Raw genomic sequence first — 72,089 nt, 5'->3', positions numbered from 1 at the left:
TAAGTTATTATTTTTATCTTACAAAAGCCTCCTTAGAACAAAAACCTAAAATAGCTATCAATTAAACAGACACTACCCTCCTCTAAACTCCCCCAGCTACAAACCCGCTGTAAAAAAAAGGCCTGCGTGGTGGGTCGTTTCAAAGATGAGATTCTGGCAGGGCCTTAGTGAGTTAGATCATCACTGTTAAAAAACAAAAGGAAAGAAAGGGAGATTTGGTTATTGGTCACAAGTCAGTTAGGTGGGGGTTGTCGACTGGTTCTCGGAATACCTGTTTATTCCCTTAAAGCTTATCAGAAAATTGCTTACACATTCTACCAGAGAATGTATTCATTTCTCCCCAGAACAAGGTTGTAAATTAAATCAGACCCAGAAGAGGTTTGGGACCATTATCCTTTCACATCTTCCATCCTGTTCTGACAATTCTCTCTCCCAGGATGGGCTCCCTCTTCACTTGACCCAGAAACCTGGACGTTAATCTCTCCTTTGCACTTTCTGGTTGAATCACCGAGTCCTGGGTCCCAGTTCTTGAATAAATCTCTCAACACAGTGCCCTCTTTTCCAGTGTGGTGCCCCCCACCTCAGTGGAGGACCTGACTGGTTATTGCACCCATAGAGTTTTGGGATAACTCTGCTTAAATTGGTCTCTAAGTATCTGAGTCCAAAGAGCCTGGTCCCAGCTCATAGTTTCTGTATTACCAAAAGGTAAGCTGATGCTGTGTCCTCATTCCAATCACAGAGACTTTCACTTTATTCTTCAGTCACATCTGCATTATTTAACATTATTTTTTCATGAGCTCTTTTAAAGGATGACTTATAATCAGGGGGAAAAGATTTTAAATTCTGAGAAATGAAGGTTAAAAAAGTATCAAAGCCATCAAACCAAGATGAGCCTGATGTTATTAAATCAGTGTGTATAAGTTATAAGAGTACTTATAAATACACAGCCTGTATATATTATAAGAGTACTGAGAGAACTGTTAGAGACTTAATTGAGGATTTTCTATGCAGTTTGGGGTAAAAAAAAAAATAAAGGACCATGGTGTGTCCATGTAGCTCTCCCCCATACGTAGGTTGGCCATGTTTCCCTGGTGGCCCAGGACAATTCCAGGTCACGCCTGTTGTCCTAGAACAATTATTATTTATCCAGTTTGGTCAATAAATCATATGGAAACTACACCTAGAGTGGACAGTTCATATAATTTCCTCCCTTTTTCTGGTTTAAAAAAAAAACAAACCCTGAAAACAAAAACCAAACCTTTGATTGGGAAGTATTCATCTACAGGATCAAGCAGGGCTAAACCCCAACACTGCTACTCCCGCAATGCCCACCCCCCAAGATGGACACATGCCTCCAGCCTGGCCACGTAGAACACTGCATATCTTGGACCCCAATTTAGAGATAAATGTATGACCCAAATTGCCAATTACAGTCCCTCCTAGAACCATTTTACAGAAGCTATCTTAAAAAATTCTCTTCTATTTGGGTTTGCTCAGGTGGTCAGATGATGAGTGTTGGAGTGACCGCTTAGCCCACCATGAGGGGAAAGCCTGTTTCAAAGCAGGGGAGCACAATGGTATCACTGAGCTCCTAGGTCCAGCTACACCCCGAGTCAGCTTCATTCCAGACTCCTCAGCTCAACGAACCAATCACCTTTTTAAAGTATGCTTACAATTAAAATAGTCCTGATTAATGTGCTCTCTCTCCAGCTTCCCTTCCAGTGCATATCATGAATCTCTAAAAGAAACTAAATATTACATGAAATCCCACAAAAGCAGAGGTTTCCATTCTTGAGATTTCTCTAGTGGAAAATACAGCGCAGATAACACATGTAATAATATTTATTAACTACAAGTAAATCATTGTTGCAATTGTAACCGCAAGGGAGTGACCAAAGAATCTGAGGAGCAGCTCTTGCAAAATACAAGGGAACTCTCACAAAAGAAGTAGTTAGTATGCTTAGGGCATTTTCAAGCTCCTTCTGAGATAGCAACCTGCACTGGGCCCTTGATTCCCGGTCACATGTGGCTTATCTGCCAGATATCTACTTCTCACCCTCTTTCAGACCTCATCTCTAACCTCCACAGATTCAGGAGTTGGCCTGGGGTAAGGTTCTGCAATGAGATGAAATGGCTGTTTTGCACATCACCTAGTAATTTTTGAGCTGAAAATGTAAATACTTTTAGGCCACCCAAAAATATCCCTGAGTCAAAACACCAGCTTCAAAGAGTCAGATATTTGCTGCCTCTTCCCATCCTGACTTGCTTCCTTAATTCAGTCTCCATCCAGACCCCTGAGAGATTTTTATAAGATGAAAATCTGATCCAATCATACCATATTTAAAGTCCCTTGGATCCCTGCTTTCCTTTCTCCCACCCCTTCCCCAGTTACACGGAGCTATTTGGTTCACTGAACCACGTGAGTCCCGCCTCTGTGCCTCACAAATAGCTTCCTCTGCGTTCTTCCTTCTCCCCCCCTCCTGCCTGACAAACTCCTTATTTTGGCTCATTTCCGCAAGAGGTCCTTCTGTGTCTCCCCAACAGGGCTAGTCAGGCCCTTCTTGCTCCGGCCTCCAACAGCATTCTGCGCCCGTCCTCTGAAGTCACACTCGCTCCTTCAGTGCAACTGCTTGCTTTTGTGTTCTCTCTCTTGCTAGGCTATTGTGTCCCTCAAGGGCAGAGGATGCAGCTTCTTAATTTTTGTAGCTTTTGAACTTGGCATAGTACATTGCATGGCGATCATTCAATAAATGTTTGTTGAATGTGTGAATAAATACATGAATGTGTGAGTGAATAAATGAATAATAAATTGAGCAAAAGAAGCCAACCATAAAAGGATGATGACATTGGGTCCCTCTTATAGCCACTCATTTTCAATTTCTTCACATAAAATCTTAAATTACTGATTTTCTGCCTTTCCCACGAGAAGGGAAGTTTATGCAGCTTGTTAAGGTTTGGGAATAAAATTCTGTTCATCTTTCGTTGTACTTGAATTTGTCACGATAGCTGATTTGCCAGAACTATAGGGACTCCAAACTGATTTAGATGAGATACTTCCTAGACATCGAATGAGGCAAGACATGAGATGACATATGTGAAGCACAGTGCATGGCACAAGTAAGCACTAAGAATGCTAGCTATTGCTATCACCATCATCATCATTAAACATCATTAATATCATCATTAAAAAATCACCCTGTTGCATATGCAGCAGTAGAACACAGAGGTTCGAGAACACAGGGTTTGGAGTTTAACTGCCTGGATTTAGAGCTCGCTTCTACCACTTACTTACCAGCTGTTGGTCTTTAAAAAGTGCCATAATGATTTCTGAGTCCTAGTTTCCTAATCTGTATTTCCTAATATTCATTTCACAAATATGTATTGCTTGCTTTCTCGGTGCCTGGAGTTGTTCTGAGTGCCTGGGCTCCACACTGAATAAATTAAAGATCTCTGCCTTCAAGGGATTTACACTCACCAAAATAAAAGGTAGCAAAATGAATAAAATGTATCAAAAATTTTGGTGGTGGTAAGTGCTATTACTGAGAGTGAAGCTAGGATGAGATGAGGGAGTGGGGCAGGACTGCAATTTTATTTAGACAGGATGGCCAGGACAGGCTGGATTGAAAAAGGGACTTGTGGGTGAAGACCTGAAAGTGGAAGGGAGTGAGCAGAGAACAAGTGAGAGTAAGGAGCCGAGGTGGGGGTGTTGACGCAGTAAGCAGACCAGTGCAGCAGAGGGAGAGAGCAGAGGGGACGACAAAGTCAGAGCAATGTCAGGGACAGGTCTCAGGAAAGCCCATTGGAGGGTTTGAGCAGAGGCCTACCTTGACCAGAAGCACAGGGTCGCGCAAACTGGGAATGGCTGACTGAGGGCAAGGTGGAAGCAGGAGGCCATGGTGGTGATTCAGCTCAAGTGGTGGAAAGGACCCTGTAATTGTCACGTTGTTCCCCCATCACTCAGAAAATTATTACAGTGTCTTATTTTATTAGAATTGACAGCATCTGGAATATTACTATATTTAGTACACAAGTCTATGGTGCCTCCAATGTAAATGGCAACTCCTTGCTTTGTGCAGCGCACAGCCTTGGAGAGCAGGCGGGAGAATTAAGGATCACTTTTTGGTATGAGAAACAGGAAGGATGAAATTCCTATGAACTGAAAAGATTAAGACCACTATGAGGAAGTTCTGTGGTAGGGGCAAGCAAGAGATCAGTTTTAAATATGTTAAAGTATAGATGTGTGATGTTAAAGACAGTACTAGAACCTGTCTCAAGATTACTCAAGACAGAAAACTATACTTGAAAAATAATTAAATAAATTTTGAAAAAGATTACTCAAGATTATTGAAGATTGAATGAGTTAGTATACATAAGCATTAGACATAATGCATAGTACACATAGTATATGTGAGCATTAGTAGTTGCTCAATAAATGCTACACTTTAACCCAGACCAATCTTCTATCGTGAAATTGTCAACGAGGAAGTTATTTTACACACACACGTACATATATTATACGTGTTTAAATAAAGCCATGTGAATGTGAGTGTTCTTTGTTCTTTTTCCCTGGTGCACTTATGGGCACTTTATCCTGACAGGGCAATAACGTATAAACAAGCAAGAAGCCACTTAGGAAAAGAATAGATTATTTTTCAAAATGTTATCGTGTCCAATCAGACCTGACAAACGAGAAATACTCAGATCTAGGCTGCAAGAATGAAATTATATTTTTGTGTTTGTTACCTGTACTACCACTGAAGCAGAATATTTTGATGTGATTGCTTAAAAATTCCCTGTCAGTATGTAACAACATGCTCGTTACAGTCCAGTGTGGCAGGTGTCTCTCCACTGACCCCCGTTCTCTGGACCACACCAAGCTAGGCTAATAAGAGAGAGTTCAGTTTTGGGTAAGGTTAAATGTAAGAAACTATCTTAAAACAAAACCCAAACGAAATCGCAGAGTTAAGCCAAGTGGTAGCAATTTTAGAAGTCTTTGAGAAGGGACAGAAAAAAAGACAGAGATGCTAAATGGTTTAGTATCAAGATGTTTTAGTGCCCGACTCTACAGGACACTGCCCAGGGGCTGCACAGGTCCTGTGCCCCACAGGAACTGTGACCCTTCTCTAAGGCTTTATGGCATTGCCTGTTTGGTACATTAATAACTTTTAAAGCTACTGAATTTTTAAAGCTGCTGAATTTAAAGCTAATAATTTTAAGGCTACTAAATTAACTGAAAAGTTAATATTTTTAAAGTACATTTAAATATGCATGTAGAAATACATAGTTTGGGGAGATATATAGTCTGTTTTACATAGACATTCATATATTTCCAGCAACTTACTTAAAAATGTTATAATGAGAATATATGTGTGATACAAAAAGTAAAATAATGAAGAAATGAATACCTGTGATACCCAACTTAAGAAATAAAAACAAAACAAAATAAAACAAAACAAACAAAACAATGTCTTTGGTACTCCCAGCATGCCCCTTCACGATCACGCTGTCTTCTTCCTCCAAAACGTAGCCATTCTCCTGCTCCTGCCCTTGGCTTTCTATGTCCCCTTGCTTATCTTTCATTGTATCATGTGCATCTATAAATAAGAATTTAAATTTGCAAGCTTTGTGCCTTCACATACAGGTAATTGTGTTATTGTTATTTTTCTGCACAGGCTTTTTTCATCAACATATTTGTAAAATAAATAAATCCACATTGAAATGTGTAGCTCTCTTTCGATTGTCTCCATTATGTGAATAGATGAAAATGTCTATTTCGTCTGACATTGTGTGTCGGATGAAAATGTACTTTTCTTTTCCTCATTCATGGGACATTTGGGAGATTTGCAGTTTTTTTACTTTTAGCAACAATGTTGTTATGCATATTCTTGTCTCCCGGTACACCTGTCCAAAAGTTTCTTGGACGTATACCAAAGGTACACATACATCAAAGACATACTTACACCAAAGGAGGGATCAGCATGTTTTTTGTTTGCCAGGCACTCTCATGGACCGGCAACAATGTCAAGTTCTGACAACGCCAAGTCTTGGCAAGGATATGAATCAACCAAACACGGTTACAGTGCTGCTGGTTGCGTAAGAAGGTGTAACTGTCCCAGATGGCAGAGGCTTGGTGAAAATGATCACTCTAATACAAAAGCCTTATGCAAACAACATTTTTTGTTGCCACAAGCCGAAAGGATACATTATCAATAAGAAATCCTAAAGCATACTAAGCTGGGGCTATTCAGTGAGAATTCTGTTAGAGCCTTCCTTTTTCCTCACGAGAGGCACACCTGGGCTGGGGCAAGGGGTTTGTCGTGTCCATGCGAGGCCTCTGAGGCACTGACACACTCGTGATAGAGAAACACTCCCTGTAGCAATCCAAGCCACCTAGATCCAACACCTGGGTTCTAGGTACTATTTCTAACCAAAGCACTAGAACGTTCTCGCCACACACCTGCATAGTTGCAGTGCCACTCGGTGGCAGTGACCAGACTAGACAAGCAAGTCAGTTCCAGGCCTAGAAAGGATAGTGTGAAATGCTCCAATTTACTATAAATGACAAATTCCTTTCGAAAGTGGCTACATGTTTTAATTCTGCCACAGACTTAGTATGGTGCAAATATCTCCCCCAAGATTGTGACTCATCTCTTTACTTACTTTATGGGATCTTTCAATAAACAGAAGTTCTCAAGTTAAGGCAGTTAGATTTATCAATGTCGTTCATTTTATTAAGCATTTTCTTTACAGTTTGTACTATTGGGATCATATGTAAGATATCCTTTCTTACCTCAAAGCAAAAAAATCTTTCCTACATTTCCTCTAATGATATTAGAGGTTCTGATACTCAGAACCCAGTACAAAAACTTAATTGATGGGGTAAATAGGGTGGGATGGGGGAGGTAAAGCAGAGATTGTAGTAATTTTGAATAGAGAGAAATGGTCATTCAATAGTGTACATGGAATCATCAACACATGAATGTATGGGAATCGACTAACTTAATAAGGCTGTTTTTCATGTACAGCTTTGCAAAACCACTGTCACTAGTTTGCAGTCAAACCTCACAGAGTTCTGCACTTCATGCGTTCCTGGGCTGCTATGGCGACCAGTATCACTGCCTGTTGGGCAGAGTGTTCTCTGTCCTGGCAACGTACAGAGAGCTTCCAGGCCGCAAGCTTGTGAAGCACTGTTGTACCCAGGGGAACTTGGACAACCTACTTTACTGATTTCTCAAGTCTCCAGACATGAGAACATGACTTTCTCTGTGCTAAAGTGGTATTTCAGCATGACCCTGAGGAGAATAACTTTCAGTCCTTTAGTTTTTATGCCTTTCTGGCCAGCAGAGGTCAATATACAGAAATTAGTAAACCGGTATTGGAGACACCATATAATGTGTCTAATAATGTGCTCTCAGAACACTGCTAAACCCCTAGCAGAGTCACAAGGAAAAAGCAAAGAAACTTTGTTTCAATGTACATTCCACAAATTTGAAATAAAACATTAATTGTGACTTTCACAGAAATGCTATTATAGTCTTAATAACCATTTTATTCTTCTAGCTTGTAGTATACTTTATCAGAGGAGTGAGCTCATATTTAATATTATTATTTGTTTTATTATTTCTCTAATTTTTAAACATGGGCCAGAAGCTCAAAACTGACTTCTGAAATAAATAATTTAAATGTATCATAAATATAAGCACTCACAAAATGCTGCAAATGTAAATGGTAATCTAAAACTCAGTGCAATTATATAATGTGCATTGTATGTACATTCACAGCATTGAATGCCTATGAATAACTGTAGCAGTGTGAGGCAGGTATTGAGGGGCAAATTCTTTAACTGTCATAAAAATTCCCTTCCCAGATGTCCCCATCTGTAAACACAGACCCAAATGCACTTTTTATGGTGATCTGGTTTAAGGTGATCTGCAAATGAGATAATTTCCTATATACAGCCTAAACATTTTTTTAAAAGTATACCATGATGAAATTACTAAACTGAATTTTATTAGACTGATAATGTGTTTACCCTATTTCTTAATAAAATGTTTTGAAATTTTGTCACCCAGTGGTATGAAGCTAGAACTTTCCCATTATTTCCAAATAAAGAAGAGTAAGCCCTATACTAAACTGATGAAGATTTTGCAACATAAGCCTGGTATAATGCATCTCAGGAGGAAACTAATGTGTATATCATCACTAAAAGCAGAATTCAATATTACTAAGACATCATTAATAATTTTTTCATCACAAAATTAGACATAGTTCATACTGTTGCTCAGAAGTTTATAAAACCTTTTTAGATTCAAAGACACAGTGCTTGAGAGAAAACAGAATGTGCCATTAGACATAACTCTTTCACCAAGCGGAACCATTGGATGTCACATAATGACAATGACATATGATGTGGAAGGACTGTCACATATTCATGGTGTGTGTGCATTTTTTTACTTGGGTGGAACTGCCGATATGCTCAGTACGGATCCACATTTGGCGTATGTGGGATCCATCCATGAGAACTGCTTGATGGCATTTGTTTCATTGATTACTGAAAGCCCATGCTAATATAAAAAAGAGATTCTTCATTAACTGAAAATTCCTTTGTGAGAGAGAAGTGACATGGACTGGGAAAAGTGCATTTGGGTCTGTGTTTACAGATGGGGACATCTGGGAAGGGAATTTTTATGACAGTTAAAGAATTTGCCCCTCAATACCTGCCTGACACTACTACAGTTATTCATAGGCATTCAATGGTGTGACCTTTTGCTATAGATTTGGGGCTGAATAATGGCAACCAGAAACACGATCAAATTGTGTCTGCTAACTATAGAACTGTTTAGCATTCTGTGTGGGGAAAAATATTGGCAGCAACTAAATGTTCCATTTTCCACACTGTCATAAAAATACTCACATGAGACCACATATAGAAACTGAATTTTATTCAAAAGTACTCACATGAGACCATAGATAGAAACACTTCTATATTACATAATGCTGTTAATGCCAGGATGGACTAGGGAGACAATCTAATTTATTGTCTGGTTAAGGACATTTTGAGAGTGAAAATAGGCATTTTTAATAATTTCATTGGAACAATAGACATAAATTGGAACTGTCCTAAGGATGTAGGTTTACCCTAGTGAAGACTAATTCTATGATTTCAAGTGATTTATTCAAATATTATATGTATGACATTATCAACATGTAAATAGCAGCATAAAACTATCACTTCAGGGCTGAAATGTAATTTTTAGTGTTGGGGATAAGCAGTGATGATTTCTTTAAAAGACTGAATTGTGGAATAAATGGCTGATTGCTAAACATTTCAATTTTTCTAATTCTAGATGATTTTCTTCACTTACTACAAAATAAACTGATTGTACATAATGAACATATTTTTAAAATTTAAGAGCATTCTAAAAAACACATGAAGAAATACTTTCTAATGCTGAACTTGCCCAGATTGAGTTTAATATTCCATCCATCACTGAAACCTTCAACCTTGAGGTTCCAGTTTATTGCTCATGGAGAAAGCACTCTCAGTGAGAAGTCCTGCCATAATTTCCGCATGCACATTTAAAAGACCCACCAAACACTTATCTCTCCTAAGTCCTTCTTGTGAATGTTTCCATATAATAGAACAAAAGAAATATAAACTGGATGTGAAACCTGGCCAATGGCTCAAAGCCTCTGTAGATCCCATAGTGAAAGATAGTTAGCAAGTATCATCCTTCTTAGTGATAACATACGAAGCTCTAGTTTCCTTTTTTTAATTTTGATAACCATTTCAAAATGTTTACATTTCTGAGTGATTTGTGTGATTCATACACAAAGTAAATGGTCCACGGGTCCTGAAAATTTTAGAAACCTTTTAAGATGATGGTTTCGTGCCAATGTTAAGACTTGCAGCTATAACCCCTGTGCCTTAACCAAGATTGCCAAGGGTTGAGAAATGGGTACCTTTAAGGCCTCCATTGCTCCAATTTATTCTGCAAGAATCAACTCAGGATTCTTTTACAAACATTTGAATCCTTTCTGTGTGCCAGAGTTACAACTATGTACCAAAAGCAGCTTTTGTCTTCAAGGAATTTCAGAGAACCTAGGAAAGCTCAGGGGTGGAAGCACTCTTAGAAGAAACTCAAGAAGCTCTAAAAATGTATAAAACACCCACCAAGACTTGAAGGAGTCAAATCAGGTCATTGAGACCTGACAGCTGACGGGGTGGTAAGAGGGAGAGCATTCCCAGCAAAGGAAGCATGATGTGCACAAATCTGGGAGGTGAGGAAGAGCAAGCCATGTTCACCCGCTGCAGGTGGTCCGACATGGCAGAGCACCCCACGTGAGGGGCGGAGACTGCCTGATCACCGCGGTTTTTCTGAGCTGTGTCACAGAGCTTCCTCCACATTATGGGATGAAGGATGTTAGCAAGAGAGTGGTTGATTAGATTAGTGCTTTAGAAATACGTTGTAATGTGGAAAACAAGTCAGAAGGAGGCAAGAAGAGAAAGAGAGACTTGTCAGGAGGCTGTAATAGCAATAATAGCAGTAATTACAGAAATGCAAATGAAGGAGAAATTAGAGAATGGAGGTGAGTTTTAACATTTGATTTGAGTCTTGAAGGATGAGTAGGAGTTTACCAGGCACGCAAACAGGCATTCAGAACATAGGAAAGACAAAGACAACTGAAATGTAGAAGATATATTCCTGAGTTTTCATAAATAAAAGAAATGAAATATGAAGAGAAAGATGGCTTAAAAACGGTTTAGAATGCCATTTGATTTTTTTTTTCAGCTGGGGAGTAATATGCTCAGGTCTGTATCTTGGAACAATAAAAACAGGGTGATGGGTACATTTGAAGTGCAGAGAGATGCCACGCTGCCAACCCCCTGCAGAATAAATAACACATCTTGTCATCCCAAAGCACTCTGAACCTCCTTAGGAATTTCTTCAAACTCAGGAGATTTGACAAGAACAAAGGTAGGCTACAGTATCCATAACAAAATACTTTCAAACGGACCCTTTCAGAAACCAGACCAGTTTCCAAAGTTTCAGAGGATCACAATGACTCTAACTCTTTAGAACAGACACTGCAGGGTGGTAACCAACAGTCCTTCTCATGACTCTGTTTTGTTCAGGTATCTGCCCTTTTTCTAGGTGATGGAATAAACTCCTGGACAAACACACATACACACACACAGAGATCTAAATTAATCACAGGAGTATTATTTCCCACTAAAGTCTCTTGTTTTCCTGGTAACACATGTGACACAATTCTGGCAAATGAGATGAGGATTTTCTGGAAGGGTGAGATTCTCAGGAAGTTTTCTTAGCTCTTTGAAAGAGACTCAGAGAAAGATAGTCCCCTTTTCTTTTATCAAGATGTGATGCCTGCTGATCCTGCAGCCTTCCTGGGAGTAAGAAGGAAGGACATGACATGCTGAGGATGGCTAAGACAAAGGTGAAAGGAATCTGGGTACCAAGTACCATCAATGAGCCTCTGGATTAACCAAGGCCAGGACTACACTACCTTGGAAATTCTTATTGTTTGAGCTGAGTTTCTCCATGGTTTAGCCATTTTGAATTGCCGCTTCTGTTTCTTGCACCAGATAAAATCCTCCAACCATTCAGAACTCCTTTTGTGGTGCAGAAAATAAATGTAAGATCTAGGAGCGGGGAGGGAAATATTCTCCCACATTGACTACATCTCTTCAAGTGCTTCCTCCCTTCTCCTTCTCCTCACTGACTAATATGAATCTATCACTTGTTCTGGAGGCTGCTCTGTGGTGGTAAACAGTGATAGGAAGAAGGTAAAGAACATGAACAGCCTGTACTCCCCACCCTCGGTTGCTTGACTGGTGGCAGGACTGGATAGATGGCAGAAGTGGATAAAACTCCTGGATATTCAAAGGAGTCCTATTAGCACATTTCCTTCATACAAGATGTGGTAAAAAAGAATCATCATCTTAACGCTGGGCCAATTTCTTCACGAGAAGTGGGATGAAAATGTCACAGAGGGTTGCTGTGAGCAAAGTTTTCCTACATTGGATTGCATAGCTGATTTGCAGCATACTACCAGCAAGCAAACTCCACTTCCACGCAACATAGGAAATGTGGTGATAGGCTATGAGTTCCTGACACAGGCTCCAATGTACGATTGACCACAGAGAAAAGATGCTATAGAAAATGGTCCCTGGTGTCTGTCACAGCACAGCAACAACTCCGGCAGAGAAAGCTGTTTCTCAACTTCTGATTTCTGTGACTCATTTTCTTTCACATTTTAATTTTCTGAAATTGGAGTGCATCTCACAACAGATATATAACATTTAATGGGGCACTATTTCTTTTCTCATAAGATGTTCTTAAAAGAAGGCATGTCAGGAATGACGTGCAAGGAACAGCAAGGACAGATCCACTCCCCTCAGGGTAGGCAAACATGCTGGACAGCCAGTGACCATTGTAACAGAGGCCATTTACTTGTGGGAAGTGGTGTCCACTGAGCTGGGTGGCCTGAGGCGGGGTGGTGGAGGAGGTCTGCCCTCTGGGTAGACAGGGGAAGTGTCTCAAATTGCATGACTGTGGGATCCCTTCAGGCGGGGACCTCCTGTGCATCCTGTTTTGACTGAAATTCTTACGTGATGAAGTCATTCTTTTAGATCTCAAACCCTCCTCTTGTCTTTGAGGGTTTTCTACTGTATTATTTTCAAGTTGAATCGCATAGATTTCTTTTTTCAAGTAAAATCTCTTTGCAGATGATAGTATATAAATAGATATTCCAATGGGTTTCTTACTTATAGGAAAATATTTTATTCTTTGCAGAACTTCTAAACCACCTCCATGGAACACTGCTTAAAAATGACGATTGAAATCCACTGAGAGACATATGTGTCAGGATGGGTGGGGTAGGACAAATGGTGGCTGAACTACAACCCAAAAGGGTGGCTGAAATAAAACCCAGAAAAGATGGCTGATATCAAACCAGAGAGCCGACAGGGCGGGCTTTGCCAAAGTGGATATCCGCATAGCAACCACCAATGATATACTGCCACTTCATTCAAAGGGACCAATCCCCATAATGAAAACATGATTTCTCTTAATTGTTTTAAGGTATGTCTTCTTTCACCCTTGTCCCAGGTTCTCTCATTTTTCCTGTTTTTCTCCTCTATTCCGTTTATCTTGTTTCCTGCATACCAAACATAATAGGACTTCCTTACCATCTAAAGAAAAAGACCAAGGCTGCCCTATATTTTCTGTCTTGCTCCAGACTAGGGAGGTGGTTCCTGAAAGGCTATTAAGTGAATAAAGTATTTCCACTACTTCTAAGGTGAAAAAGGAATGATACACAGGTAGCAGAGGATACCTAAGTAAGTTTGACAGAAATCTATTTCAACTGGACATGAAAATAAGTTTGCACAAATAATAAGCAACATTTCAAAACTAAATAAATTGAGCTTGTACATAAAATGCACATAAGCTGGCAAGAGAAGTCTTGATAGTGGGTGTTGGGTGTTGATGGAAGGTGCTAGGGAGTCAGGTGATTGACTTTCCAGCAAGTAGCCCGTGTATTGTGATTTATAATAAGAAATGTATATTTTCGGTCTTCGTCCCATTCCTGGCAGAGCTCCAAAACCTGGGAATTTCTCAAGTGATAAATAAGAGATAAAGGTATTATTCAGAAGAAGCCTTTTCAACCACACCTGAGTTTATGTTAATGAGGTAACTTTTGCAAATCCCCTAAGGATGCAGGCTGGTTGTCTCCATAAAAATCTCTAAAGCAGCGATTTCAACTGGTATGTTGCAATAATTTTTTAAAACATAGAATACCTGACTATTTCATCAGGGGCATTGACCTCTTTTTTCTTAGATTGTCAAATAAAAAAATGAAAACAGTCATCACTGCAGTAGCTTTCCCGTGTGAATGCCCTGTCTCGAACCATAACTATGTATGTCATATAGTAGAGTTGCATCTTATTGGTCACATCACGTAATAAGTTTGCATCTGATTAGTTAACTCTTGGTACCAGAAACCCTTATATAGCCTCCTGAGTTTTTAAAGTCACTTTGAAGCAAAAAGGGTAGGTAATTACTACTCTTATTAATTTTTTTATAAATCAACGAAAATTATACCTACTTTTTTTGTCAGATTGGCAAAAAGTATATTTTTTGGTGTACCACAGAATATGTGCCATGAGATGAAGAAATAACAAGAGCTTTCAGGTTGGTGAACTTGCAGAGGTGCTAGAAAGGTGCTGGGCCTGGAGAGGGCATGTAAGCTCAACATCCTTTCCCCTACTGCCCTATGCCACCCTTCTCTCTTATAGTCTTGCAATAAACCAGTAATCTGATAAATGACTGTTTTCCTCAGTTCTGAGAACTGGTCAGTCAGAAGCCCAGACAACAACCAGGAGTTGCAGTTGGTATCTGATGCTGGGGTGCAGTCTTTTGGGACAGAGCCCTTAACCTGTAGGGTTTCTTTCTCCAGAAAGACAGTGTCAGAACTGAATTAAATTTGTAGCATTCACACACCCACACTTCGTGGGCAGATGATCTGAGTGTGAGTAGAAGAAAAAAAGAGGTTTTTTTCTTTACACAGCTTCTTTGGGGCTCATACTGATACAGGGTGCAGCCAGGGCGGGGGGGGGGGGGGTGGTGGCAAAAAAAAAAGATTTGGAATGGTGTCCAGAACTCAAAGTGTATAGGAATATTGGAGGAAATATTAAGATGTCCTCACCCCTCCCCCCCCAGGTGTCAGTTGGGGGAAGGGATGAATGGAGCAGGGCCATTGAGAGCTGTTTTGCACAGCAACAGTTTTGCAGCTGACCTCTGGAATGGTCATTTAACATATCTATAGCCTTTAACTGGTTTCATAGATATGTTAAATAGCTGTGGCCAAGTTTTGAGCCAGGGAGAAGTGAGTGGCTACCCAGGAGGTAACTGGGGGTTGATCCTCTGAGACAGGGTGAGAGAGCCATGTGGCTTTAGCAGAATGAGGACCTCCTCTTGGACAGGTGAGGGGGAGAGCCACGCTGTTTTGGAAAGATGTAGACCCCTGTAGCCATTAGGAGAGAGAACCACGTGGTTTCAACAGAGTTAAGACCTCCTCTTGCCCAGGTGAAAAAGGAAAAACCATGCAGCTTTGCCAGAATGGAGATCCCTGCGGCCAGGGAAGAAGAAAGACACCCGCCTTTGGTGGAGTGCGGACCCCTGCAGCTTTGGAAGAAGAGGCCCACGCAGCTTTGGGGTGCTCCCTTTGGCCGAGTGGCCTGGAAAGCAGGAGAGACTTTGACTGGAACTTGGTTAAAAAACTCTTGCCAGTGGAAGGTGCCGCATGACTTTGGATTAATTGGAGAGATCCTGCCTGGACAGGTGACACAGCTCACAGTGCCAGCGACCTGAAAAACGGACGTGTGCTCTTTTCCTGATTTACGGTACCCGGAGTTGGGACAGTGGGAGAAGGGAGCGCTGTGTGTGTGTGTGTGTGTGTGTGTGTGTGTGTGTGTAGGTGTATACCCTTAAAGACTTTAATACTTTAAGGAAGGCATTAGGTCTGAATAGCATTAAATAAACATTTGTTTCCTTTTCACAAATCTCTGGCATTGAGAGATGTCTTTCCAATTGGCAGCGGACAGAAGAGCCCAGTAGATATTAGTATAGCCTCCTTGGGAAGGGCCTCTGTTTTCTGTAGCAGTTTTTTGGCATCCCTGGGTGGGCCAAGTATTGCGTCCCCCCCCCCCCCATCTTGGATCCCCTTGTTTGGTAACAATACTGCACTTAAAGTTAGAGACAGAGTAAAGCTAAACAGGACAATACATGAAAACATGGTTTACAATCACTTCTTTCACATATACAATTTCTACATATTTAAAAATCTGTTGCTGGGTTTTCTATTCTGTTCCAATGGTCCACTTACATAGTCATTAAGACCATCCTGTGTATATAAATATATGTTTTAATAAAGTATGCATTAAAGTGAGCCTCTGAACTTTTATTTTGCCAAAATGTTCTTGGTTCTTCTTGCTTCTTTATGCTTCCATTCACACTTTAGAACTAAATTTTCAATAAAAGGGAAAAAACTCATTGAGTTTTTATGGACATTGCATTGATTTATTCTACTAATTTAAGGATATTTGATATCTTTAAGTTATTGAGTATTTCCATCCAAAAATATGATATATATCTCTGCTTATTGGCTTTAATTTTGACATTTAGTATTATCTCCAAATTAGTCTTGCACATCTTTTGAAAGATTGATCCCTCTTTTATTGTAATTACATTTGTTACATTTGTTGATAGTGTGTAGGAATGCAATTGATTTTCTATGCAATCATATCTAGCAATCTTGAAAAACTCATTGCAGTCTAATTCTAAAAATTAGACTGCAGATTCCCCCTGGACTTTCCATGTGGATAATTATAATTTATGAACAATAGCAGTTTTGATTCTTCCTTGGCAAACTATACATTTTTTACTTTTTTAAAATTTAGCTTTTGAAAATACTTTTACTATACTCATAGGACATCCAGTACATTACAAAATAGATACAGTGATAGTGGGTATTTTATCATGTTCCTGATTTGTAATGAAATACTTTTTACTTTTGGTGATTATTTGGGATGATATTGGTGACTTTCTATAGAAATCCTTTATCAGGTTAAGAAAGTTTCTTCTATTACTAGTTTTCTAATTTTTTTTAAATCAGGAACTTATGTTCAATTTCATCTAATGCTTTTTAATTTAGATTTTTAGATTATCTAAAAATCTAAATTAAAGATTTTGTTTGGTTTTTCTCTTATAAAATGTTAATATGGAGAATTGGAGCGATAGATCTTTACCAAAATTATACAGCACGTGGTTTAAAGAGTCAAACAGCCCGAAGACACACAATCTGCACGTCCACCAGGAATGAACAAGCATTCCTGCTGTTCCTTGTCCTCAACTACACTTGGCATTATTATCAATACATTTCATGTTAGCCATTCCATTGGGTGGTACCTCATCATTTATAAAAGTCAGAGCTCTTCGGTTTCTGCTGGGAGTAAAACTAACAAAAATCAACTCATCTAGGGTGAACCACACAAAGATGTTTGTAAATTGGTAGATAAATCACCTTGCATACAAATAGCTCAGTCCAAAGTCAGATTCCAAAACTCCTGTGACTGACTATTCCAAAATTCCTGTGACTGACTTTGTAAATCTATTATCTTCAAAGTATCTGCAATAATTTGTGAATCTACTGTCTGTAAACTAAACTGAAACAATTATACGTTTCTGTGAGTGCTAAGATTTTTTTTAGCTTTAAAAAGGGTGTCTTTGGAGTCTAAGAGCACACACCAGGCCAAGGCATGGGCTTGAAAGTCCTGGCTCTGACAACTATTATATGTGACCTTGGGTAAACTCTTAAACCTGAACTTCAGTCTTCATATTTGTAAAATGGGAATAGTAGTAAGATCCTCAGAATAGGTTCATTTTGAGAATGAAATTAGATAATCTATATAGAGTTCAGTCCATTGTCTGGCTTGGAACATATGCTTGTTAAAAGTTTAGTTGTTATTATTTGTCAAAAAGTTTGGATATTAGTTGCTTCACTAGTGGTGGAGGAGTAAAGCAGGCAAATCTTTAGCAGATGCATGTAAAGACTAGACAAAGTTGGAGACAAAATTTAAAATGTCTGAAAGCAGTCCACAGTGCACAGAAATCCGAGGAAAATTTAGTTTTAAGAAAACTGTAAGCAGAAGGGTTAACATCTGCAGAGATCGTGCTTCTTGATCCAAGGAAGTAGCCAACTCCCATGGCTATAGCTGTGGGAAAATTAGAAAGTTAAAGAAAGCTGTTACATCACCAATGGCCTTGGAACCTGTCTACAGTAATGATGTTAAAAGTGGTGGCTTTTAGATGTGTAGAAAAGGGAAGATGAAAAGAAAAATCTTTCATCCAGAGTCATGCAAGGACTCAGTCCTTTATTATAAAGGAATTAGTGAAGGATATTACATGATTGTTGGGCAGCAACCATTCATTCATTCATGTTTTCAATCACCTCCTTCATTTATTCAACACGTTTTTATCAATCATCTATGATTTTATTACTAAATGTTAACAATATAAAGATGAATTTGTGGATTTCCACTATATACTTTCTAAACACTGCCTTGGTGTGGGGGCGACTTCTCTCGCGAGTCCCCCCAGTTGCCACGGATGAGAGTGAATAATGACCGAAACATGACATGATCTGCTTAGGGATGAGAGGTGAGCTGTGGCCAATTTCTCAGGGGGAAAAAGGCCAGTAGCGGCCAGTTTCTCCGAGGAGAAAAAGGCCCTGAGCGCCCTCCTCCAACCCCTTTATTGGGTTCTAATACGCAGGAATACAGGGCGGCAAGGATCAAACAGCAGATAACATTTCAAAGGTATCTGAGGGCTTCAGAGTCTGAGTCAGTGTCTGTCAGGAAGAGTTGCAGAAACTTTGGGAGACATACTCATTTCCTCTTGGATGCTTATCATATGAATGGAAGCACTCTTAGCAGAGCAGATTTCACAGGTTTATCAGCAAGTCTTTGTGATGCCAGATTTTTCCCCAGGACATGCTCTAGCAAGGCAAGGAGCTGCACCTCTCCCCAACAGGTATTCAGGCTTAAGGGGATTAGAGCCAGGAAGCACTTCTCCCAGAGAACAAGGAGACTCGGGCTTTGTCAGAGTTGGGGGGTGAGAGTCCATTGCTCTTTGTTGCAGCCCCCCCAGTCCTTCCATGAAGGCCTCCCAAGTGATCGAGTCTGGCTTAGGTTGCCCCCCACTTTGAGGGGTCTTACCCATCAATGACTTCTGACCAAGTTTTGGGGATAGGGAGAGGAACTGAGGCAGCATTTGCTACCAGAGACAGGCTTTGTCTCCTGTGGCTCACATTCCAAAGGTCATCCCTTGCTCTTAGCTACAAGGGATCGAGATAAAATTCCTAAAACCAGGCAGAGTGGTCTACAACACCTTGGCAAACTCTAGAGGTGATTTTAAAACTGCCTCAAAATCCTGTACTCAGTGTTGGCTTCCACTTGCCTCAAATCACCATCTGCAACAGCGAGAGCGTGGCAGCACCTGCATTTGGCTTGAATTTCTTCCCTCCTCCACAGACCTGACAGGGAGGATCCACATCCATGACTCTCACCTTGGCTGCATATTAGATTCACCTGGTGAGCTCTAAAAACCCTTGCGCTTTGCTATTTCCCAGATCAATCACATCAGAAAATAAGAGAGTGGGACCCTGGCATCAGAATTTGTAAATTTCCGGAATCCTGGTCAAGATGGAGTGTAGGTGAATGTTGTGCTTGGGTACTTCCCACATGCATATCAAAATGACAACTAAATACGGAACACCCATCATTCACAACTGCCTGAAACCTAGCTGAACAGAAGTCCTACACCTAAGGATATAAAGAAAAAGTCACATCAAGAATGGTAGGAGGGGCAAAGATGCAGATGGGCTGGTCTTGTGCCCATGTGTGCTGGTTAAAAATCAGTATGGATATCTTAGCTGCAGAGATCCCCCATGAGGAGCATGGGGTTCCAGTTCCACATCAGATCCCCCAGCCCAGGGTTTTTGTGCCAGGAAGAGAAGTCCCCACAGCTTCTGGCTGTAAAAAGCAGCAGGGATTGTGACTAAGTGAGACAGAAGAACTTATGTAGCCTCAGACGTTCCTCTTCAAGGACCTGCACAAGGACTTAGACTCACTCACTCTGAGCTCCAGCATTGGGGCAGCAGCTCAAAATGTTCCAGAACATACAGGGAGGAACTGAGTTGCCTGTCATCCAGGAGAGCTTGAGGAACAGCTTTCTCACAGACACAAGTGCTGGTAGACACCATTGTTCCTTTTGTGAGACCTGCCCCAACAGAGCCATACAGCCAGCACCATCTCTGTCTCACTTAACTTTGCTAACACTGTTTGACCCACCCTGGTGATTCCCTGAGATTTTGCTCCACCCAACTTTCAAGTCCACCAAAGCCATTTCCATTGGCTTTTCTATACAAGCATCCTTTCTTGCCTCGTGCTTCAGACTTTCCTAAAATCTATCAAACAAGTAACATCTGGCCTGTGTGTACCCTGTACCTCTTGCTGAGTGGCCCCAGGCCAGGCACTAGTGGAAGGTGGCTTTGATTCAAACCTTGCCTCTTCTGGGCACCTCCAAGCCCAGTACAAGTTGCAGCTATCTGCAGATCACTCTGTAGCTCATGCCACATGGCCCCAGGCGAGGCACAGATGGTGGCTGACTTTGCACCTCCTGGGAGGCCCCAGTGCATCTGGTGAACAGCTTCAGACCACAATGGATTACAATGCTACCACCTCCATGAGTGTCATACTCAAGGGGTAGACTCAATGGGCACCAAAGCAAGCCCTGTTCCATAGCATTGGCCCCTGCAAGTAGCTCCTCCACTGTAGTCACAGCCAGTCCTCACAACCAAATTATCCTGTGGGTATATCTCTCATCTCTTCCACTGATGTGCCAACAGCAATCAAGGCTCAACTCCAACAGGACACTGCACACAGCCCACAAAGCGGGGAACACCTGGAGCACCCAACTCAGGTGACTGGGGATGCTGTGCCACCAGGCCCTTAGGATACCTGCTACATAAGACCACTCTTCCAATACCAGGACACCAAGAGGGTCTACCTGATACTAGAAACAAACACAGGAAAGCAGTCAAAATGAGGAGACAAAGAAGTAAGTTCCAAGTGAATGAATGGGAGAAGCCTGCAGTGAAATAGAGGCAAGTAAAGTATCAGATAGAGTTCAAAACAATGGTTATAAGGATGTTCAAGAAACTTATTGAGAACTTCAACAGCATAAAAAAAGGACAGGGAAACCATGAAAAAGAACCAGTTAGAAATGAAGGGACTTCTGGCCAAATGGAGGCATAAGTAGACACACTGGGCCTCCTCACACAACCAAAACAAGGACAAGAACAAATTTAAAAACAGAAAACAACCAGAGCTGAGAGAAAATCAAACTGTATGGAATTTAACTGTATGTACAGTTAACTTCTTTAACTGTAAGGAGTTAAAGAAGAAACATTCATCCAGACCAGAAGAGGGGCAGAGACAGGCAGCCTGGTAGAGAGGACGCGTGGCAAGGCAGCAGCTGGAGGACCAGGTGAGGTGGTAGCTTGCAGGCTGGGCAGTCCTACATTTGCATGCAGATAAACCAGGAGGGACAACTGGGGAGTGAGATAGACCACACAACCCAGGGTTCCAGTATACAAAAATAAAGCCTCAAAGCCTCTGAATGAAAACACCTGTGGGGGTTGAGGTAGCAGCAGGAGAAACTCCCAGCCTCACAGGGGAGTTCACTGGAGAGACCCACAGGGTTCTAGAATGTACGCAGACCCACCCACCAGGAATGAGCACCAGAAAGGCCCAATTTGATTGTGGGTAGTGGGAGAAGTGACTGAAAACCAGTAGAGAGCGGAGCAAGTGGCACTGTTCCCTCTCAGACCCCTCCCCCACATACAATGTCACAAAGCAGCTTGTGGGTTGCCCCGCCCTGGTGAACACCTAAGGCTCCACTTCTTACTAGGTAACAGGCACACTGAGACAAAAAAAAAAAAAAAAAAAGGCCCAAATGAAAGAACAGATCAAAGCTCCAGAAAAAATACAACTAAGTATCAAAGAGATAACCAACCTATCAAATACAGAGTTCAAAACACTGGTTATCAGGATGCTCCAGGAACTCACTGAGTACTTCAACAGCATAACAAAGACCAGGGAGCAATGAAGCTTGCATTATGTGAAATAAAGAAAAATCTACAGAGAACCAACAGTGACAAGAAGGAAATCAGGACACAACTCAATGGTTTGGAGCAGAAGAAAGAAAGAAACATTCAACCAGAACAGAATGAAGAAACGAGAATTCCAAAAAATGAGGAGAGGCTTAGGAACCTCCAGGACATCTTTTCACATTCCAACATCCAAATCATCGGGGTGCCAGAAGGAGAAGAGGAAGAGCAAGAAGTTGAAAACTTATTTGAACAGATAATGACGGAGAACTTCCCAAGTCTGGCGAATAGACTTTCAGAAAGTCCAGGAAGCTCAGAGAGTCTCACAGAAGTTGGACCCAAGGAAGCACACACCAAGGCACACCATAATTACATTGGCCAAGATGAAAGATAAGGAGAGAATCTTAAAAGCAGCAAGAGAGAAGGAGACAGTTACCTACAAAGGAGTTCCCATTTGACTATCAGCTGATTTCTCAAAAGAAACCTTATAGGCAAGAAGGTGCTAGAAAGAGGTATTCGAAGTCATGAAAGGCAAGACCTACATCCAAGATTACTCTATCTAACAAAGCTATTATTTATAATAGAAGGGCAAATAAAATGCTTCCCAGATAAGGTCAAGTTAAAGAAGTTTATCATCACCCCACCCTTATTATGTGAAATGTTAAAGAGACTTATTCAAGAAAAAGAAGATAAAAAATATGAACACTAAAATGACAACAAACTCACAGTTATTAACAACTGAACCTAAAACAAAAACAAAAGCAAACTAAAAACAACTAGGACAGGAACAGAATCACAGAAATGAGATCACATGGAGAGTTATCAGTGGGGGAGCAGAAGCAGGAAAGAGGGGTAAAAGGTACAGAGAATAAGTAGCATGAATGGCAGGTAGAAATAGACAGGAGGAGGTTAATATTTAGAAAATATAGAAGCCAAAGAACTTATATATATGACCCATGGACATGAATTAAAGTGGGGGAAATGTGGGTAGGAGGGGGTGTGCAAGATGCAGAAGAGTGAAGAAGGGGAAATGGGACAACTGTAATAGCATAATCAATAAAATATATTTTAAAAAAAGAAATGAAGGACACACAAACTAAAATGAAGAATAAATTATAGGATATCAATGGTAGACTAGATGAAGCAGAGAATTGAATCAGTGATTTGGAATATAAGCAAACAAAAAACAACCAATCAGAACAACAGAAAGAAAAAAGAATCTCTGCAAATGAGGATAATATAAGGAGTCTCTGAGACAAGTTCAAGCATTCCAACACTGGCATTATAAGGGTGCCAAAAGGAAAAGAGAGAGAGTGAGAAATTAAAGACCTATTTGAAAAATTAATGCTGAAAATCTTCTCTAACCTGGTGAAAAAATCTTTTTAAAGATTTTATTTATTTATTTTTAGAGACAGAGGGTAAGGGAGAGAGAAAGAAAAGAAGAGAATGTCAATGTGTGGTTGCCTCTTGCTCACCCCCTACTGGGGACCTTACCCGCAACCCATACATGTGCCCTGATTGAGAATCCAACTGGTAACCCTTTGGTTCACAGGCCAGTGCTCAAGCTACTGAGCCACACCAGCCAGGGTTAGTGAAGAAAATTGACACACGAGTCCAGAAAGCACAGAGAGTCCCAAATGAGATGAACCCAAAGAGGCCCACAGAGACACATCACAATTAAATTGCCAAAGATTAAAACGAAGAAAGAAATCTTAAAAGCAGAAAAAGAAAAGCACTTAGTTACCTACAAGGGAGCTCCTCTGAGCCTATCAGATGATTTCTCAACAGAAACTTTGCAAACCAGAAGGGATTGGTATGAAATATTTTAAATGATGAGAAGCAAGGACCTACAATCAAGCTTACTCTACCCAACATGGCTACCATTTAAAATTGAAGGACAGATAAAGAGTTTCATGACAAGAAAAAAACTAAAAAATTTCAACACCAGCAAACCAGTATTATATGAAATGTCAAATTATCTTTTTTAAGAAGTATAAGAAGAAAAAAAGATTTAAAAACATGAATAATTAACAGAAAAAAAGAACAAATTCTTACCATTTGTGACAGCATGGATAGAGCTAGAGGGTATTATGCTAAGTGAAATAAGTCAGTCAGAAAAAGACAAATACCACATGATTTCACTTATATGTGGAATCTAAAGAACAGTATAAATGAACAAACAGAAACAGACTCATAGATACAGGGAACAGATTGATTTTTAGCAGCGGGGAAGGGGATTGGAGGACCTTTTCAAAGGGATTGAAAAGTACAGATTGGTTGTTACAAAATAGTCACAGGGATGTAAAGAGATGTAAAGGGAATATAGTCAATAATATTGGGTGCCAATATTATTGGTACCAATAAAGTACCAATATTTTATTGGTAAAGTATATGATTGTCTAATCATTGTGCTGTATACCAGAAACAAATATAAAATAATAGTGAATATAAACTGTAATTGAAAAAAAATTTAGAAAGAATTTATAGATTTCCTAGGTGTTCTGAATACAGCCAGGATGAAGAATCATGGGTCTACGTGAATACCAGCCAGGCTTAGTTGCATCAGAACAAGAGAGAGCCACTGGATGATGCCAAGAAGCAGGGAGGTAGGGAATGGCGTTGCTCCTGATGGTAAGGCAGGGCAGAATAGATACAGGAGGAAGCTTATGGTCAAGTCCCATGACTGCTGTGCACTGGTCAGGATTAACACCTATTAGCAAGTATTGTGAACCAAACTGGGTTCCCCCAAATTCATGTTGAAGTCCTCACTCCTAGTACCTCAGACTGTGACTGTATTTGGAGATGGAATCTTCAAAGAGGTGATAAGGGTGAGCCCTCATGCAGTATGACTGATGTCCTTATAAGAGGAGATTAGGACACAGATATGACTATAGGGAAGAGCACGTGAAGATGCAGGGCCATCTGTAAGCCAAGGAGAGAGGCCTCAGAAAAAAACACCTGCTGACACCTTGATCTCAGACATCTGGCCTCCAGAACTGTAGGAAAATAAATTTCCATTGTTTAAGACACCCAGTGTGTGGAACTTTGTTATGGCAGCCCTAGCAAACCAATAGAAAAATTATGGGCGCCATGTTGACCATACAGTTGTCCAAAGGTCTCATTATTGCTGCCATTGTTACTTTAAACATGTTCATGGTGGAAAAAAGTGTTACTAATGGAAATGGGTAGATGATGAAAATTTTAATTTCTCTTTCCTCCCTGAACATTCTGTATTCACTACTCTGAAGTAAGTACTGTTAATAGAGTATTATGTTGAGTAATATGTAAGAGTATCAGAGTTTATTTATTCACTACTTAGCGAGCATGAGTCCTGCCTATATGCAAGACTTTGTGCCCAGCAGGATACAAAGAAAGGTATGATGCTGTTTCCGAACCTTAGTGTTGATAGTGTGCAGTGCCTGGCTTATATCTCTGGTCAGAGCATCTCCAACACAAGAGGAGCCAATGAGAGGGGCAGATTGAAATGAACATGGTTGTTACCCAGAGGAGCCAAATGCAATCACAACTAAAGGTTAGGTACCAACAGGATTTAAGATGTGTGCTTAGTCCTAGAGGAAAGATATCCAGCTACGACCCAGTGCACCAGGCTGTGGATGGAGGGCAAAGCAGGAAGTCGGGAGTTCCGAAGGGTCCCAGCATGAACTGCAGAAGCAAAGGGCTTTAGGACCCAGGCTGTGACTCAGCAGAGAGCAAGATTTGGCTGAGTGGACCCTTAGAGACCAATAGGACCAAAGCCTCAAGGCCTCACATGACAAATGTGTGTATATGGGGAACCCAGCCAACTTAGTAATGAAGAATTATGAGGTTTTCTCCCAGAGCGGCACAGAATACAGAGAAGAAATTAAGATTAAGTCAGAGAAGGAGGTGAGGGCAGAACTAGGCCTTTAAGAAGAGGCTTTACATCAGATGAAGGTGTGAGAGGACATGATAGGAAAAGGCAGCCCAGTGTAAAGCCATGATGGGAGGAGGAAATGAGGTATGTTCGGGGAACAGGAAGCAGTCTGTTGACAGGTATAGAAGTATCTGGAAAGGCACCCAGCATCAGGCTGAACAGAATGGATTAGAAGAAAGTTTGGGCTGTATCTGAAGAGTTATGATGAGAGAGAGAGGAGCTGGATCTGGGGTGCAAGTATGGAGCCCCAACCCTGCTGAGGACAGCGAGGACACAGGCCTGCACCTGGGAAGAGCGTGCTAGCACTGGGGAAATGCTTTTAACCATCAGCCCCCCTCTCACCTTCTCCATAACAGGGGCACTGTGCCTGGCTCTCTCCTCTCTCCCATTTCTGCAGCTCTTTTTTTCCACGCCTGTGACAAAGGCGGGTATGCCTGTAGTACTCCAGGTCCCTGAGGAACATTCTGGCACAGACTGCCCACCTCTGGTCACACTGAGGTCTCAAAGACAGGGGACAGCTGCAGCCTGGGTTACGGCCATGAGCCCCCTCAAAGTGTACTCAGAGTGAAGCATGTGTCCATCTGTCCAGTGACCATGTGTGTGGGGGGGTCTTCATAATGTTGTTCAGGTTGGGACCAAGGCCTTCCTCCCTCTCAAGGATGGTGTGCGTGGCTGCTTCACTTATGATTCCCAGCACGTAAGATAGAACTTCTGTGAGGTTATCTGTGGTTGAGGATTCAACAGCTGTCCCCTGCTGTCTCAGTGGAATAAAATGCTTCCACTGAAGCAAAAATGACACAGTTGCACAAAGCAGATAAGTATGAGATCTGGGTTGTGCGAGGCACGGTTATCTGGAATCCTTTCCTTACTCAGGAGACAGGCATTTACTTATCTGAGGAGTGCAGGAACCATGTATTTCAGATAACAAAATTTCCTAGGGGATCCCTCGTATCCGCAGTGACTCAATTCCTGGACTTAAAGGGGAAAAAGTTCAGTGCGTATTTCTCTGCTTTACGTGGCCGAGAGGAAGTGTATGAGTGCTGGGGAGAGAAGGGCTTTGAAGAGCGGGCTAGTCCCTCCCTGTCCTTGGCGAGGGGTAGGAAGCCGTGAGAGCCATCAGTGAGGACTGTCTCTCAGTGGGGAGGTGTAGATGAGGTCTCACTTGAAGGCCCTTGAAGGCCACTTTCCTACTCCCTTCTCCCCCAAGGAGTCCCTTCCCCAGTAATAATGCCTCTAGTTCCCTCACTGATGACTCCTTTGGGCTAAAGCAATAGTTTTCCATCTGGGCTGTGTGCAGCTGCAGGGGGCATAAGACCAGGAGACCAGTGAAGTTTATTCCTTCTCCCACCCTTTAAATCGAGGTGCTTCCAATTCCTCAGTTACATATCACGCTTCATTTTGAGGTTACTTTTGAAAAAGTTTTCTTCCTTGTAAATATGATGGTTAATTTTGTGTGTCAACTTGACTAGCCTATATTACCAATATTTTATCAAATACCAATCTAGACATCACTGTGGACGTGTTTTAGGAAAGACATTCACATTTACAACTGTAGACTTTGAGTAAAGCAGACAACCATCCCTAGTCTAGTCTAGGTCTTATCCGATCAATTGAAGACCCTCAGAAAAAAAGACTGAGGTCCCTCAAAAGGAAGGAGCTTTGACTCAAGTTACAACATCAGCTCTTTCCTGGTCTCCAGCCTGCCGGCCTGCCCAGCAAGTTTTAGATTTGCCAGCCTCTGCAGTCTTATGTGTCAGCACCTTTAAATAAGTCTGTCTCTGTTTAGTCACATTCTATTTATTCTGTTCTCTGGAGAACCCTGCTTAATACAGTATGCTTGTTAAATGTAATGGTAAGAGTGCCGCAGTTTGGAAACTAGTTTTGATGTAATTCAGAATTGAGAAAAAGAATAAATGTATTGATCTTGTTGGGTTATCACTATGTAAGAAGGTCCATACAAAAATGAAATGGGGCCAGGCAAGAAAAAACTCTGTGGGAGTGGAAGGAAATTGGAGGTATTATGCAAACTCGGATTTCTAAAATACATGTGTGTGCACGTATATGTTCATGTGCCTATGTGTGCCTATTTATGTGTGTGTATATGTATATTTATGTGCATACACATGCTTATACTTCCTAGTCCTACCTGCTGAAGACACCAAGAGGCAAAGACACCCAGGCAGCAACAGGAACAATACACTTGAGCCCAGATAGTGTTTCTAATGTTCCCCATAAAGATGGACCGAGTCTACTCAGAAAAATGTCTGGTTCCACGGCTAGGACAAGGTAGGCACAAGATGAACTGGAAACATGTTCTTAAGCCAGAGAATAATAACAGTGCACACAAAAAAATAACAGAGCGAAGAAAAAAACAGAGCAAGTTATAAGGACTTGAGAGACAGCTCAAAGGTGTCCCACTGACCAATTCAGGAATAATTGGAACACAAAAATATTAAATACACAGATAAACTATGAGGAATGGGAATACATTAATACATATTGATGATTTTAAGATACATAAATAAATAGGGAATAAGGTGATTCTACTCACATGAGAATGCCGAGGGCCAAATGGCAGTGTGTAGGGAGTGCTGGACAGAGGAAAGAAATCATCACTTTGCAGCCTCAGAGTAAAGGGGAGGCGACAAGGAAACACCAAGGCATGCTAAATCCCAGGGGAGAGTTCGATGAGGAGCAGGACACTCGTGTGCCTTACACTGCCTCCCCACAGCCTGATCGTCAGTTGAAGGAAGGAAATAAAACCTAAGAATTGTTCAGCAGAGATCAGAATGACCCTTCCTACCAGTGAACACCTTATGTCTCCAGATGTGGTGCCTTGGGGGGAGTGCACTTTGCCTGTGTGGTACAATGGCCAGAACTGTGTAGCATCAGCATAATCACACAGACACATCAGACAAACACAAAATGAGGACTGTTTTATTTTTTTAAGGGTGCATGTGTGGGAGTGGGGGGATTTAATGTTCAAAATGTCACTGTTATGAAAGACAATAAAAGACTTTGCATGCACTTCAGATTAAAGGGGACGAAACGAGGAGGATGAAGTGCCAAAAAGAACGTGATGAGAACAACTGGCCGCACTGGTGTGCGGCTGCCGGATTAGCTAAAATTATTGTCTCAGTGTAAATTCATGAAGCTGATCACTCTACTGCGGCTATGCAACAGAATATTCTATTCCTGGGAAATACACACTGAAGTATTTAAAGGTAAAAATGCCATAATGTAATTTACCTTCCATTGGTGCAGAAAAAAGAATTCTGTACTCACACACATATATGTATGTGTGTGTAGAAAGGCAGATGACAGAGACATAGAGAAAGACTGAGAGAAGAGGGAGGGAGGGAAGCAGGAAGGGGAAAGAGCGAGAGAGAGAGAATGGAGTTCCTAGGGGAGAAGAGAAACATTTGTTCCCTGTACCAGTAGCAGCGTGCAATCTAGGGCCATGGCCTGAACGCTGGCCTGAAGAAATGACAAAAATATGTGAGGATACTCAGGGGACACCCAGGAACTGGTTAGAATCAGGTCACTGAGACTGAGTGACTACACCCAGTGCACCCGCCCCCTCAGTGTCCCTGTGCCATGATACATTACACACAACGCTAGCTTAATCACGGCACCAGTCCGTTTTCCAGCAGGAAACAGGTCGCACACTGAAGCTAGATTATTGAGGACAGCATAATAAAGGGCTGATTGACCAAGAGGTGAGGATTACAGAGTTCGAGAAATCAACAAGGGAAGTGCACCTCCCCAAGAAAAGTAGCAGTGGGGAGCCAGGGCTGTCAGAGCAAAATGAAGGGAGGGAGCTGTTACCAGAACCTGAAGCCCAAAGAAGAGCTATTCGGAGAGCTGATCTGGCCACCTGGTAGAAACTGTGGTCTTTGGTAGACAGCTACAGCTGACTCTGCAGCCAACCCTCTACAACCCAGCAGGGAGGGGGCCCAGGAGGACAATCCCCTTGCCCTACTCTCCTTGCACCTCCGGTCTCCTGCCAAGGCTTCCTATTGGCAAAATCCACCTGGCAGCCAGAGGACAACGGAGTCAAATGAGGCAGTCTCTGCAGGTCTGCCTCCCAGGGAACAGAGCCGATGCAGAAGGGTGGAAACTGAGTCTGGAAGGGGAGGTGGGCTTAGCAATAAGTGATATGGTGCTGCAGGGGATGTGTAGATTTGTGGAAGCAGTGAGCTGATGTTCAACATCACCCAACAAGAGTTCTGACTGTGTGGAGATTCATAGGACTGACGTGGTTAAAGAGTTTGAAAGTTGGAAAAAGAAAGTACTTCTTTCCTGGTCATTGAAAATGGGGTTTTTTAAAGCCTTTATTTTCTCTGAATAAGTTATTTTCCAAGTTGTCAACAAAAACCAGTACAAAGATAAGTATAGGAGAATTCATTAACAACATGCCAGCAAAATTCAATATCGATGGAGAAATACTGCCATTAATTTTTTCAAGAAGTAAAATACCTACCAGAATTGACCAAAGGGTAGTATATTTCTGGAGTGCCCCAGCAAAGTGTGGTTCTGTGTCTGTGGTGTATTCATTGTAGGGGGTAGTGGTCTCTGTACAGGGCCAGGGGCCAAGGCAGGATATTGACAGGACAGCGGGTTTACAAAGAAAATTCAAGGGTCAAGGTGAAGCTGTCAACAAATGACAAAACGAGAAGTTGAAAGATTTGGAGGAAGAGGTGTGGTGTGTGACATTGCATGGCCAGTGATTTGGAACCGAGGCTGTGGGAGACCAGTGTTGAAGTGTCACTTGCTGTTTGTTTTGGAGGCAGGACCCACCATGAAAAAGAGGACTGACCTCCCTGAAGGCCTAGTAAGACCAAGACTGTCTCCATACAGCCCAGCATTGCCTTTTGAGAGAAAGCAAGCCCAGCCATGATTTCCAGCACACAAAACTGCACTGATCCTTGCCTTCCCAACCTTTCCAGCCCCACCTCCCTCCATTCCCAAGCACAACACAGCTCCACATGGTCTCTCAGGGGCCCAGGTTGCTAACATCTTGTTGCTTTACCATCTCCTGGGGTATTGCCCCTCATCCACAGGGTGGAAGTGGGCAAGAGAGAATAAGTGGCTTTGTCTCCAAGGGGAGAACTCAGAAGTTGCACATACAACTATTGCTCACATCCTCTTGGCCTGAAGCTAGTCATGGCAAGCTGTGAGGGAGGCTGGAAAGTATAGTCTCTACCTGGTGGCATATATTTTACCCAAACACATGGTGTTCCAAGAAAGGGGGGCAGTTACAAGTTTCTGCCACCTGTCTAGTATTTTCTTGGCCTAGAATGTCCTTTGCTCACCTTGATCACTTCCCTGACCTTTCCTTCCTGCCCCTTTGTGACTTAGTTAAAAATAGATTTTCTTGGTTCCTTACCCCTTGCATTTTAACTCCTCTCTGTTATACTTATCTGTGTACAACCTAGGCTGTGAGAGCTGAAGAAGCGTCCATCAGTAAACTACTGAAATCACTCCTGAAATATAAGAATTTTATAGTACCTACAAAACCTCCTAGTTGCTGCAGTCTTGGTCACCCTTCAGGACAGTATTGATATTGAAGAAAATTGTTTACAAACCCGAACACACTCTTTTATTACTCCTGAGGTTGAAGATCCTCTGTGTCCAGAAAACGGTCTGTCTTAGACACCGACCTCACTGTTCACAGCTGTTATTCCTTGAAGCAACCTGTGTCCCACTCTGTGCTGTTTTCTAGGACCTGCTCAACTTCAGGAACCAGGCATCACTGTAATCACGAGAGGCTCTCACCTACACAGAAATAAAACAGAAAGAAGTAGGCCTCCATTGACTGTTTAATGAGTGAATGATTTACTTATTGAACAAATGAACAAATACATAAATGAAATGATAAAACTGGTTAATATTTAAACCAAAAGCTAGTTATAGAGGCTGGATCTTTTAACTGTCTTAATCATCACATGGCATTTGCGGTTCGCACGTCTGCTCACTAGCTTTCCATTGAACAAATCAGATTGTCATGTTTTAGAGACTCTGAGCTTGCTGAAGGGGTAATACAGAGTCACGCTTTCTTGAAATTTTGTTATTTCAAAGGAATAAATCCTATTGGACTGCTTGCGTGGAAGGTGGTCTAGAAACCTGCTGTTTTGGGCTTGCAGGACAACCCTCCTCTGGCTCTCACCGACTCTTTTGTGTCGTCTCTATCTAAGGCAGAGAGGTGACAGCAGAACCCACAGCCCCCTCCCCCCCACCCCACCCCGATGCTTCAGAGCTGACCCAGGGCAGCTGCCTGTAGTGTGAGGCCCTGAGAGCCACCGTAAGTATAGGCTGGCATCTCCACCCAAAACAGGTTTGCTTGCACCTGAAAGTTTAGGAGAACAAGGTAAACAAGAAAAATAATCTGCTCTCAGGATTCATATTTAAAGACAAAACAAGCAACCACCTACATCCTGGTGTCAATAAACATTCAGCCCTGTCTATGTTAATATCCAAAGCACCCTGTAGAGATCACTTCCAGTGATCTGACTAGTTAACAGTGTTGCTCAGGCTCTATAAGACCCCAAATCATCACAGAGTAAATCATGTTCAGATGCCTGTATTTCTCAAACATTGTAATATGACCTATATTTTTATAAATAAAGGGTGTAAATGAAAAAATCACTTTCACTCTGTTCCCTGCATTTCTGGAGTTCATTCTATCATGAAGCCGGTTTCTTCTTAAACCAAGGTAGGGTCGGGAGTCTGGCAAACTTCTAAACTCTAATCTAGGGAAACTCCAAGTTACTTGTCACAGTCTCATTAGCACATTCGGTATTGGCTGTGGTTTTTTTTCCCCTGAGAAAAGAGGAAACTTTCTAAAACATAAGCTTAAAATGTTCAAGATCACCTTAAAAAAACTAATCACAACCTTTGATAAATTATACATAATAATTAAATTATACATAATAATTTATGTCTCACTTTTAACTGGGGGAGAAAACACTCTTGCTGAGTGCAACTGGGGAGGTTTTTGCAGAAATAGCAACACTAAAAGTTTAGTCAAATTAGAGAAAATTTTCTTGAGAGGAAGGCCTCATACTCTTGTGATGAGATTTTTCAAACAGATAAAATACTATGTACTTTTACAGAGTACTATAGCTGATGTTCAACTTAGGACCCAGATTGGATTCAAATACATCTGAATTTGAGTGTTGAGAGATGAGCAGGTTTGGAGTTAACAGCTTACGCAGGAAGAGTTGTCTGTGGCTGAAGTAGTGACCAAGGGTTAGAGCACAGGTGCGGGGGGTGTGGACTAGGAAGGGAGGGCCAGTGTGATAGCTGTGCCCTGAACACATGGTCAGACATGAGGAACTCCCAGCACACCTGTGAAATAGGCATGCTACAGAAAGAAAGCAAAGTTGATTTAAAACATTCTGGGGGAGATCCAAGGGAGTGGAGGGGTAAGTCGAAGCTGCACAAACCTCCCCACAAGACCAAACTGGAATTACAATGGTAGAGAAATAAACCTGAATAACCAACTGAACATTAGGCTAGAGAGAAGACTAATAACCACAGACAGACAGCAGAAGCCACACCACCACAGCGTGTGGAGGAGATGCAACAGGACTGGCTGGGCTTCCACGGGAGGCAGCTGAAGTGATGGAGGGAAATTTCAGCATCCAAGTGTGGGTGGGGGAGCCATTCCCCTGAGAAATATGTGGTCTAAACCCCAAGCTGGGCTCACCAGACCACAGCACCAGAGCCTGAAAATAAACCAAAATAACATACGGCTGTGAAAAGCAGCACGGTTTCTGTCCACCAGGGGGGAATGGCTAGAGACACAGAGAGCCTCTGAAAGGGCCAATGCACAAAATTTCATTTGAAGTCATTTACCCTGGGCTCTGGCAGAGGGAGATCAGAGTGGACTAGAGATGCATAAAAACAATGTGGGGTCGGTGGCTCTGAGGAGAGAACTAAAGGAACAGCCACCAGGATCCCTGTGCTGAGTCATTCCCCATACTTCAGAGGCCATCTTTCTCAAGGCAAAGTACTCCTCTTCAAGGGTCATCAGCCTGAGGGGAAGCAACAGCCCCATCCACAGGAATTACTGTGCCCCATCTGTGGTGCTTAAGTCAGGCTGCTGAGTACAGCTTGACCTCTGAGTACAGTGGATCTTTGGGAGCTCCAAGACCTCAGCTGACCCTCCTCTGGGACCAGTGCTGGTAAATGTGGGTGTTGGTGTTCAGCCTGTTTGTTTTCTACATACGAACAGGCCCAGCAAAGAAAACCACAAGCTGTGGATCACTGATAACTCCAAAGAGGTTTGGTACAGCCAGTCACAGGCAGTGTCTAAAATAGGCACACACAAGAGTCTTTGCAGATCTACCTAAAACATCAAAACAGACACAAAAAGGCAGCCCAAATGGGAAGACAAGAAAACAGGACTCAAATGAGAGAAGAAAAGAATCCTCCAGAAGAAGAGCTAAATGAAAGGGAGCAAGCAATTGATCAGATATAAACTTTAAAGTAATGATTATTAAAGTAATGAGCATGAAAAACAACACAGAAACCACAAAAAAAGACCAGTCAGAAATAAAGAATGCCACATCTCATATAAATAATACACTGGAAGGAAAAAAACAGTAGGCTACATGGCACAGAGGATCAAATCAGTGATTTGTAAGAGAGGGCAGACAAAAAACACCCAAGCAGAGCAGCAAAAGAATTAAAAAGAATGAGGAGAGTTTGAGAGACCTTTGGGACAACATGAAGCATAACAATATACACGTCATGGTAATACCAGAAAGAGAAGAGAAGAGTAGGGGATTGAGAGCCTATTTCAAAAAGTAATAACCAAAACTTCCCTAATCTGGTGAAAGAAAAAGACACACAAGCCCAGGATGCACAGAGTCCCCAACAGGATGGACACAAAGAGGCCTACACCAAGACACATCATAATCAAAATGACAAAACTTAAAGACAAGGAGAGAATCCTAAAAGCAGGTAGTTACCTACAAGGGAGCACCAATTAGACTGTCATCTGATTTCTCAACAGAAACATTTCAGGCCAGAAGGGATTGGCATGAGATGTTCAAGGTGATAAAAGCAAGGACATACAACCAAGGCTACTTGACTTAGCAAGGCTATCATTTAAAATTAAAGGAGAAATAAAGAACTTTCCAAACAAGAAAAAGCTAAAGGAGTTTGTTAACAACAAACCAGTACTGCAACAAAAGTTAAAGGGCTTGCTTTAAGAAGAGAAGAAAAAGAAAAACAGTTTAAAATAAAATGACAAATAAATACATAATAGCAATCATCACCTTAAATATAAGTGGCTTAAATGCTAAAACCAAAAGACATAAGGTAGCTGAATGGATAAGAAAATAAGAGCCATATATATATGCTTCCTCCAAGAGACCCATCTCATATCGAAAGATACACACAGACTAAAAATAAAGAATTGGAAAAAGATATTTCATACATATGGAAAGAGAAAAAAAGCTGGGGTAGCAATACTTATATCTGACAAAGTAGACTTTTAAATCAAGGCTATAGTAAAAGACACACTACATAATTATAAAGGGAATAATACAACAAGAGGATACAACCCTAGTACATTTTTGCACCCAACACAGGAGCACCTAAATATGTAACACAAATCTTGATGTATATAAAAGGAGAGAATGGCAAAAATGCAATTGTAGTAGGGTATTTTAACAGAAAATGAACAAGGAGATAGTGTTCTTAAACAACACACTAGAGCAAATGAATTTAATTGACATTACTTATTAACACATTGACACCCATTAATTGATCATACCTATTAATACAATATTAATTTATATTAATACATAGTAATACAATAATAGTTGATAATACTTCAGAGTATTTCACCCCAAATAGCAGAATATACATACTTTTTAAGTGCACATAGAATGTTTTCTAAGATAGACCACATGTTAGGACACAAAACAAGTCTCAATAAATTTAAGAACATTGAAATCATATCAAGCATATTTCCTGACCATAATACTATGAAACTAGAAATTGATCACAAGAAGAACATTGAGAAAAGATACAAAGGCATGGAAGCTAAATAACATGTTATTAAACAATGAATGGGTCAACAATGAGATCAAGAAACATCAAAAAATACCTTGAAAAAATAAAAATGAGGGCACAACCATACGAAATCTGTGGGACAAAGGGAAAGCATCTCTAAGAGGGAAATTCATAGCATTACCGTCTATCTCAAAAAAAAAAAAGAAAAAGCTTAAATAAACAATCTAACTTTATACTTAAAGCAAATTGAAAAAGAACGACGAAGTCTGAAGTGAGTAGAAGGAAGGAAATAATAAAGATCACAGCAGAAAAAAACAAAATAGAAAAAAAAACAAGATCAAGGAGTCCAAGAGCTGGAGTTTGTTGTTTTTTTGTGTGTGTATTTTTTTTTTTTGGAAAAGATAAACAAGATTGACAAACCTCTAACCAAACTCATCAAGGAAAAAAGAGAGGATCCAAATCAATAAAATAAAAAATGAAAGAAAAGAAAAACACTGACACCAAAGAAAAACAAAGGATTGTAAGAAAATATTATCAACAACTATATATGAAGAAATTGGACAACCAGGACAAAATGGATAAATTCCTAGAAACATACAATTTTCCAAAACTAAATCAGGAAGAATCAGAGAATCTGAATAGACAGAATACATCTAGTGAAATTGAAGCAGTAATAAAAAAAACTCACTACAAACAAAAGCCTTAGGCCAAATGGCTTTAGAGGTGAATTTTACCAAACATTCTGGGAAGAACTAAGATCTCTCCTTCTCAAAAATTTCAAATAATTCAAGAGGAGGGAAAGCTCCCAGCTCAGTCTATGAAGCCAGCACTATCTTAATACCAAAAACAAATAAAGAAATTACAAAAGAGAAATTGCAGGCCAATATACCTGATGAACATAGATGCTAAAATGCTCTACAAAATATTAGCAAACTGAATAGAGCAACACATCAAAAAGATCATACACCATGATCAAGTAGGATTTATTCTGGGAATGCAAGATTGGTACAACATTCACAAATCAATAAGTATGATTCACCACATAAACAAAATGAAGGACAAAAAATACTTGATCATATCAATAGATGCAGAAAAAGCACTTGATAAAATCCAGCATCCATTTATGACAAAAACTCACAGCAAAATGAGAATGGAAGGAACATACCTAAATATAACAAAGGCCATATATGACAAACCCACTGCCACATCATATTCAATGGGGAAAAACTACAAGCATTCCTCCGAAGATCAGGAACAACACAGGGATGTCTGCTCTCACCTCTCTTATTCAATATAGTACTGGAGGCCTAGAAATAGCGATCAGAGAAGAAGAAACAAAATTCATACAAATTGGAAAGGAAGATGTAAAACTGTCTTGGTTTGCAGATGATATGATACTATACATAGAGAACCCCCAAAGATTCCACCGAGAAAGTACTAAAATTGAGAAATGAATTCAGCAAAGTAGCAGTATACAAATTAATATCCAGAAATCAGTTTTATTTTCATATGCTAATAATGAACTAACAGAAAGGGAAATCAAGAACACAATCCTATTCACAAATGCTTCAAAAAGAATGGAATACCTAGGAATAAATATAACTAAGGACATAGAAGATGTTTACTCAGAAAATTATAAGACAGTGAAGAAAGAAATAGAAGGAGATACAAATAAGTGGAAGCACATAACATACTCATGGTTAGGAAGAATTACAAACATTAAAATGTCCATCATACCCAAAGCAATCAATAGATTCAATGCAATTTCTATCAAGCTCCTAATGACATATTTCACAGAACTAGAATGAATATTTCAAAAATTTATATGGAACCACAAAAGGCTCCACATAGCAACAGCAATCCTACGAAAGAAGAACAAATTTGGAGGAATCATACTGCCCAATGTCAAACAATACTATAAGGTCATAGTAATCAAAACATCATGGTACTGGCATAAAAACAGACACCAAGATCAAAGGAACAGAATAAAAGTTTCAGAAATAAACCCACACCTTTATAGTCAATTAATACTTGACAGAGGAAGCAAGCATATACAACAGGCTACAGATAGTTTATTCAATAAATGGTGCTGGGAAAATTGGACAGATATATGCAAAAAAATGATACAAAAGCACCTTCTTACCCCACATACAAGAATAAATTCAAAATGGATTAAAGGCTTAAATGTTAGACCTGAAACCATAAAAATCCTAGAAGATAACACAGGCAGCAAAATCTTGGACGTTGCTTCTAGCAATATTTTATCATATATATATCTCCCCAGGCAAGGGAAACAAAAGAAAAAGGAAACAAATGAGATTACATCAAACTAAAAAGTTTTTGCACAGCAAAGGAAATCATCAACAAAACAAAAAGACACATCAGAATGGGAGAACATAGTCACTGATACATCTGATAAGGGGTTAATATCCAAAACTTATATAGAACTTACAAAACTCATCACCAAAAAACAAACAACCCAATTAAAAAATAGACAAAAGACCTTAATAGACACTCCTCCAAAGAGGAAATACAGATGGCAAATAGACGTATGAAAAGATGCTCAATGTCACTAATCATCAGAGAAATGCAAATTAAATCCACAATGAAATATCAACTCACACCTGTCAGAATGGCCATCATAAACAAAGCAACAAACAACAAGTGCTGTCAAGGATGCGGAGAAAGGGGCACCTTTTTGCACTTTTGTGGGTTTATTTCTGAACTTTTTATTCTGTTCCATTGATCTTTGTGTCTGGTGGAAATGCAAACTGGTGCAGATACTGTGGAAAGCAGTGGAGATATCGCAAAAGATTAAAAACAGATCTGCCCTTTGACCCCGCAATCCTACCTCTGGGTATATACAGAAGGAACCCAACACACTGATTCGAAAGAGCATAAGCACCCCAATGTTCATTGCGTCATTGTTTACAATCTCCAAGATATGGAAGCAGCTCAAATGTCCATCAGTATATGAGTGGGTAAAACAACCACGGCACATTTACACAATGAAATACTACTCGGTCATAAAAAAGAAGAAAATTTTACCCTTTGGGACAGTGTGGATGGACCTGGACAACACTATGCTGAGTGAAATAAGCCGGTTTGAGAAAGACAGGTACTATGTGATTTCACTTATATGTGGAATCTAATGAACAAAGTGAACTAACAAGCAAAATAGAGACAGGCCCAGAGAGCAGGCTGACAGCTGTCGTGGGGTGGAAATAGGGGGGTGAAAGGATCAAGTATAAACATAAAAGGACTCATGGACATGGACAACAGTGTGGTGACTGCAGGGGCGAAGAGGGGTATATGAGGGTTAAATGATAATGGAAAAAATACAATAAATTTTTTAGAAAAATAAAACATTCTGGGCTAGGAGCTGCAAACCTGAGCTTAACCTATCTTTACCTCAATGTCACCCCTCCAGGCTTCCATTTCCTTGTGTTATGTAATTGGTTTGGGCTTTATGATTTCTGTGGACCTTCTGGTTATAATGTCCTCTGACTCTAAGGAGCACTGTGACCAAAAGGGAAATTAACATGGTGTTGTGTAATATCAAGATCAGCAAATGAATGGGGGCCGAGAGGCATAGTAAGGAAGTGGCAGTGTGCCTCCTTTAATCAGGTGGGTGTGGGACCTGAAACCCATTGCCTTCGACACAGAGGGCAGCAGTAACAGGAGTCGTAGATTCCTGTCATGTCTGCAGATCCCAGCGACTCGCGTCTCTGTGGGAATGAGGAAACAAGGCTGCTTCCTAACAGACGGGTGGTTTTAAAATCACATCTATTTAGCAAATTTTCTTCCATCTGCTTCTGTTGTGCTGAGCTCTGCATTGGTAGCATGAAAATAGAAAGGCAAGTAGCAAGTCGCTGAAAGAAAAAGAAATTATTCCCTTCTATTCTGCCAGTACATTCTATTCAAAATCTGGGCCATGGGGAAAAACTATACTAAAAAATCTGAATGTCTTTTTTTCATACTTTGTATGAGTTCACAAATCTATTATAACTTGCTACCAAATTCTTCTTAACATGGTATTCCAATCTCTACTTACTCCCTACATTTTAGTACTCATTCTTTGTAATTCCCCTGTCACACACTTGTCCTTAAAATTTTGTCCTTATTGCCTGCAAATAAACTATGTAAGACACCAGTTAAGGGAATGTTATAGATAATTAGGAAAAACATACAAAATATCCCACTGATGCAAACTTCCAATCCGCAGTTGTCTCTTGCTAATGTGAGTTGGCCAGAGAAGGAAGGTAATCAAGAGAAAGTGAAACATATTGCTGCAGTTTTTTTTTTGCTAAACTATTTTCTGTGTCCATTATTATGAGACCTGATTCTTCCAAGAAAAAATAGAGTGAATAGTTCGCTCTCTGCCATTCCTAGATTGTTTTGCTCTAAGATGACTGACATACCCTTAAAAGTAAGTAGTATGGAAGAGGTTATGAGTGTAACTTACTGGTGAATTACTCGCAGAATTAAAAATAGGTGATAAGGATTATAGTACATACTAATTGCACTAATGGACCAATTTTTTAAAATATATTTTATTGATTATACTATTACAGTTGTCCCATTTCCCCTTCTTCATTTCCCTCCACCCTGCACACCGCCTCCCACCCACATTCCTCCCCTTTATGTCCATGTGTCATAAGTTCTTTGGCTTCTACATTTTCTATACTATTCTTACCGTCCCCCCGTCCATTTTCTACCTACCATCTATGCTACCTATTCTCTGTACTTTTTCCTCCCTCTCTCCTCCTCCCATTCTCCTCTTGATAGCCCTCCATGTGATCTCCATTTCTGTGTTTCTGTTCCGGTTCTAGTTGTTTGCTTAGTTTGCTTTTCTTTTAGATGTGGTTGTTAATAACTGAGTTTGCTGTCTTTTTACTGTTCATGTTTTTTATCTTCTTTTTCTTAGATAAGTCCCTTTAACATTTCACATAATAAGGGCTTGGTGATGATGAACTCCTTGAACTTGACCTTATCTGGGGAGCACTCTATCTGCCCTTCCATTCTAAATGAAAGCTTTGCTGTATAAAACAATCTTGGATGTAGGTCCTTGCCTTTCATGACTTGGAATACTTCTTTCCAGCCCCTTCTTGCCTGTAAAGTCTCTTTTGAGAAATCAGCCTACAGTCTGATGGGAACTCCTTTGTAGGTGACTTATCTCCTGTAGGTGACTTATGTCCCCTTATCTCTTGCTGCTTCTAAGATTCTCTCCTTCATTTTAATCTTGGCTAATGTGATTATGATGTGCCTTGGTGTGTTCCTTCTTGGGTCCAATTTCTTTGGGACTCTCTGAGCTTCCTGGACTTCCTGGAAGCCTATTTCCTTTGCCAGATTAGGGAAGTTCTCCTTTATTATTTGTTCAAATAAGTTTTCCACTCGTGGTTGTTTCTTTCCCCCTTCTGGTACCCCTATAATTCGGATGTTGGAATGTTTAAAGATGTCCTGAAGGTTCCTAAGCCTCTCCTCATTTTTTGAATTCTTGTTTCTTCATTCATTTCTGTTTGGTTGTTTCTTTCTTCCTTCTGCTCCACTCCATTGATATGAGTCCCAGTTTTCTTCCCATCACTGTGCATTTCCCTTCATTTCACTTAGTGTAGCCTTCATTTTTTTCATCTAATTTGCAACCAAATCAACCAGTTCTGTGAGCATCCTGATCATCAGTATTTTGAACTGTGCATCTGATAGGTTGGCTATCTCTTGGTCGCTTAAAAGTATTGGCTCTGGGGCTTTGATTTGTTCTTCTGTTTGAGCCTTTTTTGAGGAGGGGTCTGGTTGTGAATGTTATGTATGAGGGGTGGAGCCTTAGGTGTTCACCAGGGCAGGGCAACCCAGTTGCTGGGTTGCGATGCTATATGTGGGGGTGGGGTCGGAGAGGGAACAATGGTGCTTGCTCTGCTCTCTCTCAGATTTCAGACCCCTCTGCCGCTTCCCACAAGCAAATTGGGCCCTTCTGGTGCTGGTTCCTGGGTGAGTGGGCTTGTATACATTCTAGGACCCTGTGGGTCTCTCCAGTGAACTCTCCTGTAAGGCTGAGAATCTCTCCTGGCACCTCAACCCCTGAAAGTTTTTCCAATTAGTTCTTTTAGGCTTTATTTCCTGTTGCTGCAGCCCTGGGTTGTGCAATCTGTCTCACTCCCCGTTTTCACCTGGTTTATCTGCACATTAATGTGTGACCACGGTCAGCCAGCCACCTTGTGAGCCTCACTGGGTCTGCCTGTTGCCTCCCCGACACTGGGATCTTCCAACAGCCTCCTGTGTGCCTGAGTCCACCATTCACTGCTTTTTCCTGCCGCTACCCCTCTCTGCCAGCTGCTGATGCCTCCCCGCTTACCAGTCTGGATGAATCGTTGTTGGACTTCTGTACCGTTCAATTTTCTGTCAGTTCTGGTTGTTTTTTTGTTTCTACATTTTTTTTTGTTCTTAATTTTGGTTGTGCGAGGAGACACAGTGTGTCTACCTACGCCTCTCTCTTAGCCAGAAGTCCTAATGGACCCATTTTCCATGCCTTCCTATCTCCATGCTCTTTAGTAGTGACGTCCACACCCTGACTTTCTTGCTTGGTTATGTGACTTGCTTTGGTCAGTGGGGTTATAGCAATACTGATGCAGGCAGGGGTTTCAAAAATCCTCACATGCGTTCACCCCCTCTCTTGTGCTCTGTCATCATCCTAAAACTAGGGAACTGCAGAAAGATCTCATATAGTGGACAAAACCACAAGAGCTGAGGCCATCACAGATTGTATGACATCCAGATGACCCCCTGTGGGGGAAACTTTGCATGCAAGTCCCCCCGTCTGCCATGGATGAAAATAAAACTACCAAGACATGATCTGCTTGGGGAGGAGAGGTGGTCAATCTCTCAGAGCAGAAAGACCAAGAGCCCCTTCCTCAATGGCTTTTATTGGGTTGTAATACACAAGAATACAGGTAAAGCTCATCAATCAATATCAGGCAGCAAGGAGCAAACAGTAGATAACATTCCAAAGAAACCTGAGGGCTTAGTCTGAGTCAGTGCCTGTCAGGTAAGGGGGTTGTGAAAACTTTGGGAGACATACTTATTTCCTGCTCAGACCCTTATCACATGAATAAAAGCACTCTTAGCAAAGTAGGCTTCACAGGACTTTGTGAATTCTTTCTTATGCCCAATCACCCCAGATCCCACTCTAGCCGGCAAAGGACTGCACCGCCCTCCCCTTCATAGGTTTTTAGGCTTAAGTGGATTAGAGCCAGGAAGCACTTCTCTCAGAAGGAAATGGGGACTCAGGCTATGTCAGAATAGCAGGGGAGCAAGGGTCCATCACCCCACTCTTTGCTGCAGCCCCCCGATGGCCTTCCTTGATGGCCTCCCAAGTGATCGTGTCTGGCTTAGGTTGCCCCCCCTCTGAGGGGTCTTACCCATCTCTGACTAACTGACCAAGCATTGGGGGCAGGGGATGAAGCAGAAGCAGTGCTGCTGCCAGAGTCAAGCTTTGTCTCCTAGTGGCTCGCCTTCCAGAGGTTGCTCACTCAGCCTTAGCCATGGGGGGTGGTTACAACTCCTGAAACCAGGCAGAGCAGTTCCCAACAAGACCCCACGTGTGAGTGGGCACTAATGAGCCCAGCCCTGCTCAGTGGAGCCACCAGGCAACCTTGCACCACACTGATAGGATAGAAGCCACTTTCTCAGGTCCTCCTCCCCAGAGCTGCCTGCACCTCCAAGCATGACTGACCCTAACTGGATTTTGAGCCTTTATCGTCAGGACTAGAAAATTACTGGAAGTGCCCTGAAGGCACAGAGGCTGAGGTAGGGGTGGGGAACGCACAGAACAGGACATACCAGACCACAGTGGCCTCCAGACTCCGTACTCAAAGATAACATCCAAACAAGTTGCAGCCCAGTGGAAACATCCTGCTGTACAGACGCTGCATTATCAGATAAAAGCCCAAAGGCCTAACCCCTAAGTGCTGGTGCTGGCTCATTTCTCCACACAGAGCTCTTCCCCCCACATTGGAAGGGTAAAAATAAAAGACGTTTACTCTCTGCTCTTTCTTCTCTTTGTGAATTCTTTCACAGTCTGTGTCATCGACCCCCCTAACACACACTTTCTACTTTTCAGAGTAGAACAAATTTGCAGGTGGATTTTTAGGACAGAGGAAATATAAGAATACCAAATTACAAGATATTTTTTTCTTTGTGAAGGGTTTTTGTTTGTTTTTATTTTTTAAAATTCAACTCACCTTGATAAGAATGCTAAAAAAATTGCTCCTCCCTTCTTCTTCCACTTTGTTCAAAATTTTGACAAAAACAGGCCATCACAGCTAAATAATCATCTATTTCTACTGCACGACTCCTTGTTCCTTCCAGAGAACCATGTATCTTGTTTTTAATAACGAAATTCAGGCCTCCATCATTCATTCACCCAATAAATGATATAATAGTGTTCATCCACCTTCTCTTCTAGATTTGGATGATTTCTGCTTTTAGACATGACAAAAATAACTAAGATTGAACTTCTTTTCCCACTGTAAACAAACATAAAACTGGGCAAAATATATGAAGCTATTCTTTTCAGTCAGGAAAAAAAGCAGCAAAGAATTGAGTCCCATGAAACAAGGAAACATAAAAATTTAGCATCATATTCATGCCTGCTTTCTGCCTAGGGGTACTTTCAAACCAAAGTGCAAGCTGATGGAGACCAGGAGAAGGGAAGTCGGCTTGCTGAGCTGAGGAGGCACAGATGAGAGTGTAGGGGGCCAAGGCGGTGGGAATTTTTAAAATTGTCACCCAAGAATATGTTCACTAATGAGAGGGAAAGAAAGAGAACAATTATTTATCTCCTGTGTGCACCTCAACCAGGGATAGAACCCACGACCCAAGTATAAGCCCAGACTGGGGATTGAATCTGCAAACTTTTGGTGCCTGGCTGGCTGGAATGTTTCAGGCAGGGCACGAGGGAAGAGGTAGCTGCAGAAGGTGGTGCTGTTGGCGTGGCACGTGGAAGTTTGTGGGGGCATTCGCCTTAGGTTCTAATTTGTATGTGGGCAGCACAAGACTTTGTGAGGCTCAGCAGAGAGTGGCTACTGGAGACAAAGAACTGAACAGGGTTATAGGGATGTACAGTCCTAGAAGACATCGGAGTGCTGCTGTAGCCAGAGTGGAGAAACCCATATTAACACCTTGGGCATGTCAGTGAGACTCCAGAAAGGCCACGCCTTCAGAATAATGGCCATGCACTAGAGAAAGGGCCACACTTTAGGCATAAGGAAAATATCAGAACAGACACACCGTAACATAACTTAAAACCAACCTTGAAAAGATTTAGAGAACCCTCCAGTAATTCACCTATAGACCACAATAAAACTCAAATCCTTTCAAAGAGAAATAACAATTTAAACTCCCTACAAAATACATGCACAATGTTCAGCATATGATATAAAAGTTTCAGACATGCAAAAAGGGAGAATATATAATCCATAATGAAGAGAAAAGGTACCCAATAGAAACAGATCTCCAAGAGAACCTAAATGTTGAACTTAACAGAGTATAACTTTATTTACATTTATTTATTTATTTATTCACTCACTCATTCATTCATTCATTTTTTTTTAGAGAGAGGAGAAGGAAGGGAAAAGGGGAGAGAGAGAGAGACATTAAAGTAAGAGAGAAACACTGACTGGTTGCCAAGCACATGTACCCCACCTGGGAACTAAACCTGCAACCCAGGCATGTGCCCTGACTGGGAATCAAACCAGCAACTCCTTGCTTTGCAGGACAATACCCAAACAACTAAGCCACACATATCAGGAACAGAGTATAACAGAGTATAACTTTAAAACTATTATGAATATGTTTAAGAATTAAATGTAGATATATACATATAATTAGTAAACACATAGGAGTCTTGGGAAAGAAAAAAATTACAAAAAAAAGAAACAAATGGAAATTCTAGAATTTAGAAATAAAATACCTGAAATAAAAAAATTTACTAGATGTGCTTAAGAGCAACTGAAATGCTACAGAAGAGAAGGTCAGTGAGCTTAAAGACAGATAAATAAAAATTATCCCAACTAAAAAAACAGAATGGAAAAAATGTTAAAGAATAAAGAGTGATTCAATGACTTGTAAGATAACATCAAGTGGTCTAACATACATGTGGTTCAAGTCTCAAATGAAGAGGTGAAAGGGAATACAGTAGGAAAATATTGGAAGAAATAATGGCCAAATACTTTCTATACTTTGTAAAAAACAAAAAACAACCTACAGAGCAAAGAAGCTTAGCAAATCACAAATAGAATAAATACATAGAAAACCACATGTCAGCACACTATAGTCACAGTACCTGAGAATTAAAGAAAGAATCTGTAAGTCAGCTAGAAAAAAATGTTTTAAATGATATTACAGAGGAACAACTATAAGGGTGATATCTAACTTCTCATCAGAAAAAAAATGGAGGGTAGAAGACAATGGAAATACATCTTTAAAGTGATTAGTGCAGGGGGAGGTGGCGGGTCAACCTTGAATTATATATACAGCTAAAATATAGTCCAAAGTGAGAGTGAAAAAGATCTTGTCAAGTGTATGAAAACTCAGAGAAATCAAGAAACCACTACTGCTAGAGGGAATTCTTCAGGCTGAATAGAAAGCAGAATATACAAAGGTGAAATTCGTTAGCAATAATTACAAAGTAACAAGTGGAAAATCACAAGAACAGATAATATGCCTACGTTTTCCTAGTGTTCATAATATGACGAAGTGATAGAACTCGCGTGTGCTCTAGCCCATCTGTAACTGTTTTGTAAAAGAGGAGGGGGTGTACCAGATGCCCCTGATAGCTGATGCCTGGGTAAGTATGTGTCAGCTGGAGTTTCGGCCTCATCAGCCCCAGGGGACACCTTTGTGCAAGAAACTGCACAAACATCTACTTATCCAAATGGTTAGAGAGGTGATTAGGAAATGCTTCCAGGATCCTGAGCTATGCATTAAAAAACTTTATGAACATGGACTGTCCTCACATCCACAGAAAAGAAAATGACTCCTGCATTAATTTTCAAGAAGAGCTTCAATGGAACTCAAGCCTTGTATATTTTTGAAGGTTTCATATCCAGCTTGATTAAACTTTGCTTTGTTTTTCTATTTCAATCACATAAGAATGTTTTTATAGTTCATCTTTAAATTTTATCTTTTTATAAGAAATTGTGGAATTGTGCAGGTGTTCTATTAAAAAAGAAAATATAAAAGTTTGTATTTGTCAATTCATTTTGAATATTAAGTAACCCAAAGAATATTTTACTAAGGAATGATCTTTATGCTCCAAATGGGGAGAGAGAGACAGAGTCAGGAGGCCTCTCCTCTCCACCTCGGTTCTTGTCTTTTGGTAAGAGATGAATTCAAGTGAGAGACAAATATGTATGGTGGAAATAAGATAGCAAGTTTATTTGTGAAATACATCCAATCATAAAGCTGCAAGCAGGCACTGGACTAGTCTGATGCCCCACATACAGAGGAAAGAAAAGTGTTAGTAAGTTTGTTCTATATACTCGAGCGAGGCTACAAGTGGGTAGTTGGCTAATCTAAGTGTGCTGACTATGGGGGTTCAGAGGTTATACACCTTGATTGGCTTCTAGAAGTACTCCTTATTCCCTTCTAAATCTTGGGGGTAGAATACAGAGCTTCAAATGTTTTCTTACTCAGCAAAAGTTCTTTGTCTTAGTGAAATTGTTGCAGCGGCCCCCTTTCCCAGTACAGAATCTCAAGGACGTCTCTGCTTCTTCCGGCTCGTGATATTCAGGACACTGGGCAACCTTAGTGAGACGTTTGTAGAGGGCCTCCCCGCTTCTCAGCACAGGCTCAAGGACTGCCCTCTTCCGGCGGTGTTTTGCTTGCAATGCTCGGGACACTGGCAATTGGCAATCTTCCGGCAGTCTTATCAAACCGAGCTCAGGACTCCCGGTTAACCAGTGGGACATGTCTTCCTTTTGCTTCCAGACGCCTCTTTGTTACTTTGTGAGGGCGAGGGCCCCGCCTTCATTTCCCCTGTAGCTGCTCATTCCTAGCTGCCACCCAACAATTAAAGGAGTCTTCCCACCCCCCTTTCCCACTGAGCCCTCTCGTGTATGCATGCACACACATCCCACTGTGCTAGTACAAAAATTAATTTAAAATCTGGCGTCGTGATTATCTTTTAATGAGATAAGTCATCAATCGCCAAACTAAGAGTTAACAAGTCCTGCCACCTTAAATTATCATTAGTTTCTTTGAGGAGTGTAGAAATTTTAATTTTAAAACTATGGGAAAATGAACAAGTATAAAGGACACATGGACAATAACTAAGGTGGGGGGTGGAAATGGGAGGGAGGTGGGGAGCACTGGGGGGGCAGGGCTGGGAATATAAGACAGAAAACTGTACTTGAACAAGAATTAAATAAAATAAAAACAAAAAATAAATAAAACCATGGGAAAATGATATTGTTTATATCTTAAAGAAAATAAACAAAAAATTTAAATGATTTTTCAGTTATGCCCTCAAAACTCATGTTGGGTAATTACTCATGTATATGTAGTGTTATGTTTTGAAAACACACAATGATTTAAAAAAAACTTTAAAATTCACATCCTCTCACCTAGAAATAAGTAACACTAACATTTTTCTTTTTCTTCTTGTCTATCTTCTCTGCATGAATAGGCACACCAAGACAGTAACATGAGAAACTACTTTTAATGTCCCTGGCTGGCTGGCTGGATCAATTGTTGGAGCATTGTCCTGAAATGCCAAGGTTGCAGGTTTGATCCACGGCCAGAGCACATACAAGAATCAACTAATGCATGTGTAAATGAGTAGAACAACAAATAGATGTCTCTCTCTCTCCTCTTCCACCCCCTTCCTCGCTCTCAAAAAACAAAACAAAACCCTGAAAAACAATTTAAAAAAATTTTTAGATTATACCAAATTAAATATGTTTGAATCTTTCTTTTATCTAACCTATTGTCAAAGCTCTTTCAAACACACCATTTTATTTATTTATTTATTTTAATTTAATTCTTGTTCAAGTACAGTTTTCTGTCTTATATTCCCAGCCCTGCCTGCCCCCCACCTGGTGCTCCCCACCTCCCTCCCATTTCTGCCCCCCACCCTTAGTTACTGTCCATGTGTCCTTTATACTTGTTCATGTGAGTCCATCCCCTTTTCCCCTAAGATTCTCTTCCCTCTCCCCTCTGGACCCTGTCAGCCTGTTCCGTATTTGAGTGTCATTGGTCATATTTGCTTGCTTGTTAAACACATCATTTTAGATTAATTGTCATAATTGTTTATCATCACTGTGGTAGCCAGTCACCAAGGGAGCTCCCACTGATTACCGCCTCCTGGTGTTTATGACCCTGTGTAGTATCCTGTCACACTGAATAGAGCTGAGCTGTGCAATCAGTAATATACTTAAGAAATAATAGCATGAGGCTCCCAAGGCTGTCATAAAAGCTGTTATTGCTTGTACATTGCTCTTTTTTGGATTACTCACTATAGAAGAAGCCAACAGACGTGTCATGAGGACTCCACATCCCTCTGGAGAGGACCACATAGTAAAAAATTGAGACCTCCTGCCAGCAACCAGCACTAACTTGCCGGAATTTGTGTGTGTCACCATGGAAGTAGATCCCCCCACTCAGGTTATTAGACGACTGCAAACCTGGACGACACCTTGAGTGGAACCTCACGACTCTGAGACAGAATCACCAAACTGGCCTGCTCCTGGGCTCCTGACCAACAGAAATTGTGTGAGTTAATAAATATTTATTACCTTAAATATTTAAATTTTGAAGTAACTCATTGCACGTAGATAAATAATGATTTTGATGCCAGAGATGGAATACCCCCATAACCATAGACCTAAAACGTGGGAGTTGCTTACAACAGCATGAAGACTTGGAGAAGTGCAAGTGTCTAGTGCTTTAAAGAAACTGTTAGCAGAAGCCTGTTGACCTTCAATGCTGCTGCCATTGATGAGGGCTTGGGGGGAAGCCTGGAAAACATTATTGGAAACTAGAAGATGAGAGGTTCTTTTTAAATAGGACAAAAAATTCAGCAACACTGTCACATGGCAAAGGAAGGAAGGAAGGAAGGAAGGATGGAAGGAAAGAAGGAAGGAAGGATATCTCATTAACGAAGTGATTTAGCTAAGGAGATTTCCAGGCAGAATGTTGAAAGTGTGCTAGTTTTCCTCTGGCTACTTATGGCAACGTGTGAGGAGAGATAAGCTGAAGGAAGAACTGCTAAACAAAAAGTAGTGAAGACTTTCTGCTTTTGAAATTTTCCAGATGACAGAAAATGCTAAAATTATAAAATGGCTTCCAGGCAAAAAAAAAAAAAAAAAATCAAATCCGGAGCTCTTCCAAGAAAACCTGGCCTAAGGATGAAGTTGAGGCTGTCACCATAAAATCCTATTTTAATGACTTATTTTAACTCTAAGGGCGTACTTACTTCAGAGAACTCTAAGTCCCTCTGCAATTTTGACAAAAGCACAAAGTGGAAAGTGGGTTATCTTGAAGAGGAGAAATAGTGTAGCTTTTGTCTAATGGAATGACTCCTACCTACAATCCTTTTGCGACCTATAAAGTTGTGTGTAGGTTCCAAAAGGATTGTAACACCACCAGGTTGGACTGAGTGGACGAGAAACACACAAAATAAAAGGAGACCTCTAGACTCCCTGACTTTCATACGCAGGAGGCAGGCCGAGACTGCCTCTCAGCTGCACAACGTGGGTTCCCTTTAAGGAACAGGAAGAAAGAGTAAGTAGCCATAAACGAGAAGTAGGAGAGAACAGCTGAGAGCCATGCAGAATCATTCCCAGAGAAGAGAGTAGGCCTGAATGCTAACTGGGGAACTTGCAACATGTGCCGGGCTGGATTGTAGAATTTGAAGCAACGACCTCTGTGTGCCTCCTGTTCGTCCCGTCTTGAACAGGAGTAGCTACCACAGTTATCCCATGCATGTCCCAGCAGTATACGTCAGAGGTCAGGTCTTCTGATTGAGAAGAACTACACTTGAACTGTACTTGAAACTAAATTCTGAAGAAACCCAAAGACCTTCATCTGCCCCAAGATCTCATTTAGATGGTGAGATTCCATACTTGGAACTGGTGATGTAACAGGTTGAAACTTTCTGGGGCCCCGTGATAGGGTGAGTGTATTTTTGTATAGCTGAGGCATATGAATCGTTAGGGGCCAGAGCACAGGCTGTAGGAACTACAGCCTCTGATGACCCCTGATGACTCCCAGTAATTCTTGCCCTCTGGTACTCATGTCCCTAATTAGCCCCCTACCACAACGAATGGGAATTATCTGTGCAACACACAGGATATTGTGCAAAACAGAGTGCGACTTCATAAAAGACACTGCAGTTTCTATTTTATTTTCTCTAGGGACACTCACTATGGGACAATCCAGCTGCTATGTCACGAGAGGACACTGCAGTCTTGCAGTGAGATCCATGTGGTAAGGAACTAAGAACTCCTGCCAGCAACCAGCTCTATCTTCCCAAGCGTGTGTGTGAGCTCCCTTGGAAGAAGCACCCCCAGCCCCTGTCAAGCCTTCAGATGGCTAGAGCCCTGGCCAACATCTTGCCCTAAAGCTCATGATGGATCCTGAGGCAGAGCCATCTCTCCAGGCTGCTCCTGAGTTCCTGACCACATAAATTGTGAGAGATGATACATGTTTATTGTTTTCAAACACTAAGTTTTGGGGTAATTTGTTATATATTACTAGATAAATAATACAGCTTTATTTTATCATCTAGATATGCTGCAATGGACTTAACCATTCTTCAGTGTAGAACATTTAGATTGTTTCTAATTTTTATTATTATAAATATTACTGCTATGAATAGACTGTTCAAGTAATAAATTGTTATTTATCAATCTATTAGTATATCTATAGACTAAATTCTTAGACATAAAATTACTAGATATGAACAATGTATATTTCTAACTGCATTATAAAGAACGGGGCAAGAGCAGGCTTATAGTTGTGAGTACACGAAGCAGAGTTTATTCTTGGATTATTTTTGATATATTAGTGTATTCTTTTCCATATGAACACATGAAGCGATTTCTGTCCCACCCCGTAAAAGAGTATGCATTTTACTGTGGGTTCAGCCATGATTTTAAAATCACAAGACAGGAATACTGACTATCCTCTTATTTAACACTGTACTGGAATAATCACACTTAGAAAAGAAAATTAAAAGTATAAAAGTTAGAGAGGAATGATTTAAATCTCCACTGTCAGAAAACATAAGAGAAACTATGAAAAAACTATTATAAATGATAAGAGAACTAGGTCAGTTGACAAGAGACCCCAAAACTGTATCTCTACCCTAAATGCATTCAGGAAGCTTTGAGCAGAGGTCTGACTGGGTGTGCCTACAGGCAGTGGCAGGAGGAAACAGCACTGCTTCTTGATCGTATCCTGCTGAATTTCATCTCATTCAACACACAAGTCAAATAAATAAAACAAATAAATAAATTAAAATAAATTGACAAATAGTGTCAAATAAATTTCAACAAATACAAACATGTTAGTCATATAACACTTGAATAGTACATGTATCACTCTCAAATGTTTGCATAGACATTTATAATCCCTAACCATTGTGAGGGGAGTTATTGCTCATTTTGAAACTACAGTTAGCAGGAGGGAACTAGGGAGTATACAGTGACTGATGCAGTCTCTCAGCCTCAACTACCTTATTTCTTCCTTCAGCCCCTGCAGCTTCTCACACTCTTTCAAATAATCCTCTCTGACACTAATAAGCCAGGTCTTCACTGGTTAGCATTTTGCTTTCTGAGCCTCTGCTGAGTCAGTCAGTCTCCCATCCTGGCAAGTTCTCACATGTGAGATTTCTGCTAAGTGAGTTGGTTCCTATTCCAAAGGGTATGTTTAAACCCAGAAGCCTAACTAGGTTTCTCCCTGAAGCTTAAATTTACAGGATTAGACCTGGCTGGTGTAGCTCAGTGGTTCGATTCCCAGTCAGGGCACATGCCTAGGTTGCAGGCTAGTTCCCAGCAGGGGCCAATTCCCAGCAGGGGATGCACGAGAAGCAACATACATTGATATTTCTCTTCTTCTCTCCTTCCCTTCCCCTCTAAAGATAAATAAATAAAATATTTAAAAAATTTACAGGATTGTGTGTTGGAAGCTCTCAACTACCCATGGCCACAGGTCTCAGGAATACGGGGAGCTTGATGCTGAACCACAACCTGGATTCCACCTATGCAATTACCCTCCTTTACCTGATCAACTAGGTAGTGATAAACTTAACCAAGATGTGTTGTCTTTGCTCACTCTACTGCACGCCCCCTAAAGAAGATGTCGATGACAAGGAAAATGGATAAAAATGAGGAAGGAAGGAAGGGAGGGAGGGAGGAAGGAAGACGGAACAGGTCCAATAAGTGAACCGCAAGTCTCTGAATCAACAAGGACGCCTGCCATCTCCCTGGGCACTGTAGGTCCCACCTCTAGGCTCAGCGCCCCTGCGGTGGTGGTTTATACACAGTTGAACAGTAGGAAGGTATTGGGGTGTTCCCAGTGTTCCTTCTTTCGGCCTTCCCAGACATCAGAGAGCCAAGCGTACTGACCACCAGGAAGACCCTCCAGATCCCTCCTCCTCCCCACGTGGTGGGGGAGGGGCACTTTGTAAAAGGGGAGGGTTATTTAAATGGCTTTTCAGCACACAGAGGGACAGGAGGTGATTCTCCACAGACAAAGGTGACAAGCTGCTAGAAGCCAAAGGCAGACTGTAATTTGTGTGCTGTCTCAGAAGGGAACTGCGGAGATCAAATCATATCCTCCAGTTTTAGCAAGCAAAGGTGAGGCTTGGGCGAATCTCTCATTCTGGCTTGGCCTCCATGCCGACATGTACACCACATTTACTCACAAAAACCCTGCAAACTTAGGCTATCTAGAACAGAGCAAGCGAGTTTTAAATGGTTAGAAAGAGAGAAAATATGAGATAGTCATCCTCAGCATGCACCCATCTATGAAGCTATTAAAATATCACATCCTGGAATCTCCAGAGTGTAAATTTTTCATCACCTTTCACAACGCCACACGATCTCTCTATTTATCCCATGGGATATAGGGAATTCACAAAACAGATTTACAATTAATTTTATTTCAAATGAATACATAGTGTATTACATTCGATAAGTCAGAGAGATGAGATTCAAAATAATATAAAGATAAAATGTTGAAAATCATGGCCCTATAAATAAGTCTGGCATACCCAATGACTGTGGAGCAGAAGAATGCATCGACACCCCCCTGATGCCCTTTTTGAAAGTCAGGGATGTTGTAATTCTTTGGGGTTTAACCTTGATTCATATTAAATTTCAACAGCACACGTCTCTGATTCAGTCAGGTTTGCGACACACGATAGTAAGAAGCTGGGAAAATTCCTGAGCCAGTGAAACAGGGAAACAGACAAGCAAATTAAACAAGGCCCAACAGTCTGAGCAACTTACAGCCAACTGGTGAATCGCAAAACGTTATCTCCCCTAACCAAGGACACTGGGGAGGACATGGTTTACACCTCCCCTCCCCAACCTGAGAATATGTAGCTTAAGTCTCCCTGGTCTGGGAAATGGAGGACAGAGACACAGTTAATGTCATTTGTGCCAGCTAAACCCAAGGACAGACGAAGTCGGGGGAACAAAAACCCCCATTAAAAGCCAGACAGACCCAAGACAAGACTCAGGGCTGGCTCACTATAGAGCGCACTCATGCCCCTTCCTCCTAAACTCTTTGTTTCTTCCTAACCTCTCAGGGTCCGCAGGAGACTTGCAGCCAGGGAAACAGTGGGCAGCAGCTTCTCCACCCATGTTTCCCCCTGCTCCTGTCTCCAAGCCCCCCTTTTCTCTGACTTTTCAGGTGAGCTAAAAGCAGCCCTGCCTTGGCTCACTCTTTTCCTACAACTTTTCTAGGGAGGTATAGCAGAGCACTGCCTGGATTCTCTCCTGTTACTTCTACCCTAACTCCTTCCTTTGTATCACTGTCCCATGGCTTACTAAAAATACCCTCAAAATCGCCTGGACTTGTGTTGTGAAAGCTTTCCTCTGCAAAGTCAAGAACACACTCGCTACAGACTGTCCTGAGGCCAACCCACTCGAGGCTGGTTCCCGTCTGGTAAGAGGCTCGACCTCTCCCAGTGCTTGTTGCAGAGCTACATGTGATACTGGTGATACAGAGGACTAACATGTATCTGCTCCAAGAAGAATCTAGAAGATGGCATTTTTGCTGTTTTGCTAGTGAAAGAAAGAGTGCCCCAAGTCAATCCAGCAAACATTATGAAGAGCTGATGAAGGTTCTGGGCAAGGCCCTGACGACCCCCCAAAGAATGCCAAGCAGCAAATGACTTTAAAGCCATACTGTGGACTGACTTTGTAATACATAATGTATTTCTGGGCACAGCAGATTTACTTCTCTAATTATGTTTTGCTTCTACTAATATTAAAATTAGTCTGTGTTCCCTGATCACTTTCAGAGGAAGGAGTGGCTTTAGAAGCATACTGGGCAACAAAATAAAAAAAACAATTCAAGATACCCAAGGCAAGAAAACATGACTTCTCTGTCCCACCCTCCGCTCACCCCTACAATTCTTTTTTTTTCCATTTCTTCTTCTTTTAGTTGGGTATTTTTTGTTTTGAGAAATTATATGTGACTCCTTAGGAATATAGAAATCTTCAGTAATCTTTATGAAATCATGGGAGAAGAGAGAAGACACTTTCAATTTATTGAGCCCCTACGAAGGGCCAGATATTGGACCAAGAGCGTTACAGGTGATCCCTTTTCACCCTTCCTGGAGCCTGTAAAGTCAGCATTGCTATCTTCAGTTTAGAGATGAGGAAACTGAAGCACAAAATTAATAAAAGATCAAACCAGAATTTAAGCATCAGTCCATCAACGTTAAGGCCTATTTCTTTCCACTATCCAATATACTCTAACCTTTAATATCCCAATTACCAACAGCCCAATAAAGAAATGGGCAAAGGAGGGGAACCAACAATTCACAGAAAAGGCTCTTAGGCACATTTTTATATCTTCCATTATACTCACAATGAGGGAAATGCACATTAAAACCTCACCTCCAAAAATAGCAGAGCTATAGAACATTTGGTATCACGTGTCGGTGAGGCGTGGGAAACAGGCTTGCTCATCCATTGCTGGCAAGAGCAAGGGCACTTTGACAATTCCCACCAAAATTACTCTTCTATGATTTTACCCTTCAAGTATACTTGCATTTGTGAGAAAAGACATACACACAAGACATTGTCTCTAATAGCAAAGGACTGAAACAACCTGACTTTCACTAACTGGAGACTTTATCAATTATGGTGACCTATACAAAGAATTATATACAACCATAAAAAATGAGGGTCATCGATGATATAATTTGCAAAGTGAAAACAGGAAGACCCAGAACAGCAAGTGCTATGTGCTTCAGTTTGTGCGAAGGGTAAAGTATATATACATCTTTGTATTTAACTAGATGAGTAAGAGTTCAGTAACACCTGTTTTCACCAAGCTGGGGTCAGGGCACCAGGGGGAGGATGGCAGACTTATCTCTGTACACCCTTTGTGCTATTAAAATTTTGAAACATATAAATGCATAGCCTATTTTTTAAAAGTAAAACTTAGAAATTAAAAGCATACCAATGAATTGCCTTTAAGAACACCATGTTTAACTACTAAACAACAAAAGGAGGGCAAAGATACTTTCCTGGCCTACCCCGAAGGCTGTGCAAACTGATACGAAATCACCCCCAGCCAGCTTTCTGGGGCCATTCACATCTTGGGAACCACCTCTTCTTAAATTGTTGGCAAGGCTATGAGTTGGGTGCTTCACTTTTGCTCCTTCCCCATAAAATGATAATATTACAACAATGATGAGGATATTTATGGAAGGGCTGCTCTTTGCAAAACTCTGAGCTTAGCGCTGCATTTATATTGTCTTGTTTAATCTTCATGATAACCTTATGCAGTAGGAATATCAGCCCCACTTCAAAGGTAAGGAAATGGAGACTTTACCAAGTAGTATTTTCTATTTGCTTTGATTTCCAGACCGTATGAAGCAGCTGTTTTCTAACGTGTACAGCTTTGAGAGTAAGGAGACTTTTTTTTTAAAGGCCTTTAAAAACCAAAAATGCTGGCACAAAATTTGTTCCACAGAGATTATTCTAAAGGACTCTTGTGACATTCAACTGCAACTTAGTAAAAATAGTCTGTGGATTATATAAGAGATGCTAATGTTTTAAAAGAAGAAAAAATCCCATAAAATTACTGCAGCCAAAGACTCCTCTCCCATTCCCACCAATTTCTCAGTTACAATGTGCACAAAGCAAATGGTATTGTTTTAACACGAAGAGAAACAAATTCTTTTCTCACTACACAAAAGAATAAATCACATAGTACAGGTTTCCTCTGCTATCTGAAAGTAGAACATTCCTATGAGAACTTTCATAAAGCTGAAATGATGTAAAGAGAAAACAAAATTGCCATTAATTTGTATGGAAAAATGCTTGAGCACACCTAGACCCAAAATTCAACACATGCACTGTCTTTATTTCATTCACCATGATGGAGATACTTAATTATGTCCAGTTTTACATTACGCATAACACCCTAATGAGGCTTTTCTGATACCTTATGACATATCTTACTGACGGATGCACAAAATGAATGGAGATAAAGCACAGGTGCTCATAGATATATTTCAAATTTCTCAGGCTTGATCCTGAGATGGGTAGGGTGGATTCTGGGGGAGCAGTCTGGTGGGGCCACTCTCGCTGCTTGGAGTGAACGCTGCCTGTGTAAGGGCGCGTGCAAAACAAACACTGGACACAGTTTTTGCTTTTTAACTTTTTTCATACAAGTGGAAATCTTTGGATTTCTTTCTGTTAGCAAAAATCAGTACTAATGTAGGTCTTTTGTAATGGCAACGTGGCAAATATGATATGAACTTTTGAAAACCAGGGATACCTGTGTATCTTCTTCACCATTTCTTGCACTAGCCTCAGGCATTGTCTTACAAGTTACAGAGTCCAAGATAAAAGATCAACATACTAAAACATATATCAGAAACTTTCCACCAAAATACACTTGGTATTTTATTATTGAAATAAAGACAACAGAACCAACCATTCAGCCTCGGGGGTTTTTTTCACCACTGTAGGAGGCTTGCAAGAAAAGCTTACAAAACTGACCTTTAATTCCCTGTTGCCCCAGCCAATATCTTAATCAGCCTGAGTTCTGCAACCTCCTCTCTCTTAGTCAGCACAAAGTGTGTCACACCTCACTAAGGAGCCCCTATGGGAAGGGCTACAGTGTTCACACTCAAGAATAAGGAAGACTGAATGCAGTTTTCCCATAAAGTTGCCATTTGGGTTTTCAGTGTGCTGTGAGAACTGTGTTCCAATTCAGACTTCTTGGTGATAAAACCCCCTTGTTGATATTGGTGAACTGAAATGACTGAACTGCTACTCTCAGGGCAGAAGACTGTGTGTAGAGCACAAGATGAGTCCACTGTAAAAAACAGTTTAGTTCTCCTTTCGGTTCTGATGGCTATGGATTTTATTTATTGCTTCCACATAATTCAGTCCACTGGGACGTATTATAATCATCACCTACTTATGACAAGGCACGGTCCGAGGCATTGAGAATTCAGGCAAATACAACACCAAGTCCTTGCCCTCCAGGAGTTTAATATTCTACAAGATGATACTGAAATGTACAAGGTCAGGTAGATGGTAGGTGACATCTAAAAGGAGGAAACCGAATAAAGGAGTAGAAACTAACAAGGGGTATGTTTTAGTTAGGGTGGCTGGGGGAGGTGCCTCTGAGGAGAGAACACTTCCAAAGAAATCTGAATGAAGCCTGGGGTTATCCTGGAAAGAGAGTCCAGTGCAGAGGGAACAGCAAGTTCAAAGCCTCAAGGTGGGACTGGTTTGGCAGAAATTCTGGAGGCCTGTGTAGAAAAGGTGCAGGAAGCAAAGAGGAGAGTGGGAGGAAAGAAAAGGGGTCAGGAAAATAGCTGAGCCCCCTGGTGGCCTTGTAGATCATGATAAGGGCTTCAGACACTGGGAAGCCATTGAAAGGTTTTGGCAGGTGAGTGACGTGATCTGATTTATATTTTTAAAATGACATATTTGGAATCTATAATGATCTAAATTTAAATTTTTTTCTAAATCATACCTCTGGCTGCTGGGTGGGGATGCTGTAGGCTGGCTCTGAGATGGCCCCCACTGATCCCACCTTCAGTGTCCCTGCCTTCCTCTGACTCCTCCCCTTGCATGCAGGCTGTACTTACTGACTCACTTATAATGAACAGAATATTACCGAAGTGATGGGATGTGACTTCTGAGATTAGGCTATAAAAGTGCTATGGTTCCATCCTGAACATTCTGTCTTGCATTCTCTCTCTCTCCCTCCCTGTCTCTCTCTCTTTCTCTCTCCAGTCACTCACTCGGGGGAAGCCAGCTACCATATCATAAGCCACTTCAGGGAGCGGCCCACATGATGTGACAAGGAACTGAGACCCATAGTTCAAAGCCATGAGAAGCTGAAATCTGCGACAGTCATGCGAGTGATCTTGGAAGTGCATCCTTCTGCCCCAGTCAAATCTCAAGATACCTGAAGCCCTGACCAGCAGGTGAACTGCAATGTCACAAGAGACATTGTTGAGCCAGAGGCACTCAGTTCAGCTGCACTTGGCTTCCTGACCCACAGAAACTGTGTGATAATAGATGTTTGCTGCTTTTAGTCATTACGTTTTGAAATAAGTTGCTACACAGCAATATATGATGAATACAGGGAAATAAGAGTAGAAGCAGAAAGATCAGTTAAAGGCCATTGCTGTAGTGAAGAGACAATGACTTAGGGAAGGGCAGTGATGGTGGAGGTGGTCAGGAGTGGGCCTAGAAAGGACAGAAAGGGGGGTAAGGAGAGCACCATGCAATCTGAGGCCTGGAAAAGGAAAGCAAAAAACCATGGCCCTGATTTCCACTCTGTAAAGGGTAACCATCGAGTCCCACAGTGGGACAGGATGCTTGCAGTGATAGAAGGAGAGAATAGCTCTAGAAAAATTTTGTCACTGGCACCTATGGAGAGGTATAAGCACAAGAAGTCTCAACAAATGGCTTGACCCGAGACTTTTCTACATCTGTGTGGCAGAGATTAAGAGCTGATTCAACGAGCTGAGAAAATGAAAGCAACTGAATTTATGGAGCAAAAGACAATGGTGGCAAGAACACCTTTGTTTGGTTAAAATAATCAGAGAAACTCACCTCAATAAACATGTCAGTCCAAGTGGCTAGGATTAAAAATTATTAAAAAGCCATATTCTTAAGTATTCCTATATCCAGGATAAGTCAGCAGGTAACTGTAAATACAGGAACTCACCTGTGCTGTGCATACCTATTACACAGTCAGGATGTTGCTGGACATGCAAGCATCGGTCCTAGAGGCAGGTTAGCCTAGGGTTAAGACACGGGTTTTGATGGGTCGGGGTAGGAAGTCTAGCTCCTCTATTGCTAATTGTGTGGCCTCAGCGAACTGATGTAAATTCCTCAAGTTTCAGTTTCCTTGACTGCAAAATAAGCCTAGGAAAAGGACTTGCTCTTGTGCCTTTAGTACAACAGTGAGCAATAGGAAGGACTTGATAAGATAGCGTATGTGTTTTCCTTAGCACAGTGCCTGGCATGTAGTAAATCCTCACTTACTATGTGATGGGAACTGTCACCTGTCACTGCTGTTCTAACTTCCTGGAGAAATACATGACAAACTGAGGGAGGAGACAGTGCCCTTTATCTCAAAGCCAAGCTGCTCTGCTGTGTCAGAGATTAAAACCAGAAAGGTACACACCCCCCGCCCCCATACAGCTATTCTTCTAGGAAACGCTGTGATCAAAAGACTCCTTTACCCCATCAGCAACACAGCTGCTGCTCTCCTCTGCTCTCTTCTCACCCTTGATAAGGGAGCTTTTAGAATGCCTTAAAATGCCTCAGTCCTGCTGCTGAGTTAAAAGAGGACCAAATGGCCACAGGGCATAGTCATTGGAGAAATAATACTCCACAGAGTGTCACTTCTCCCAAGCCACCGCACTGCCTGCTGTGTCACCCTGTCTGCTTCCCTGGCATTCACTGTGTGCTTTGTGACCATGGATGCATGAGGAGACATGCCAGAATAAGCAGGCCGAGGTGTTCTTGGACCACAGAAGGGCAAAGCCCACCAAGGCACCCACAGCCACAGGCTAAGACATGCAGACGGCACACCCCCACACCTAGTCACTAAGAACTAATGTATGGCACTGATGGGTAAGACAGACCCAGCAGCTGGCAGGTTCAGACACAAAAATCATCACAAGATAAGCTGCCAACATGACTCTGCTGGAAAGAATGGTCACTTTCATGAATGATGACAAAATCCAAGACTACCATGAATTCACAGAACAGTGTTACTGACAAGTGCCTGCAAACAAATGTATGCAGTTAGATAAAGACACATTATATGTTATAATAAAAAAACTGAATATTAATAATGTTTACAACAGAAGAAAACAACTGGAAAGGACAAAGTGTTTGTTTTATGTATACGTCTTATCTCAAAGTGCACTATTTAGTTAAAGATATCTAACTGAATCCAAGAAGACATCATCAGCTTGGCTTCCTGGTTTAAAATGAAAGATTTTAGAAATCCACATGTACTTGTAAACCTAAATGCTTTTCAGTTAGGCTTATAATAAATCCATAACCTCCGGCTAACACCCACAAACAATTTAAATTTGTAAAGAGAAGTATCGAAATTTACACAATTTGTTAATTTTCTTAAAATTTTTCTCCACTGTGGATCTTTGCCAGCATTCTGTCATTTCTAATCTGTAGTGCCAGTGTGACAGTTAAAACATACAAGAGCTAATGTTTGTGGCAGGGGAAAGTAATCAGCACAACCATTCATTAGCTTCCTGCTCACACATTCACTGTCAATTATAAATATTTGCTTGGGCTAAATTCTGCCACCATCATTGGATCTATTACTGCCTATAACGAAGTGATATATTTGAGGAGTCAAGCTTCTGGCATTCTGCAGCTGCGACTTAAGAATAATCAAATGTTCATAAACTAACACTTGGGTCCCAGCGGAGTGTCTCGCTCAAGATAACAAATGATTATCCTAGACAATGGAAATAGAAGTCAAGCCCTGATTCATGAGTTTCACAATTATTTTTCTGGTCTACATCCATTAGTTTTTGTTGAAAGCCTTTTCGCTTGCTACTTGGGGACATTTTTAGGGGGCATTCAAGTCCATGGTTGGCATTGTGCACTGGCAGATACTGTAGGATTCTCAGGGGAACTCTGGATTCTACTAAATGCAGTCCACGAAAGTTGTTGGCGCCCCTGACTCTCAGCTGCTGTGAGTGACGGCTGCTAATGACTCACAGCTACCCACTTCTCCAGAGAACTAAATGCCTTTGGCCAAACAGAAGCCATCTTGACCTGGAATCTATGTCTTCCCATTCAGCCTCAGACTTTAGCCAATGACTTACTGATGGGAGTATGAAGGACAAGTTGCTTCTCTCAGGGTAGAAACGGTCAGCTCTGGGATGTAGTTCATGCTCCAGAGCTTCCCCCTTGGCCAGGCCGAAGCTGGCCTCTGTCAGATACCACACACTTACTTAGTTTTTCTCTTTTGACCTATTCTGGTCCTCTCACTCATCTTCCCCCGAGCAGTGTCTGGAAAAAAATCAATTGAAAAATAACCTCCACCCAATGTAAGATGCTAAGAATTTCTCTGCCCTGGATGGGACTGTGCTCCAGTCGGGGCCCACCATGACCACTAAGGCCCACCCCTTGAACTGGTTACTATTTCCCAAATACTTGAAACAGGTGAGTCTTTTCACTTGTGGTAACCTAGACATCTTCCCTCAGACTGGGAAATACCATCCAAGGACTGGGTCCTAGCCATCCCTAACATCTAGCACAGTTCTGGCAGAATTCCTCATCTGTCTTGACCAACAAAATCATTCTCAATTTTTCTTAGAAATTAGTTAGAAAAAGATGGAAACCCAATAGTAAAATAGGCATAGGGTATGAATAAAAACAACCCATTGAATGGGAAGATAGGGGGTGCTCATCTTCACTCATAGTAAGTGAAATATAAATTAAAACTACATATTTTTAAACCATTGTGAACATTTTATTTTTAATTTTTATTTTTTTATAAAATTTATTTATCTTTAGAGGGGAAGGAGAGAGGGAGAGAAACATCAATGTATGGTTGCCTTTTGTGCGTCCCCTGCTGGGAGTTGGCCTGCAGGGAACTGGACTACAACCCAGGCATGTGCCCTGACTGGGAATCGAACCGCGATCCTCTGGTTCGCAGGCCCGCACTCAATCCACTGAGCTACACCAGCCAGGGAGAACATTTTAAAATGTGTATTTTGTTTCTACCTGGATAGAATTTTAAACTACATATTATTAAATATAAATTAAAATATAAATTAAAACTACATATTTTTCAACCATTGAGAACATTTTAAAATGTGTATTTTGTTTCTACCCAGATATCCTGACCAGTGATAGTGAGTTCTTTTTTCCCTTGTTACAAATAAATTGTTTGTCCAAGAAATGCCACCTTGGGACCCCTCCGTTGCGAAACAAATCTGATAAAGCTCTACAAAACCCCTTAGGGCTGTGGGTGAGAAGAGAATACCTTAATCGAAACATCTACCTTCTCAGGAATGTTACATATCCTATTGTGCTTCTTTTCCAAGTCTTAAAGAACACACTGCTTTCCTTGTTTCCTCTGTCCCACCCAGGCAAGAGTCCTCTTTATCACCATCTCTCACTTCCACCCCCAATCTTTTTCTCTTCAAGACCATAAAACATCTTGTTAGCATAAGGGTCACACCCTTCAATTTGTCACATTTTCCCTACTCATCTTACTACAAAACAGGATTAAGTGGAGCGTGCATTTTCCTCTATCATGCCATGCCTGCAAGTACACACGTCTGTTCCCTCCATTGTTTTTTCAAATATTTGCTCCCTCTCTCTGTAGAAGGATTGTACTACTTTGCCCCCAAAATGTCACATTTGGTCTTATAACTTGCACTGTTTGGTGAAATGTGAGCAGAAGTGACAGACGCCACTTCCTGTCAGAAGCTTTAAGACCCATATGTGGTTCCACCTTTGTTCCTTTCTCTTCTGCAAGACCACCCCCAGATTAGCACATCCCAGAAATGGTTTATTCCTTTAGATTGGGTTCTAGACTAAAGACAACATAGAGCTGAGACACGAAGAACATAAAACATAAAACATAATATACCTTTGTGGTCTTAAGCTCCTGAGATTTGGGAGCCATGTGTTACGGTAGTATAAACTAGCCCACTGTCTGCTAGATCTCTGGGTTCCAATGCATCGACTCTCCTTTGTAGCCCAACAGCACCTAGCCTAATCCTTTGGCCGTAGTACACATTCAATAGAAACTGGCTAAGTAGAATTTTCTCTTCCTCTTGTTTCCCCTCCCCTTACTTTCTGAACAATTCAGTCCAAAATCCATTATGAGGGGCCGAGGAGGTAAGTTGTTTGGTAAAGGTGTGAAGAGGAGCTATGCTGGCCCAGAGCCCAGTGTCCGAGCCTGAGCCGAGTGAGGAGACTTGATCAGATAGGTAAATAGTATATTACAGATAATGGGAATCAAGTTTCTTACTATCAGAGAAGGGAATTATAAATATAGAAAGAGAACATCATATTGAACCCTATTTTGTTGGATTGGAATTGGAACTATTAATGGTTTTCAATATGTATAGAGAGATAAGCAAATAAAGATAATTGTAAACATGTGTGTATACATAAATTAGGTAGCTCCGTCCCCTGAAAAGCCTGGGAGTAGCAACTCCCCAATGGCAATGACCATACCTAGCACCCAAGCTTTGGTTTGCAAACACCACTTTCTACTGAAGGAATCACGGGTACTTGGGAAAATAGCTGATTCCAGAGCTCTGACAGGGAAAGCAAAGGACTAACCTGGAACATCTTGTTCTGCCATAACTAAGGAGGTACTCAAAAAAAAAAGAAAAAAAGACCCCTGTCAAAAGGAAACAGAAGCCAGTTTGTAGAGGCTCCCATGGGCTAAATCAAAATAAATAGAGTAATGAATTAAAACCTATAAAGCAACATAGGAACTTAGTATATATAACTGTGTAAATATTTAGATAGAGAAATTGAAAGTTCACTGAGAAACAGGATATTTATATAATCTCAAAGGACCACCCTCAAAATACTTCTACATTATTAAGGAAAACATCATAAATTTACATCAGAGAAGCCTGGCAAACACCGTGCTAATTACGTGAGCAAAGCGGACATCATCAGTAACGGCACAGAGTGAAATGTGTGCATTGACAGACTGCAACGAGCCACACAGCACCCTGTCCATGACATCCATGCCAAAGAAACATAACCAGTACTTACTCATGACGAGGTGCAGACAACTCAAACTGGGGACGTTCTATAAAATGACTGGCCCATGATCTTCAAAATTCTCAAGGTCATGATAGTCAAGGGAAAACCTCAAAACTGTTTTGGATTAAAGGCAATTAAAGAGAAATGGCAACTAATGTGGCCAGGGAGTCAGAAGTTGGAGGGGTGGAGCCACGGGCCTAGGAACACCAGCAACTCCCAGAAGCTAGAAGAGACAAAGAATGGGCTGTCCCTTAGAGATTGCACATTTATTTAGCCTTAGTGAAACTGCTCTTGGATTTCTGGCCTCAGTAACTGTGAGAGGAGAGTTTTATGTTGTTTTAAATGCTTTATGGTAATTTGTTACAACCACCATTGGGAACTAATACAGAATCATTCCCTAATACAACAATAGCTGTTGTATCTGGTCTCCTCTCCACCACGATGAATTGAAGTAAGAATGGGGGGAGTCAACAGTTCCCACTCCATCGTGCTTAAAGATCCAAAGGAAATCACAGATCTGACACACTGTTAAAGTGGGTTCACCTTCAAAAAAAAGGTTAATAATGAAATATTTAATATTGTTTTTTAATAATTAATATTCTTGAAGAGGTCGATGTCCTTGTTAATAATTAAGATTATACTCTCTTTCATTCACAGCCCCAAACAGTTTTATTCAGCTTTATGAAATTTATTTCCGAGTCATAGGGTGTCACTGGATTTAACAATTCAGAGGCATCACTGGATTTAACAATTCAGCTAGAGCAGGGATAATAGTCAGGGCTCTCCAGAGAAACAGAAGCAACAGAATGTGTATATATATAAAGAGAGAAATGTATTTTAAGAATCGGCTCACATGATTTGGAGGCTTGACAAGTCCAAAATCTGCAGGGTAGTCTATCAGGTTGGAGACTCAGAAGGAATTGCAGTTTGGGTCCAAATGCAGTCTGTGCGTAGCATTCTTTCCTGCTTGGGAAAGATGATTTTTTTTCCAGAAAGGTCTCATGATTGGATGGGGTTCACCCATCCTATAGAGGGTAATCTACTTAATTTAAAGTCCACTGATGTAAATGTTAATCTCACTAAAAATAGCATCACAGAAATATCTAGAATAATGTTTAACCCAATATCTAGGCCTAGCCACATTGACATGGAAAATTAACTATCACACAGGGGAAAAAGAACCCACTGTCATTGGGCTGGACACGTGCATAGAATAAGAGCTCATCTTTCTGATTTAAGGTCATTCACTTTGGTTTCATTCAATGATATGTAGACTTTTATCTGTTTCTTTCTCTTTTTTTAACCTAGTTTTTATTTTCAGAAGGAAAAGCAGGCCTAAGCATCTTCAAAGTTTAGGGCTCATTTCACCAAAGTGTTTAATACATTTTTTTAACTACCTCATTAGCATATGGGCATGGGGAAACATTAGTTATTAGCCATTCAGGGAGCAAGAACATGTAGGTCCCTCCGTGCTACAGGCCTGAATCAAGAAAGGCTCCTCTGGGGACCAGAGCTCCATGCAGATAGAGAGCAGATCTAAGACATGAGGATGTTGTAACTAAAAGTTTTCCACTTGATTTAATTAGCACAGCCTAATTCATTCACTATAGAAAAGAAAGACCAGAGTGCACCTGTGGCAGGAATATCCACCACAAACTACTCGTTCTGCGTCAGAAGATGATGCAATGCTACTTCTTCTGCCAGGGACAGAAATGGCACACCTTGGGTACAGCTTCTGCTCACGAGGCCATGAGCAGAAAGATGGAAATCTTGATGGGACTGAGAAATGCCTTTGCCCTCAGGCTCCCTAGTTCCCTGGTGTCTCAGAAATGTCAACTGGGAAAGGATATGTATTTCACATAAGAGAACCGGGGGGATAGTAAACTGAGCCAGCCAGTAACCATAATTATGATGAATTAAATATCTCTTTTGCACCAGATGCTGTCCTGGATACCAGGGACATGGGATGACAAAACATGGCCCTGCTCTTCTGTCCACTGGGAGTGACAAATAACGCAGTCACTGTGATACGTGAGTAAGAGAGCTGCACGCAAAGGCAGGAGTGACTAATTCTGTCAGAGGGTCTAGGGGGTTTCACAGAGGAGGTGACCTTTGACCTGTACCTTGGAAGATACTTGAGTCCAACACAAGGAGTAACAGGAGACAGAGGATTAAGGAAACTTAGAGTTTATTTTTTTTATTTATTGGTTTTATTATTGATTATTAAAGTACTGAATATCCACTTACAATATATGGAATATACAAAAAACTGGAAAGAAGTAAAAAAAAAAAAGACTCAAAAAAGACCCATAACTCCAAAATCTAGAGGTAAGCTACAATAGTAATTATTTTGCCATGATTTGGTGTTTTCTTTGTCTATGCTTTGTGATATAATATTGTGTTTATACTACATTTAAAACTCTGCACATTGTTTATTCTCAGAACATCCTATCATTAAAAAACAATATTTGATAGCTTCTTAAAATCTTACCAGGTTTATCATAATATTTGCAAGCATTAATATATTGTGAATTTTTCTGCTCCAAGTTTTTATTCATATAAAGGATGTCACTGTGCACATTTTTGTTGTATTTTAAAAGTGGAAATTCTGAACCTTATTAACACTCTTGAGAACTATCCATATCTCTTTCTAGAAATGTTGCAACAATTTAAATTATTGCCAGCAAAGTACAAAAAGTACCTCTCTTAGTAGATTCCTACCAACATTACAAAGAGTTTTTAAAAAATGATTTTAGCATACATTCAGTAAAGTGCACTAATCACAAATATAGAGCTTACTGGAATCATTTCCAAACTTTTTAAATATTTTTTTCTTTTTTTAAATATATTTTATTGATTATACCATTAACGTTGTTCTATTTCCCCCCTTCATTCCCCCCCACCCTGCACACCCCTCCCCCACCATCCCCCTTTTAGTTTATGTCCACGTATCTCAACTTCTAGATTCTATATTTCCCATACTATTCTTGCCTTCCCCCCCTATCTATTTTCTACCTACTGTCTATGCTACTTATTCTCTGTACCTTCTCCATCCTTCTCCTCATCCCACTCCCCTCTTGATAACCCTCCGTGTGATCTTCATTTCTATGGTTCTGCTCCTGATCTAGCTGTCCACTTAGTTTGCTTTTGTTTTAGGTGTGGTTATTAATAACTGTGAGTTTGCTGTCCTTTCACTATTCATATTTTTATCTTCTTTTTCTTAGATAAGTCCCTTTAACATTTCATATAATAAGGACTTGGTGATGATGAACTCCTTGAATTTGATCTTATCTGAGAAGCACTTTATCTGTCCTTCCATTCTAAATGAAAGCTTTGTCGGATAGAGCAGTATTGGCTCTAGGTCTTTGGATTTCATGACTTGGAATACTTCTTTCCAGGCCCTTCTTGCCTGCAAGGTCTCTTTTGAGAAATCAGCTGACAGTCTGATAGGTACTCCTTTGTAGGTGACTGTCCCTTTATCTCTTGCTGCTTCTAGGATTCTCTCCTTCATTTTAGTCTTGGCTAATGTAATGATGATGTGCCTTGGTGTGTTCCTTCTTGGGTCCAACTTCTTTGGCACTCTCTGAGCTTCCTGGATTTCCTGGAAGTCTATTTCCTTTGCCAGACTGGGGAAGTTCTCCTTTATTATTTGTTCAAATAAGTTTCCAATTGTTGCTCTTCCTCTTCCCCGTCTGGTACCCCTATAATTCGGATGTTGGAACGTTTAAAGATGTCCTGGAGATTCCTAAGCTTCTCCTCAATATTCTGAATTCTTGTTTCTTCATACTTTTCTGTTTGGTCATTTTTTTTTCTTCCTTCTGGTCCAGTCCCTTGATTTGAGTTCCAGTTTCCTTTCTATCACTATTGGTTTCCTGTGCATTTCCCTCCATTTCAATTAGGTTAGCCTTCATTTGTTCCTCCAGTTTGTGGCTATAATCAACCAGTTCTGTGAGCATCCTGATCACCAGTATTTGGAACTGTGCAACTGATAGGTTGGCTATTTCTTGGTTGCTTAGAGTTATTGGCTCTGAGGCTTTGAGTTCTTCTTGAGCCATAATGTTTTGGTCTGTTTGTGCCTGTTACTTATGAGGGACAGAGGCCTAGGTGCTCACCAGGGCGGGGTAACTCAGTCCCTGGGTTGTGACGCTCTATGTGGGGGCGGGGTCAAAGAGGGGCAATGGCAGTCCCCTCTGCTGCTTCCCAGCACTGGGGCCTGTGCGGTCAGTCTCACTGCTCACTCCTTCACATGGTTTATCTGCGCGCAAATATGTGACCACGGTTAGCCTGCTGGCTTGTGCCCTCACAGGGTCTGCCCATGGCAACACCACGCCTGGGATCTGCCAACTGTTGCCCATGTGCCTGGGTTAGTCTGGCTGAGTTTTTCTGCGCAACCCCACTCCGCCGCTGGCTCCGCCCCTCTTACCGGTCTGGCTGAACTGTTCGTTGTTGTCGGACTTCCTGACTTCCATATACTTCAATTTTTTGTGTTTTGGTTGCGTTTTTGTGACTAAAACTTTGTTGTCTTTAAACTTGGTTGTGCAAGGAGGCACAGTGTTTCCACCTAGGCCTCCATCTTGGCCGGTATTCCAAATATTTTAAGTATTTAATAATTTAATGGGAAAATTTTTAATTTCTTTTATATCTAGAAAAATTAAATGTTTTTATGTATATATTATACTCTTGAACTTGTTTTTTTTTTAATGGCACTTTTAAATTTTTGTTGTCTCCATTTTCCCCCATCAAACCTATCTCCACCTCTCACCCTCGATCCTAGCCCCCTTGGTCTTTGTCCATGTGTCTTTTATACATGTTCCTCGATGGTCCTTCACCTTTTTCCTGCTGCTATCCCCTCCCTCCTTTTTTCTGGTTACTGTCAGTTTGTTCTCTACTTCAATGTGTCTGGTTATGTTTTGTTTGCTTATTTGTTTTGTTGATGAGGTTTCACTTACAGGTGAGATCATGTAGTATTTGTCTTTCACTGCCTGGCTTATTTCACTTAGCATAATGCTTTCCAGTTCCATACGTGCTGTCATGAGGGGTAGCAGCTCCTTCTTTCTTTCTGCTGGGTAGTATTCCAGTGTGTAAATGTATTATAGTTTTTTTTAAATATTTTATTTATTTATTTTTAGAGAGAGGGAAAGGATGGGAAAAGAAACATCAGTGTATGGTTGCCTCTCATGCACCCCCAACTGAGGACCTGGCCTGCAACCCAGGCATNTTTAATGGGAAAATTTTTAATTTCTTTTATATCTAGAAAAATTAAATGTTTTTATGTATATATTATACTCTTGAACTTGTTTTTTTTTTAATGGCACTTTTAAATTTTTGCTGTCTCCATTTTCCCCCAGCAAACCTATCTCCACCTCTCACCCTCGATCCTAGCCCCCTTGGTCTTTGTCCATGTGTCTTTTATACATGTTCCTCGATGGTCCTTCACCTTTTTCCTGCTGCTATCCCCTCCCTCCTTTTTTCTGGTTACTGTCAGTTTGTTCTCTACTTCAATGTGTCTGGTTATGTTTTGTTTGCTTATTTGTTTTGTTGATTAGGTTTCACTTACAGGTGAGATCATGTAGTATTTGTCTTTCACTGCCTGGCTTATTTCACTTAGCATAATGCTTTCCGGTTCCATACGTGCTGTCATGAGGGGTAGCAGCTCCTTCTTTCTTTCTGCTGGGTAGTATTCCATTGTGTAAATGTATTATAGTTTTTTTTTAAATATTTTATTTATTTATTTTTAGAGAGAGGGAAGGGATGGGAAAAGAGGGGAAAAGAAACATCAGTGTATGGTTGCCTCTCATGCACCCCCAACTGAGGACCTGGCCTGCAACCCAGGCATGTGCCCTGACTGGGAATCAAATCAGTGATTCTTTGGTTCCCAGGCTGGCACTCAATCCACTGAACCACACCAGCTGGGGCTGTTTTTTGATCCACTCATTTACTGATGGGCTCTTAGGTTGCTTCCTACACTTGGCTATTATAAATTGTGCTGCTATGAACATTGGAGTGCATAGGTTCTTTTGAATTGGTGTTTCGGGATTCTTAGGGTATAATTCCAGCAGTGGAATTGGTGGGTCAAAAGGCAGATCCATTTTTAGTTTTCTGAGAAAAATTCTATACTGTTTTCCATAGTGGTTGTACCAGTCTGCAATCCCACCAACAGTGCACTAGGGTCCCCTTTTCTCCACAACCTCTCCAACACTTGTTGTTTGTTGCTTTGTTTATCATGGCCATTCTGACTGGTGTGAAGTGGTATCTCATTGTGGTTTTAATTTGCATCTCTCTGATAGCTAGCAGTACTGAACATCTTTTCATGTTTCTTTGTATGTCCTCCTTAACAAAGTGTCTATTCAAGTGCTTTGTACATTTTTCAATTGGGTTGTTTATCTTCTTAGAGTAGAGTCATGTAAGTTCCTTATATATTTCGGTGATTAAACCCTTGTCTGAAGTATAATTTGCAAATATGTGTTCCCATATGGTTGGTTCTCTTTTTATTTTAGTATTGTTTTCTTTAACTGTGCAGAAGATTTTTATTTTGATGAGATCCCATTTGTTTATTTTTTCCTTTACATCTCTTGCTCTAGGGAACATATTGGTGAAAATATTGCTGTGTGGAATATCTGAGATTTTTCTGCCTATGTTCTCTTCTAGGACTTTTATACTGTTGTGATTTATATTTAATTTTTTTATCCACCTTGATTTTTTTTAATGTATGGTGTAAGTTGGAGGTCAAGTTTCATTTTTTTGCATGTAGCTGTCCAGATCTCCCAACACCATTTGTTGAAGAGGCTATTTTTACTCCATTTTATGCTTCTGCCCCCTTTGTCAAATATTAATTGACCATAGAGGCTTGGGTTTATTTCTGGGCTCTCTAGTCTGTTGCATTGGTCTATGTGTCT

The sequence above is a fragment of the Sturnira hondurensis genome, unplaced genomic scaffold (assembly GCF_014824575.4).
Source record: "Sturnira hondurensis isolate 20B ecotype Veracruz unplaced genomic scaffold, ASM1482457v3 Scaffold0025168, whole genome shotgun sequence".
Lineage (NCBI taxonomy): Eukaryota > Metazoa > Chordata > Mammalia > Chiroptera > Phyllostomidae > Sturnira > Sturnira hondurensis.
Note: the sequence above shows the minus strand (reverse complement) of the source record.